Source organism: Pezoporus flaviventris, unplaced genomic scaffold (assembly GCF_033815535.1).
Source record: "Pezoporus flaviventris isolate CSIRO_AGI_PZ_B2104156 unplaced genomic scaffold, CSIRO_AGI_Pfla_v1 ptg000002l, whole genome shotgun sequence".
In the NCBI taxonomy this organism is placed as follows: domain Eukaryota; kingdom Metazoa; phylum Chordata; class Aves; order Psittaciformes; family Psittacidae; genus Pezoporus; species Pezoporus flaviventris.
The window spans coordinates 24,182,412-24,250,591 of NW_026892550.1; the positions used below are offsets into that span (position 1 = coordinate 24,182,412).

General features: G+C 39.6%; 1 protein-coding gene across 4 annotated transcripts; it reads right to left on the reverse strand.

Annotated features, from left to right (window-relative positions):
• Positions 1-13,208: 13,208 nt before the first annotated feature.
• On the reverse strand, positions 13,209-54,924 carry GABRA4 (gamma-aminobutyric acid type A receptor subunit alpha4). 4 transcript variants are annotated; one of them, XM_061471875.1, is made up of 10 exons: positions 54,590-54,923; positions 54,378-54,496; positions 45,007-45,074; positions 42,397-42,617; positions 42,212-42,294; positions 40,340-40,483; positions 38,828-38,980; positions 35,469-35,728; positions 16,616-17,030; positions 13,209-16,295 (listed from the first exon to the last, which is right to left on the reverse strand). In XM_061471875.1, exons 1-10 carry the CDS (start codon positions 54,670-54,672, stop codon positions 16,177-16,179), a joined length of 1,665 nt encoding a protein of 554 aa, XP_061327859.1. In that variant the 5' UTR covers positions 54,673-54,923; the 3' UTR covers positions 13,209-16,176. The 4 variants fall into 4 exon arrangements, with proteins under 4 accessions (XP_061327859.1, XP_061327878.1, XP_061327867.1 ...); XM_061471894.1 differs by lacking the exon at positions 13,209-16,295 and having other exon boundaries at positions 16,384-17,030; XM_061471883.1 differs by lacking the exons at positions 13,209-16,295; positions 54,590-54,923 and adding an exon at positions 49,555-49,654 and having other exon boundaries at positions 16,384-17,030.
• Between the last annotated feature and the right edge of the window lie 13,256 nt (positions 54,925-68,180).

Consider the following 68,180-nt stretch of genomic DNA (forward strand, 5'->3'; position numbering starts at 1 on the left):
TGCTGAATGACCAGGTAAAATGACAGTCTCTTGAGGAACACAAGGACTCTTCTCTAGCCCACTGCTTTCTGTTGCACCTATGTAATAGGTTAAACCTGCCCAGGACATTGGCCTGCTGCTGAGGCCAGCTGGCAGTGAACAGAGTAATGCCATTTACTTCTCTTGCCTTCCAGTGAGGGCAACGATGTACTGAGAAAGCTCTCATCACGAACTCCCAGACTGCATCCAGAAACCTCCTGGCTAGCTGGTGCAAGCTAAAACCACTCCAGAGACTAGTTTAGGTACTCCTAGTACAGACATAATCAGGAAGAAATAAAAGTAAGAAAGAAATAAAACTATGTTTTTGTTTCACTGGCCAAACACTGGACTTCAGAGTATAATTACTGCACTGGGAGGTGACAACAAAAGTTACTAAATTAATATCTAAGTGGGATTATTTCTCTTCCACACCAGGTATCCGAGCCAGGTTTATGTAGCTGCCTGAACAATTTATTAATAAAAGAATTTCTGACAAAATTAACATGAACAAATTGTTTTTGCATTCATTCATAACTCAGAAAAACTCTTCAGAAACATTATTTACTTCACAGACAATTTCAGTCCTGATTAACTAGAGCATCGTTCTTCAGGAGAGCACTTGAGCATGTCTTCAAGTCCCACTGAAGTCAATTATCAGGTTAGTTAAGAAAACAGTTTTGAAGGGAGATCAGGGAGGAACATTTAACAGGAAAAAAAAAAAAGGAAAAGAAAAAAAAAAGAAAAGCAGAGAAGGAGAGAAACAGAGGCAGGACACAGGATAAAGCCTAACTGAAAAGAACCAGGAGGATTTGAGATTAAATCTGATGGCCTTGGACTACTGTACTTTGGCCACTGTAGGGATCTGTACCTCATTTTTCAGTACCTCCAGCACAAACACAGTAGAAAATATCTTCTGTACTTCTCTAATTTCTTTGTAACTCATGGAAAATGCTTTATTCTATCAAGTTTTCCCAGAAAACTCTTAAAATAAACATGTTAATAACACAACACAAAGCTATATGTAACCTGAATTAACTACTTGTGAGGGCCACCTAAATTTACGTACATAAATGTAATATGTATTAACTGAATACAGAAAAAAAAACAAAATAATGGTTACAGAAAAACACAACAGCAATGCATTTGCAAGGGCATCCCTAATACTCATGGGGAAAATCCATGACAATGAATTAAGCACACAATTAAGTAATGATTTGGTTGATTTGCTCAATTTAGCACACCCTGCTCCTATGATAATGGAAGTAAGAGCTGCTCACACTATATAATGTAATTTACTCAATGAATCTGACTTTAATGTGAACAAGGTAATGATAAATCAAGCCACATGAAACAAGAAGGGAATGCTCAGGCTCATTCCCTCAACTCTTACTTTGAGCACCTGTCACCTGTGGCTGTCATAGGTCAGTCCTTCTCATCTGACAGAACAACCAGACAACAACATCCACTGGGACAGAGGTTGGATAGATAACCAAGGATTTAATTTAGAGTTCAGTATAAGTCTCTACATAACCAAATTTAAACATTTTAGCAAGACTTGAATTCCATAGCATACTTGTTAGAGGGGGAAAAAAAGCCATAAAGCAGCGACTGCAAGACCTTAAATTACCTCAGAAAACAATTTTTTTATATTTTTCAAATTATGTCAAGATTATCTGAGAGTAGAATTGCCTTTCCCTCCCATCCACTGCCCACCTTTACTTCCCTGTCACCTGCCCTTCTCTCCTCCTCCCAACTCCTAGGAAAAAATGCCTTTGCAATGGTATCAGCATGAAACAGCATCTGCTTGGGTTTAATTCTAACTCTACAGTAGGTTTGGATGTTGGATTTCACTGAGGGGAACCTAAAAAGCTGTGATGACCAGCATTTAGCCCAGGTTTTTTAATCCAGAACTTTACAGGCACAGACCCATACACGGTCACAATACAGGTACATAATCAGGGCAATTTAACTTGTGACTGGCTACCTCTACCTTTACAAACTCTTTTTGAGCCAAGTATCAAAACCACTATAGCATTTAGCAACAAAGCTGGGGTGAAGTTCACAGGATGCTTGTGTCACTGGGGAAAAATAATCCTCCTATAGCTTGGTCTGTGTTCATACAACCCACATAACCCTTTGGCCTCTTCAACTGAGTCAGTTCCCATATTTAAAGGCCATAAACTGCTTTATCAGCTGCCATTTTAGCAATATTTAGGGCCAAATCCAGCAACATCAGCAGGCACTGCAACACCTGTCTCTTTGCATTCCACGTGCAATGTTACCTGGGGCTAAGGCTCTCTGAGCACATAGGTTCCCCAAACGAGGGATCCTGAAACACTGTGAAAAATGTGTCCAAAATTATCCCCCAAACTAGCAACTGAATTATGCACCTTTGTCACCTCCAGATCCTAGACAGGCTTCTAAAGCAAAATACCTTCTAGTGTGTTCCAAGGAACACTATGAGGCGTCTTTGCTATAATGGCCCACTGGTTATGTTTACAGTTACTTTATGCCATCTGGGAACCTGCACCCATATACACCTTGTAGGCAGGAGTCTCTGAAGGCCTTTTATGGGCAAGTGCTCTAAACATTAGCCTTGTAAAGAAATTACGTAAGTACCACGTCAGTCAGTAATCAGTTTAAAAACTACCCACCCAGTAGCTACAACACCGGGGAGACCCAGTTGTTCATGTCATTTTGTTGTGCTTTCCTATGCTGTGAACGACACTTCAGAGTAGCTCTTTATACAGTCTCTTGTCATCTGAAAAAAGAAAATAATACATTTTTAATTTATTTTCTGTAGTTCAAAATGAGATTTTCTCATTTTCTCCACAGAGGAAACAGAAAAAGTCATATAGGAAATATACCCAAAATTGTAATAAATACTAGTGAATACGTTTGGACACATTTCCCATCCTAGAACACCTTTGTCATCTTATCCCTATGGCTTCACATCTGCTAGCTTACCCGCAAGATTCCTTTCACACCATTCCTCACGGCAGCAACATAATTCCAGTCCAAAGGCTTTCATTAGCATTAAAGCAAGCTCAGCAATACAGATAAAACCTCTACTTTTCTCAAAGACTACCCTTCAGCATTGCTTTCCAACAAAGCTGAAAAACAAGCCTTTGATATATAATTTCTCTAAATCTTGCTGCCTTAATCACTGCAATTCCTGCCTTTGTATTCCCTCACCTAATAACATCAGGTTGTCACCAGTTCCTGCCTGCTCTCAAACTGGGGCTACACTTCACCCTGTCTCTTGAATTTCTCCAGCCTCACTCAGCTGTGCTCTTTCCCAGGGTGAAGTCAATGCAACTGCCTGTCTCTCTGTGCCTATGCTGGCTGTCATCCTGACATGACACCTGCTAGAATAAGGTACAATAAGCTATGTGAGTTACATCCAGTCTATTCCCAGGTATTCCTTCACTTATATCTGGAGCTGTCATCTGGTTGAATTCCTAGATAATTTTACTCTTATCATCTCAGACTATCTAACAGGCGGAGCTGGCTTTACATTTAATACATTCCAGGTCAGAGTCTATTCATTAGATGAACAGTAATATTCTCCATTTGGGACCAGGACCTTTTATTCAAATAAGGACATACTTACCTGTCTCTTCTCCAGGATCATTCCAGCAGAGTATCTCAGAATACATTTATGAGACTAAGCTCTGCAGAAAGGAAGGAGGAAAAGGACAGAAGACAGTGGCAGGTAAAGAGCCAAAACCTGACTTCCCCAACCGAGTCCTTCTCAGTTGCACAGGTCCACAGTGAAAATGCTCAAACAGCAAACACAGGCTCAATTTCCTTCAACTCAAACCGAACATATACATACAACAGAACTCTCATGCTGCTAACTACCAGGAACAGATCCTAGTGCTCTCATGAAATACTAATCACACCCAAATATATGAAGATGTATGAAAAATGAATTTAGGAGGTACTTTGCAGTAGCCTAAAGCAAAATTCCTAGTTGCTTTCAGCATGGAACTAAATTCTTACAGGCAGAGTTCTGACTTGCATAAAACCTGATCCCAGCATGCACTGAAGCCAATGGCAACTTTCCTTGGATGCTAAACAGGCCTCATGTGTAGCCTAACAGCAGAATTCCCTGCCTAATCAATGCAAGCGCCATTAATACAACATGGGATGTGGGGTAGCATTATGCCACAGAGCATTAAGTGGCAGCAGCAGCACATACGACTGATTTGTGCATCAGGCTTAAAAAGCACAGCCACAGCAGTCAGGAGAAAAGGACATAGAGTCTCCCAAATCTAGGAACTAGCTGTGGCTGTCAAACACAGCAGATTTCTTGGCATCAACATCTGTGCCTGAAGCAAGCAGCAATTACAGCACTTTGCAGTTCTGTAAGCCATTCTGACAGCTCTCATCTCAGCCTGCAAAAAGATTTGATGGTTCCAGCCACACTTAGCAGTAGAGGTGAGGGTGCCCCACTCCTTGTCTTGCACAGGCAACCACACACACCGAAATGATTTTTCCATACATCTCTCTCTACATGTATTTAGTGCTAGGCATTTTTCATCCTTACTGAAACACAGGTTTTGCAAGTCTATGCCTTTAAATGCATGTAAGCTTTACCAGGCCCAAGCACAGAACATTAGAAAATCACATTAAGTCATGTAAAGAAGCAGAGCAGCTGACAACTGGCCTGTTGTCAGATAAGGCAAGAAGTGTTATACATTACCTCACAGCAATAAAAAATAAAATTAAATTTAAAAAGAGAGAATAAAGTGGGCACTGCTAGTATGTGTATTATTTGTTTCTGCTGCGGGGGGAGGCATGGCAATTTATTTAGTTTTTAAGTTGTTAACATAACGACACATCTTGACAAGATACAGAGGTAGACTGGTGTGCCATCTTAATACAATACAATATTATTCATCATATTGCTGATTAAACCCATCCCTTTTTCTATCTTATATAAAGCATCAGGTTGATTGATTCATTCAGCTAACGTCATCAATGTTCCAGCAATAACTGCAGGAGGATCCATCTCAAAGTCTCCTATACTCCTTCCTTTTCCTGCTTCAGGCCACAATTAGAAAGACAACTGTTTAAGAACTCTCACAATTGTATTTTATTTGACATCAGCAATATACACTGGAGTATAATAGGAACAATTTTTTGCACAATCTTTCTTGCAAGATGGATTTATTTTCCAAATACATAGATGTTCATAACACAAGAAGGTAACACTTAAGCTGCACAATAGCAAAACAAGTTGACAGCTATCAAACCACCTTTTGTTAGTATAGTCAGGTGACCAGCATTGAATATATGCATTCAGACAATTTAGTTAACCTCTGATTCTTCCAATCCTCCCAGCCACATTGTTCTATGCAATAAAAATATGCACGAAGAATAGGGTAAAGAAATTCAACTCCAAGTTTCCCTTTGCTTTGATTTCCCTTCAGATTTTCCCCCATGTATGAGTTAATACGAAGGGATAAACATCAGAATTTACTGTGGCACAGAAACTCTTGTAACATGCATCTAGGACAGGTCACATATTGCAGAAGTAGTAAACCACTGACAGAGAAGATAGGGGATTTAGGACTTTCCCAAGAGGGTGTTAAAGAATCATTCCTACTGTGCTCCCTTAGTGCGCATTTCCTGCATGCCATGGCTTTTAAAGAAAACAGAATATAAAATACTTCAAAAAGCTTCATATTTTTCACTGGGAATATTCCTTACAATTTCTTACAGTCTAAGCTTAAACCCAAATGCTTTGGTTGCAATGGACAGGGCTTCAAAGGAAAATAAAAGCTTACAGTCAATTAAAATACCAGTAAATACCATCTTCTTGTTTTATTTACTTTTTTTTTCAGCTTAAAAACTCCCTTCCTCTTTTGGCTCCTCAGGTGGTATGGCTATTAAACTTTTAATTAGCACAGAAGTTAGCATCTCCTAGCCTGCCTCTCTGACCACTGGGAGCTGAGAGAGCGAGAAAAAGGATGTTCCACATCATTTGCTAGATGGACTGATTTTAACAGCTCAAAAACGTTCTTCAGCCATTTGGAATATCAGAACTGGCAGGATTAGCAGAGCACAAAATCTGAAGGTAAAGGTGAGGAGAAACAGGACCTTGAGGCAACTATTAGGGAGCTTATTTATTGTCAGCATGTAAACACTGTGCAGCCAGGCTTTTAACATAGTGTTGATTCTCTGTGTTTTTGCTAGTGATGCAACATTCTTCACATGAATCCAAGTCAAATGGTCCCACAGAATGAGTGGGCACTGGTAGTATGCATCCAGAAAATCTAGAAACCAGGAAATCTTTTGTCTGCTCTAAAACTGACTTGTATTTCAAGTATCCAAAGTGTTTTCTGACTCTGCGCTCATGCTGGAGCTTGAAACCTGCGCAACAATCTTTAAAACCACTGCTTCGGTACTCCAACCCTACGCACGCTGCACCTCACTCCCTGGCTATCAGGTTTTATCTGCCACCAGCATAGGGACATGCCCTCCCACTGCCCAGGCTCTGCTGTCCACCTTGGTGATGCTCAGTGCAGAGAGAGCCTGCAGCCAAGCAAAAGGCATGTGAAACCCTCACCATACCATCCCAGTGGCTGCCATCCCCCACCTCGATGCAAGCCAAGAGAGCAAAGCCAAGAACAGGTCTAGAACAAATTCAAATGGTGCAAAAGTAGCAGGACATGCTGAAGTGTGTTTCTAGATTGTACACTTCAGGGTTTTTCAATAGCTAATGAGCAGCTCTTAAGCCTAATTCAAGTCTCATGTTTTACCTCAGCAAAACGGGTAATGGTCTCCAGCCTCAGTGGTTCTTATCCGCAACTGGGATTACCTACTTCTGCTGAACAGGTTACTCCATCAGGACTAAATTTAGACCTACAAAACTACGTTCCTAACTCAGCAAGGCCAGCACTTACCAAGTGCCCTCCTGACTCAACTGATGAACTGAACCTAAGAATTCCTAGGTCTTGATGGAAAAGGCATTGCCTTCTGTACTCCCCCCATGGCACAGCAGAGGGAAAACCTGAAAGTGTACAGGGAAACTGTTAACTCATGTACTTCATAAGAACAATTGAAAGCATGAAGATCAAAGAAGGTCTTTTCTTTACTCACGTTTTCTCTTACCTGATTTCACCATATTTATGTACTTCCAGGTAGGAAGTAAGAAGTAGCCTTTTTCAATCTCTCTACAAGACTATCCCACCTTGTTTATGCACAATCATCTTATTCTCCAAATGAAAAAAAAACAAAACAATCCATGTCTTTATGAAATGGCTACTGAATATCACACAACTAAGCACCTTTCTCACAATGACATCTATTAACTAGCTTATTAACTAGAAAACCCACATACATTCGTGTCTTACCTTACTAAGTGAAATGGCTACGGATAAAATTCAGAGAAAAATTCAGCTTGATTTTCTCCTTCACAAAGACACAGCAGAATGGATAAATGAGCAGCAAAGACAAAACCCCTTTTCCAATGTTTAAGCTACAGGAGAAGTGGTAAGGGCATAATAACTATACCTACAGAAGATCAGTGACACAGTCTGCTTCTGGGAAGGCCTGCTAACTGCTGGCATGAGACTGTGGGTACTTGCCAGTTAGCAGCACTAAGCATGCTCTGTTTCATTACCGTATGTGTACTTGTCACTCCCACCACGCTCCGTATCAGAAGATTTAACAGACGCACAAAGAGAAGACAAGACTGCAATACATCTTTGTCCTCCTTGGGGATGTTCAGTGCTATTAGTGGGCATCAGCAGCGCTGAGTTGAAGGAAGAGTCAGACTGAAGATCAGCTTCAGTCTGCTCTATTCTGTACTCTAAGAAAGCATTTTTCATCCCACCCCCAGTGACCCAAGGATGCTGACACTCCATGGTTCAGCTTAGATGCACAGCAATGTGGATGCATCCCAGCAGGCAGCAGCTGCTAGCTCACATCTCTCCAGTTTCCTAGTCACCCCATCAGAAACCTTAGGACAGATTAACTGTGCTGATCCTCAGGCAGGATTCTCAGTTGGTGTTGAATTCCACACTGCACTCAGCTGGTGCCTAAGCTGCCTATTCGGAAAAGAGTTTAGCTGGTATTTTTGTAAGTGGCTTAATCCAGTTTAAGATCTGCAGTGTGTTTGAAAGAGGCGGTCTCCTCACTATCCTTCCTCCCTTCTATTTCTGACCATAGATTCCTGCCTTTTCCCACATCAGCAACATAAAAGCCTTCATGCGCTTAGTGGGTTACAAACGCATCTTTGCTTTTCATGGAATCCACACTGTGCAAGTGCTGATGTCGTGATGTGTTTTTTCAGACGTATCTCCCATAAATGCAGCTGCAGCCCACAAGCTGTAGTACTGACCAGATTATCAGAAATGCTCAGAAAAAAGCTCCCATGAATTCAGGTACAGGAATGAAGTCTTCAGATTTAGTAGGAAGGCATGATACTTCCAAAACTGACTGTTGCTGTAAGGAAAGCTTTTTTCTCATATCCCCCCCCTCCCCCCCCTTCTATAGTTGAATTAAAACAGAAGTACCAATCTCTGTATTCAGTCTTTTAAACACAAAGCAAGTTAAATGCTAAAAGCTCCAAAGTGTTTCATTACTTTGAATATTAAATTACTGAAAATGAAATATATGGAGTCCAGAAAGACAAAATTGCTACTATTTACATTTTTGGTTGAGAAATGCTCTGAAACAGCTAGAAACAGTAACACTTAAAAAACCCGTAGTCTTCTTCCTTTACCATTTTGTCTTCTAACACTTCTTGGCTATGAAAATATCCTTTTTAAATGAAAACAATTTCAATGGAACACAAATGTTTCTAAGAGGACATTAGCAACTTATTTTCTTTATTACTTTCTCATTATATTTATAATGAAGAAATAATTATTTCTAGGCTGTTTCCTGCCAGATGCTGTTCTAGTACCTCTAATAGGACATATCTTAAAATAACTGCTTGGTAACAAGAACAAGAAACTAAATATTTCGTCCTTACTCATGTTTTCCTTTCTCTTCCTTTTCTCTCTCTTGAAGTAACTTCATTGATTTGGGTTCTTTCATAAATTCTGGCCTGCTTATATCTTTTTCCTCCATTATTTGTTATTGAGGCAATTCATAAAATCACCTTTATGGGGGGAAAGTGACTACAGAGGGCATCTGATGTTCAAAAAAGGCAGAGATTACCTCTGTTTTAATGCCAACAGAGGCAGGATGAGAATCCTCAGGCTGTTTCACACCAGCTCAAAACATCCCTCCTCACCACTTCCTTTGTACCACCACTAAGACAAGGAACCAGATCAGAGAACTGATCCCGCTGGCAACTAACCAGCCAAAAGACCAGCCAAACTTGGCTTTTTAGCTAGACAAGTTATTTCAGCCAGCTCACCACCATCACACAAATACTTCTCCCCACACAACACAAGACAGCAAGGAAGAAGGTGGCAGAGCTATATTCAGATTCATCAGTAATATAGTTTTATGGTAGAGTAATCACAGTCTTAAAAAAAACCCAAACCAAAACCAGAAAATCCCCCATAGATTCTGCTGGCAGTCTGTCTGGAGCAGGCTGCCTCAGTGGATGGTGGGACATAAGCCAGCTCCAATCCAGAGGCCTCTTGGAGCAACCTTGCCCTGAATCCTGCCCTGCTTAACATGCTTCATGAGCCCTTCGAATAAGGGTTAAATACTCAAGGCCAGGATTTTGCACAAGTGGATACATTTTCCCATGAATATGCTGCTGGTATTGATTTGCAAAGGCATGTGTCAATGAAACAAAAGGATATTTTCATTTTAATTATACAAGAACTCCAGTTATCTGAAACTCCTCAAATATTCACCACAGCTCTGGTGCCAGAGAATGTTGCCAAAAATTAATAAAAAAATGGTTCCATGTACCTATGGAATCATCTATTTATGAAAAGCATATTATTCAGTTGCCAACCTGGTATATTCGAACTGAAAAAGAGATTCCCAACCTTGCAAATGTAAAGCAGACTATGAAGTTACTGTTAGTAATAAGGTTAACTATCTCATACTTTGAAAGCACTTTGAAAAAATACCTGTACACATTCTTGACTTCCGAGTCCTCTGTCACTGTGCATCTTTACATACCATGGAAATGAGTCACCAGCACAAGATGATGAGGCAAAGCACAGCAGTACTCAATTATATTTTGTAATGCACTGAGTTCAGAAGTCCAACTGAGTGCTGTCGCCTGATTCTTCTATCAACCTCCAGCTGAGTTTTTCCCATGGATGAAAACATATTCACAAATAATTATTATTTCCTTAAATTCTTCTCTATGCCATCGGATCATTCATAGAGTGCTATGTCAGTTAACAGCAACATGGATACAACATTCAAAAAAACACAGCACAAAGGTTGAAGGCACTCAACATCAGCAAGACCACCAGCAGGAAATAACCTAGATTTTTGTGCTAGTTGAGGGTTAATTCAGTAGTTCTGTATTTTTGCTCAGGACCTTTTTCTTGAAAATACAGATATGAAGATGATCATAAAAAATAAAAAAAAAAAAGAAAAAAATTACCTACCTTACATGGTGCTTTCCATCCAAAAAGGAAATCTTCCAAAACAAGACTGCTTGTAACTGTGTCTTGAGTCTGCCTCCCTTACAATTCAGGGAATTCATATTATTTGAATGGATACATACATATGCATGCATCCAGGCTGCAATCACATTAGTATTTTAAATGCTAAAACTATGCTATTATATAAAAAGAGCATTCAATAGTTGATGGAAATTTGGATGGTTTTCTAAAAAGGAAATCTCCAAGGCCTTTTTATTTTTCCTGCTGTTAGTTTTATTTTAAAGAAGCCATCACACTCTCAGTTTCTCTTGCACAAGAGAAATTAAAATAGAATATAACAACAACAAAAAAAAACTGTAGCGAACTGAAGTGGATAGGGACTGGTTTGCTTTCGAGTCCTTTCTAGTGGAATAACATAAAAATCATAAGTCTGAGATATATGTAGATGCACTACGTTACGGTCTAGAAGGCCCTGTTAGTCAATTCTGAAGTAAATGCCTACTGCATTGTCTAATTCATGTGAAAACAAGGTATGTTTTACAAATTCTACCAATTTTACAATAACTGCATTTTTCATTCCCTCTGGTTAAAACAACAGTACATAACATTAGCAAAGAGAGATCTTTATAGAGTGCTCTGTACTTCACACTACTCTCACTTGCTTGGGATGCGGCAAACACTTTCAGTCTGATTTACTCAGAACATGCTGAAACTGCTCACCACACACGTTTTATCCAAAAAGGCTACATTTTGGCTCTGAGGGGAGACCTACAAATTAAGACTGTACAAAATAACACCCATCAGACTCTTTCAAAATGGTGCATTTTTCTGTTCAAAGTGTTCAAATTTCCTGTTCAAAGTACATTGAAGTCAATGAGAAACACCTATTGATTTCAATGGATACCAGTACACATCCTTATAACAACATAAATATAAGTAACTTTTGAAATCACACAGTGAAATAAATACAGAGTCTTGAAAAAAACGGAGAAAAGATGCTATTGTCATTTAACTGGTTTCTATTTTTCCTGGATTTCTTCCTAGTTTGGGGAGACTGGGGATGTGGTTTATACTGACCTCCATAAGGCAATTTAGCTTTTGGATTTTCACTAAATAAGAAACCTTATTTATGGAGTTTTGTTCCTCCAACTTCATGCTGTTTCACTTTATTCTTGTCAGACTATGAAGAGAAGCCCCTTCTGTTCTTCCCACTTTCTGCTGACCTGCACAAACTTACTGCTACATAGTTATGCAATGCTTCTACAACTTTGATCTTCCTTGCCTTTATCAGAAAACATGATACTTCACCTAGGCTTCTCAACACCTCAGTTGCCATTTTCCTAATCTGTTATTCAATGTTGGGATTAAATAAAACCAAGAGCAAATTTTCGTCAGCTGTCTGTAGTGTAATTCACAACAGTCAGTGCTAGACACACACCACCTACCTATTTTAATGCAGTCAAGCCTATTGACAACTCCCAGGAAGACAAGAAAGAACTCACCAAAACTCCTTTCTTCCTAAAGCCTTTGGGTCAAGCAAAAGCTCTGGAGCACAGTGTGCAAAGTCCATCATCTACTCTGCTTTCTAAATAGATCTCTTGGAAACTTTGGGGATTTGGAGGGTGAGTGTGCTACAGCAGAAATCGTGCTCCAGCTTTCACACTGAGCAAGATTCTCCTAGGAAACCTCCTGTAGCCCCTATGGGAAAATGTCTCAGGTGGCCAATATGGTCATTTCTTCCACTCTGGCCTTCCCTCCGCTTCCAATAGCAGAAGGAATATGGGAATGTTAGGTTTTAGATAAACTGGATATATATACACTGTAAACTCCGATGTCCTCACATGGCACACAGACACTGTGCTAAAGCATAAGGTATACTTAAGCCAAATGATATACAGGAGATATGCAAGAAAATGGAAGGAGACAGAATTCTGTGCATATTGAAAAACTGAGTTCATCTGCTTTTCTGTAGAAATACTGGTTATATCCAATTAAATACAGTTACTTGGTTTCCCCAATTTTTTTGCGAAGTCCAGCCTGAATGATGAAAATTTTAAGATGCCAAAGAGGGTATGTTTGAACATTCTGTAATCAATACCTTTTAGCTCCTATTAACAGAAAAGCTCTAATCATATTCCTTATTAAATTATTTACCTCTATCATTAAATTATCTTATGGTCTACTTGCCTGATCACAGGGTAATGCAGACTGGATGACAAAACAGTCTACAAAGTCTACTTGGTTTTCCCTTAAAAGACACATGGAGAAGAAATGTGCTACCAACATCCATTTGATGGGGATGAGCCCATTTTATAGGAGGAGAAACATAATCCAGTTCTGCCAGGTAAACCCATTTTATAGGAGGAGAAACATAATCCAGTCCTGCCAGTGAGCTTGAAGAGCTCAGGTCACCAAGGAGGGCTGGGGTCTAGGCTTGCCACCTTGCTTGGCTTCATTACTTTCATACTTGCAGTGAAACCTGTTGATAGTAGGCCGATAGAAATTTGACCTTGCTCACAATTGTCTATAAAATATACTTCAGCTCCCATGAAGGCAATCTCCCTCAACTTAGTTTTTAACTGGTTCTCCCAAATGATTGTGCTAGTGGTTGGGGCTGCATCACTGCAGTCTGTGGGAGTTTTGCTGTTGGTAACAATGTCTCCGAGGAAACAGCAGTCAGTGAAGATCTATCTCTGTTTCCTGGTAAGGTTTTTTGGCTTTCTATCCAGTTTCCTTTAATGTTGATTGAGATGACTTACCTGAAGAGTTTGGTTAATTTTAAATCACTATGGTACTGTCAAAAAAGATTGCCTGATGTAGGCAATAGCAAATAATAAAAATAGCTCCTGCAGAGTTCATCGCACACAGACCCATCCCTAATTAATCATTTGGTCACTGAAATGACACCTGCAACATTCTCCCTTAGGATTTTAGTTAGCAGTGTTGAGTATTTGAGCTACTACATTTAATACGGATTTTGTTTGTGCTTCTGAATTACACAGTATTCAGAACCTGCCAGTTTACTGCAGGCTTTTTACTGCTTCTGATCACTCTACAAGGAGATTAAATATAATAAAGAACAACTGTTAACAATAACCTCCTGTTCACATTGTCCATAGGTACTTTGGAAAGCTAGTTACAATCGTTTTTTCATGTACTGTTAACAAAAAAATGTAGCACAGTACTATAAATTAGTCCTAGACTCATAATTAGATTTTTTTTTCTTAAAATCTCATTTTGAACATAGGCATTCAAATGTTGGAAGGTACTTCAGAAATAAACTGATGGGTTAAAAATAGATTTTCTTAGTGTGGTATCATTAAAAATTTCTTCCAAAATAGAAGGATATAAATATTTAAAATCTTTATTTTTTAATCCTCTTTTCTTCTTTATAAGTCTTTAAAATGAAATGGGAACTCAAATGAATACAAATAGCACACTGAACCCTGAACCAGTGTTGATCCTACTGAACAATACACTGAAAAAGCTGATTGTACAATCATTATACAGGGATGGGTGGAAGGATGAGACAGCTTTTTCTAGTGAGTTGTTTGAAGCTCTTCCTAAGAGAAAGCACACTTGGTTTTTATCATAGAAGAAAACGGAGTAATTTCATTTACTTATGGTGCAAACACTAGTTTTGAAACACAGCAAGACATCATTCTTCATACTAGAAATATTCTCTCATTTGTGCAGTTATGATCAGTAACTGCCAGAGAAGTAGCTTTGTTTCTTCTGGCTCAACAAAATAAACAATCTCTTGTATACTGTCTTCTATTCTGACAATCTGAAATAATGCGATCAAATCAGGGAAGAAGCAGCTATAGCAACTACAGATACAGCCAAAGATGCAAACTACTGCAATTAGACACCTTGCGCAGGTGCTCCATTTTCAGTTCAGTGCTACGGCACATGTAATGGTTTTCTGAAGAATGTTGTAATCACAGACTTCTCCTAGATGTAAAACACAAAAAGGAAAGGACCATACCTGGCCTTCTGAGAGCATCACTTAAGCAAAGAACAGGCTAAGGTAACAGTTTATACCACTATATCATAATAAAGTCATGTAAAACATTCCCACATCCCTATCATTCTATCATTGACAGCCCAATGCTATACATGAAATAGCAGCCTGGGATCCATACTACATGCTGTAGGACACGTCTTGCAGTGTCTCAGGTCGTGCAAGTTAAATGTCATATTCTCAGCCATGAACTGACTAAAAGGTTTGGAGAGACAGAAAGAGGCACAAAAATATAGTATAATTTCACCATTACAGAGTCTTTTTACTCTGATTCTTCTCCCAACATAGTCTAGGGCAGTCTCATACATGCCCTCAAGTGCCCCAGATTCTTATGGCCTCTATCAGTCACTTTATTATTACCTCAGCACAAAAATCACTCAACACTTACCTGATCTGTCTCCAACATAAAACTTTGACCACAGGCCACCAATCTGCTATTCCAGTCAATTGAAGCCAAGGATTAGTCCAGACCCTTTAAAGGCACAGCCAAATCACAGCTGAGAATTTGGCCTTTGATTTTTACATGTCACCTGCACAGAAACACTAACCACTTGCCTAGCCAGATGGATCTGTACAAACATTTTCAGGTTTATTCCCAGCGTATCTTCCCCCCATTCTCATGAAAAGAACATTTCTAATTAAGATTTCTATCAGGTTTAAACAATTCAATTCTGTAATAAAGTTGCCTGCCTGCATATTGCAGTTTGAGCCACTAAGAAAAGAACTTATCTATGCCACAGTTTAAGAGAAACAAATGGATCATAAACTTTTTTATTCCTCAGGCTCCACCTAAAACCTTTATTTTCATATTTATGTCACAGCATTCCTTCACAAAAAGGTGTCACTCATTCACTCAAAGATGTGCCATAGCCACGCTCATCAAAGCACAGGAAAATTTGTTTTGCTCAATTTTGAAGCCACTTTTATCAACTGTGTTGAAAATTTAACTTGACACAAATATATATAAAGCAGAGGGGGGGGGGGAGTGAGAGGAGGAGTATGTGTTCAAAGGAAATCAGGAATGCGATTGAAAAATGGGGAGGGGGTGTGATCCTAAACCCCAAAGCAACCAAAGGCAGAACAAAAAATTCAAATAAAAAGTTGAACATTGTGGGCCTGGTCCTCATCTACCACAACTGATGTAATTTAGGAATAAAGCCACTCAAGCTGGTCAACAAGGTCAAAGAAGAACCAACACTTAAGATTACCTTACCAAACCAAAACCTCCAATTTTGAAAATTACATCAGATTTCAGACTTTACAACGTGCACTCATTCTTATTTTGGAGTGAGAATTTCCCAGGTTGCAATGCAAAATAATGCTTAGTAAAAATATACGGAGCTCTACAACTCCTTTGCATAACTTTTCCGGAGTTGCACTCTCCCAGGCTGGACTCTCTTTTCTTTTTCCACTGTTCATTTTCTTCCCCCCATTCTGCCAATTTTAATCTAGCAGGGAAAGTCTTTTTTCTATCAAGCACTGTCTAAATATTCAGGACACAGACCTTGCACTCCAAGAATGCAATGCTCTGTCCAGACAGCAGTGCTGGGTGCCTCAGGGATCTGAAATAATCAACATGTGTATTCCTAGCAGTCAAGATGTGTTCCACTGCACAGCTGTGCACCTCTGCCTTTGTTTCAGGTGCATGTTCCTCCCAAAGGCAAGTTCTGTGTAGCCAGAGTAGTCTGAAGAGAGTGATGGTTCACTGCTAGCTGAAGGGAGGAAGATAAATCTGTTACCCATTACCCTGGTAGGAGTCAACTAATTATCCCCAATAACTCCAGCCTTTACAATGGGAAAGTAGCACACAGCTTTTATAAATAAGAATTATTGACCTCTTTTTAATAGTTTCAAAAGAAGAAACTCTGCATCAAATGTGAGTATAATTTAGGAACTACTACATAGCAGCAAAACTACATTAGACTTTCCGATTTTTCCATGGTATCCTTGGATAGATACACCACCCAGTAGACCATGTTAAATGCTCCAAAGGTAACAGGAAATAAAATGCGTGCATATTTGTCTATCTTACTCGTGCCAGAATGGGAGGCAGGGGGAGCAGGTGGTGTGACAGCAGATGGCTTTGCAGATCCTCCTAACGTGTTAGGTGTAGTGGTCTGAATCTGCTCCAGTCTAGATCCAAGCAAGCGCTGAATGGAAGGGGATCCAGCTGTGGCATGCTGGGATACAAATCCAGTTAAAATTGGGGTAGAAGGAGGAGCTGGAGGGGTAGCTCTTGCAGAAGATAATGTCTCTGATGCATTGATTCGTGTGAAAGGGTTGGGACTTGATGCAGAAAGGGAATGGGGTGTAATGTCAGAAGACCCCTGAGCTACAGAGGGAGGCTGGATGGAGCTATGCCTTGTGTCAATTCGGCTCCTACCATCAGCTTCAGACTGTACTGTGGCATTTGTTCTTTTCCTCACATTTGAGTTGGCATCTGTACTCTGCAAAGTTAAAAAAAAAACATACTAGTCATTCTTAAAATAAACACACAGAATCAATGGAAACTTTATAATCAAGCACTATCAGAGTAATACTCACAAATAGAACCAGTAGCTCGATCCTGAAGCACAAAGATACCACGTGCTCATGAAAATAGATTTATTAGCATATAAAGTGATAAACAAGAGTTCCTTTTACCTGTGGCTGGAATACCAGGGTGAACATACCTGATGCATCATATTCCATGTGATGTGGTACCTATGTAAATTCAATATGATGAAGCTAAGGATTCTTGCATTAGAGTCCAGTTTTTTTTTTTTTATTTCCAGGCTTACACTCAGAACAAAATTCTCTGATGTTTACCTATTTTCTCAATATATAAAAACATTCTAGAGGCAACTTACCACCATGATGGTTTAGTTATGGCTTATATCTCCAGAAAAGTAACTACCATATATAAGGAACTCCGGCCTGTCTTCTAGAGTAGATGCTATTAAAATGCAAGTATTTATAAAACCAAGTCACCACATTGCAGCTCTTTCAGAAATAAAGACAGTGCTTTTTCACACCAAACATAGGCAATAAATTCTCCAGCTGTAATTGATCTAGTGAATAAACCAGTCTTTCATCAACTACTCCTTTCCGTTAATTAAACTAAGAAAAGTGGTAAATTCTCCATCACTTGATGTCTTCAGGCAAGTCTGGATGTCTTCTGAAAGATATACTTAAGCCAAATAGTACTTATTAGGCTGGATGAGAAACTGAAAGACAGATAAATAAGTACAGACGGAAAATCCAGCAGAGTTTAATATTTACTGACTTCTGAGAGTGGGACTCAGGCTCTGCCGTTCTTCTCTGTATCTAAGAGGAAGCCTAACATCTCTTGAATCTCCTTTTGGAAGCGCACCCGAAGAACACTCTTTTGAACCCTCAGCCCTGCACCTAAAATATTATATAAAACATATTATATTTTAAATATAATACTTGAATATATTTTGTGCAAAGACTCATTGCTTTCCAAAAGCAAAGATATAATGCAGATAGAGTACTGTCCAGGTTTCAGCTTTAACCACGACAGGTACATATTCACAGTAGCAGCAGTACGAGTCTAAATACAGGGAGAACCAAATAACCACTCATTATAGATCAAAAAAAAAAACATAAAAAAAAAAATCACATTTTGCACCTCTCTAATGATACTGTTCCCAAGTACTGCTCTGCAACACAAGTACTGTGCCTTTGGCTCCACTTCCTTACACCCCTACCAGAGAACCCTGCCAAAGCTCACAGCACAAAGAAAAGGGAGAGGAAGTGGGCAATGATTTCCCTCCTTCATCCAACAGCAGTTCTCTCCAGCTAAGTGTCAGAGCAGTAATGGAGAACAACCCAGGTGTTACTCAAGGTACTAACACCATGAGAAGTGAGCAGTGAGAAGAGTAACAATCAGGTCTGTTTGCTGCATCAGTTGTCCTTAGCTGCTTTGATCAAAGAAACAGAGAGATGGAGCTGAGAAAAAAAATGAAAAAAATCAAATCACTTGACATCTCCAGTACTCCCACCATGGCCAGAATGCTGGTCCCAGATCCTGTTAATTGCAGTACAAATCAGTCATTGGCAATACTGCTGGCCTGAATTTATCTGAAGCTGTCATAGCTATATGCCAGTTCATGGCTGATGTATTTGCCAGCTCATGGTTGATAGATCAAAGAATCCCTCTTAAGTTTCACTTAGATTTCCTTCCTGCATAGAAGCATGTCAATCCCTTTATTTATTTTTCTGCATCTGCAATCCAAAGAAGCAGAGGACTGGAATAAATGCCAGAGGAAACTGGATTTCCTGAAAGAAACACTAATTGTACTGTCTGAAAGAGAAGCCTGAGTCACTCTTCGGGAAGTGCAGAAGTACACACAGGTGTGCAATTTGGATACTTTCACACTAGGGTTGTTCCACACTAGGTTTCAAAACTGCTAAATTGAAATTATAAAGCACAATCAGGACAGGAGTGCATTTACTAGACACTTGGTAACACCTAGCAGAGTATTACATGTTACTTGAAGGCTTGCAAACCTAAGCAGGTACAAGTCATTCACTGTCCAAAACAATAGTTCTGTTCTACAGAGAAGCTGGCACTAGAGTCATTGACAGGAGGAGAGTTTTACCTTCTAGGTGCAGCTCCTTGTTCAACTGGCTTTGTTCAGGTTAGATTCTCCCATCATAAAGTTCTCAAGCAGTGCCTGGTGAGCAAAAGTCCTTGGGCTGGGCCAGGGGTTTCAAAGTAGATCTGCACTGGAACTAACAAGTCTCACTTCCCTCCTCGTCTCTGCCTACATTAGACATGTAGCTTAGAGGCAGTGCCATTGAAGAAAAGTACCACACCTTCAGACACTCTAAGCCTATCCATAAAAGAGTGGTCCCAAGAGTAGAACAGAGAACTTGAATGCAGTTCTCAGAGGCACCAATTCAATGCTCCTGCTCACTTGTACTGCGACCTGTTTTCAACAACCATCTCAGTGCATCATCAACCACAGACACTGGTAAGACAGAGAAGTAACAGCCATGCTTCTTCTCTCATCACAGTCATCTCTATTTCTTTAGTGGAAACATTTTTTCCATTGATAAGTTTGCATAACATTTCCTCTTCCCCCCACTTTGGCCGTCATCTAAGTGCCCAAATGAGACCTGTTGCTACATTTTATCCACTACTGATATCCCACTACAGTGCATATTCTAAAATAAAATTGTATATATATACACACATATACACATACATATCACATCGAATGGTCAAAATGTATAACTGTCTAAAACTCTACAGGGCATTCTCTTTCTTGCCACTGATACACAAAGCTTCCAATATTTCAGGAACTTTAAGATTAGAGAGAAACCCAGTTTCCTCATAAGTATTACAATGTACACATAAAGCCCAAAGAGATAACATTGTAAGATAACACAACATACCACTGCATAACATGCCCTAAAAATATGGGTACATACTTTTTTAATTCTCTTGAAATCACCTTTCACGCGCTTAGAACATGGAAATTAGAAATGCTGTTTCTAATGTGGTCTGCAGAGAACGCATCACTGCAACCTGTTTTTCTTGCATAATGTAATTGTCATAGCTTGGTTTTGTGTTCTTGAACTGCACCTTGCCCTTGAAACATACTGAAACATATAACATACTGGAAAAAGCACATTCCATACAGAGTAGCCCTGTTTACCATTAATACTCACTCTAACAGTGCTGGGAGCAACTTTAATATTGGAGATAGAAAATCTCCTGGGTCAGTATTCAGTTTCAATACCTTACACACTCCACAAGGCCCTGTCTAAGGGGAACACATTCAAACCCCCATCCCCAGTAAGTTTTGCAGAATCAGCATGCAACAGCAAAACAAGAGGCAGTCAGCCTGCCTCACTGCTTCCTTTTTTAACACGGCAGCTGTATTGTTCCCACTGTGAATGGTAAGCACTCACCTCTGTCCTCTGTCAAAGCTGAGCAGAATACATCCTCACTTGCCAGGATGGCCTCTCCAGCACATTGCCCACCACCTTCCCTCATATAGCCTTTTCTTGCTCTTGCCTTATTCAAGCCTAAATCATGACAATAGCTCACTCTGCCTTCAGGTGTCTCTCTTTTTAGGTTTGTCCAGTGAAAAAGTTTCTAGCAAAAATTTTTTTGTCGGTGGTTGTATTCATACGATCCCTATATATTCCCCTATTCCTCTGTTATAAAGCTAACTAATTTCTTCCCACATTAGTCTATTCCTTCTCTGTACTAATGCTATTGCACAACTCTACATCATCTGAAGATCAGTGCCAAGGTCACTAACAAAAAATATTAAACAAGTCTGATTCCATGGCCAAGCCTTAACAAATCAAATTCTATTGATATTAGCAGACATCAGGTTAAACAGTACATTGCAAAACATAACATTCAGATTGTAATAAGCAAAACATTCCACAAGCATTTCAGCAATGCTGCATACCCCTAGTAAAAGGTTATTGTGATAATGACAATCTGACCAACAAAATTATATACATATGTAAAGCACTTGCTGCCTCACAAAATTATTTTACTTAGCCTTTTTAAAACAACAGCAAGAAACACAAACCTACTGTCCATCAGTAGCTTTTAGTTTGGAGGCACTGTATTGGGTTTGCGTGGCAAGGCTTTGGTAGCAGGGGGGTACAGGGGTGGCTTCTGTGAGAAGCTGCTAGAAGCTTCCCCTATGTCCAATAGAGCCAATGCCAGCTGGCTACAAGACAGACGCACTGCTGGCCAAAGCTGTGCCCATCAGCGGCAGTGGTAGTATCTCTGGGATAATGGACTTAAAATGGGGAAAAATTACTGCACAAGAGCAACTTCAGTCCAATAGAGGAGTGAGAATGTGTGAGAGGAACAGCTCTGCAGACACCAAGGTCAGTGCAGAAGGAGGGGAGGAGGTGCTCCAGGCGCTGGAGCAGATTCCCCTGCAACCCGTGGTGCAGACCATGGTGAGTCAGGCTGTGCCCCTGCAGCCATGGAGATCCAGGGTGGAGCAGAAAACCACCTGCAGCCCATCAGGACCCCATGCCAGAGCAGGGGAACACCCAAAGGAAGCTGTAACCTTATGAGAAGCCCACGCTGGCGCAGGTTTGCTGCAGGACTTGTGACACCGCAGAGGACCCATGCTGGAGCAGTCTGTTCCTGAAGGACTGCACCCTGTGGGAGGGATCCCATGCTGGAGCAGGGAAAGAACGTAAGGAGTCCTCCTCCTGAGGAGGACAAGATAATGTGTGATGAACTGAACAGCCCTCGTTCCCCATCCCCCTGCACTGCTGGCAGGTAGGAGGTAGAGAATTCAGGAGTAAAGTTAAGCCTGGGAAGAAGGGAGGGGTGGGGGAAGGTGTTTTAAGATTTGCTTTTATTTGTCTCACTGCCCTGCTGTGATTTGATTGGTAATAAATTAATTTCCCCAAGTTGTCACTGTTTTGCCCATGATGGTAACTGGTGACTGATCTCTCCCTGTACTTATCTTGACTCATGAGACTTTCAGTATATTTTCTCTCCCCTGTCCAACTGAGGAGGGGAGTGATAGAATGGCTTTGGTGGGCTCCCGGCATCCAGCCAGCGTCAACCCGCCATAGGCACAAAATCAAGAAATAAAACATTAAAATCAAGTGGAAGTCAAATTATAGTGCAACCCAAGAAATGAAGGTATTATCCAACTAAAGATTCCTTTCTGAGTACAAGTCAGGAAACCACTCAATTATTCTGAGCCGACAGAGAGCTGCTGTGCTAGTCCAGATGGGACTCCACAGGAAGTACTGAGTCCATGTTTTTTACATTCTCACTCTAGATTGAGAAAGAAACTGATTTTCTGGAGGCATTTCAGTGAGATTTTTGGGAGACATTTAGAATGGTGTAGCTCAGGAATGCAAAATGGGAGCCTGGAAACTACCATAAAATGCAGCATATTCCAGCATGCAATGCCAGCCTTAATATATTTGCTAAAGATTGCCTTTCTATAAATACAACAACTTGCTGCTTACGTAAATGTCGCCTCACCCTTTCTTTGAAATATCTATCATTCTGACTTGGTCCAACCAACTCCACACTTCACAACCACTACAAAACCAGAAGCTGCAAGTACTTTTCTTTGCTCTACCCTCCTTCAAGTGGAAACCTCGCTGTTCATTCTGTTAGGAGACTTCAGCCTCTGAACCTTAACTGGCAGAAATACTATGGATAAAAGCTTCAAAATCCTGGGCGATGTCCATGCATAGACAAAGTTCTCAAGAGCTCTGATAATAATTTAAAAATACATTTTTTGCTTTAATTGTAGGACATCATCAGATAAAGCTCTGTGGCTGGCTGGGATATATTAATGCCAAGAATGTACAGCACTGATCTCCTATTTAACAGCCAAAATTTGCAACAGTGAAAGTTAAGTTTCAGCCTCCATGGGATTTCAAACATTTATCACCAAGATTTAGGGACACTAATATGCCAGAGGTAGATAGTTGACTGCACTAAGGAAGCCAATGAATTGACCAAACATAGAGAAATGCAGGCTCCAGTCTTTTTCAGAAGAGATTGATAATATTTCCTTCTTTCTGTCCAAATTAACATTTCATTAGTCCATATAACTAAAAACAAAAACAAAACAAAACTCAAAAGTGAGTACAAGAGATTTAGAAAGCTCTCATCCTATGCACACTTTACTATGGAGGCAGAGTGGGGCGTAGGATAGAAGGTTCAAATTCTGTCAGATAAATTCCATCATACAGCATGCCCTATACAAAAGAGCTTTTGAAATATTTACTGTATTACAAAGCATAGAGATCTTTGTTAATTTTTGCAGGGGTTTTAGCTTTAGAAGAACTGAAATAGGGAAAGATACATTCAGTACAAATTCTTACTTAAAAAATCATGATGCAAGATGCCCTTTTGCTAGTCCCAGAGCAGAATGTCCATTTTATTTGGCATGAAGATCAGATAACTAAACCAAACTCTTTGCAGGCATGTGTAAAATATAGTAATTAATGATATATCCTTCCCTTGACAAGTGGATTCACTTTTGCAATTGACCATGTGCAACTGACCATGAATAATACAATGAATGACTCTGTTAGCATACTTCAGGATAAATCTACATGACTTATTGTCAGATACTGTGGCAGATCTGTGAAGCAAGTCTGACAGTCAACTTCTGTGGCAGAATGTACAGAACAGAAAAGCCCCTACAATTAATCTATTGCCAAAAATCAATTTATAGATCATATGCTTTTCTATTTAAGTTCAACTTTGATAGACACGGCTGTTTACTACTGCACTAAAGTGATGCACAATGATTCAATCTAAACTTTTCAATATTTAACATGGTTTGCACACTATAAACAGCTGCTCACATAATGTGGAAATTCTGAAACTTTCTATAAGCCTATATGAGCCTTGACTTGAGAAAAAAAAAAAAATGGATTGTTTTGTATGTATTACCAGTTTTTGACAAGCAAGCCAATTTTGCACTTCAATGAAGTCAAGATTGCAAATTTAGCATGAACTGAAGTAGCGTGCAGCAGCTGAGCTGAGATTCATGGGAAGGGGATCATCAGCACAGCAATATACAATACTGAATTTACAAAGTCAGTCATCTTGTTACAGAACAGAGAGCTGGTAACAACCACAGTGCATATTCCCTATGATAAGGCCAACCTAGAATGTGTAAAACAAACAAGTAGCATTATTTAAAAGTCACATGCCAAGTCCTGGGGAGAATGCAGCAATGATAAAAGCAATTACCAGGCATCAGGTAACTTCATCCTTAGGGCTGTAATATAAGAACGTAAGCACAGCGAACACTGCAAGCTGTGAGAAATTCTTGTGTTGGTACAGCCCTGTAGCACTCAAGAGCATCTTTCTATAGCCTGTTAGTGCTCAACATAACAGCTTTAAATCAGTCTCTGCAATTTTAAATTGCTTCATAGTTTTTATGATGGATACATCCTGTTGGGATGTAATTCAAAATAAGTGGTTCCTACTGCCTAAGCTAACAGACAGTAACACTCAGCACTGAAAATCCCCTTCATAAGTTTTCTGGCCGCTAGGAAGCTCAGCCATCATCAACTGCTGATAAACAGGTACACATTAGACCTAGAACCATGTATCTGCAATATAATTCAGAGGCATTCTTCTAATCCTCCTCAGCACTCTTTGAAAAATAGTTCGCCAGTCCTGAGATTGGATATATAGATGGTTCTGAAGACCTACACCAGTCTCATCCTGCAACAGACCTTCACAGCAACATTGTGCGAGGTCCAAAGGCTGCTTTTGCACCATTTGTTTACTTAAACAGAGAGTTCATCGCTGCAAGCCAATAGATTTTCTAGGTCCTTAGCAGATTTTTGACACAGGATAATCATTAGTGCTATCTCTCTCTGGGACAGAGGTGGTACAGTATTTAAAGCAGTAGCTTCTATTTTCTCAGGATAAATTCACAGCAGAATTTACAAGTTACAACACCACCATCTGGTACCAGTCTTACTGAAAGAGAACTAATGCTTCGACGTTCAGCATGCTGCTGTCAAAGCTGGAGACACGTGTCCTAGGTAGGATCACAGCCTAAATTACACACCTTTGCAAAAGGAACTATCCAATTGTACCCAGCACTTTCAGCTCTGAGCTTTTTCCTGAAACTAGATAGCTAAGTCACACTTTAGAAAGACACAAAAAGACTTTGGCAGTGACCAGGATGGGAACATTGGTTTGGTGATAGGAGACCTCTTCTGAAATCTGCCCTGTCACAGGGGTATCAAAAGAGGCCTTCCACATCTTACGCACTTTCCCACCAGGCTACTGGATATTCTACAACAAGTGGTCCTCATTCCTTGTCACAGATGTTGCAATCTGCCCATTTCAATCTCTCCCTCCCACTGCAGTGCATGCATGGACAAACCGGCTCCAAAATCCACTCCTCTCCTTCTCACTGTCCCCACATAAATTATTTCACAAGAGCAGCTTCAACAGGAGCTTAACGTCCCACAGACTACCTAGTAGCCTGGTTACTAATACAATTCTACAAGACAGAAGGGTCAGGACTGAAGCCTGCTCAGACTCCCCCATAAGGTTTGTGGGAGGCTGTATCTAATAGCCATGCTGGCCATTCAGATGAAACAGTGTAAGTATTTTTCCACCTAAGATGTGTGGCAAACGCTTTGGAAGCAGCAATTCTGTTCTGTACATGCCTACCCAGGAAAATCTAGTAATCATGCTTTTTAGGTGCCTAATCACCATTTTGGATACTTAACCTCCCTGGGAAGAATAAAAAAAAAAGAAAGAAATGAAAACACAACCAACCAACCAACCAACCAAAAAACTCCACAACCAACCAAACCTGAAAAGGGTCAGGTATCACAAAGTAATTTAAAAACTGCACAGAACAATTTTTATTGTTTACTAGAATAATCAAGCATATAACAAAGAGGTGTTAATCTAATGAAATGAAAAGGAAACAGTAAATAAAAATCTGTATGCTTCAACGTTAATTTTGCAAGACTAAGATTAGAGCTTTCCAGGATAGTACACAGGAAGGTCAGTGATGTGCTGTATGAAAGCATAGGTTTCTTAAACTGAGAGATCTCAACTAATTCAAACAAAAATTCATGCAAGAATCAGAAGGCTTAAAGCTACCAAAAGTCTGGCATTACTTTATGTTTAGCAGCAACATGAAAATTGTTTGTGTGGTAATCTAGTAATATTTTCCTATTAAACTCTACCATAGCGGTTTTTGTCCTTACCATTCCTTCCGCAGAAAATGGTCTGTTCTTCTGGGAGGACATTAGATAGCCTGCCAAATTCACACCATATGACATTTACCAGGGAAGTAGCGTGTTTTCATCAGCGTAAATAATGCTGCTTGTCCCAAATCCCACTGAGTCACCGTATTGCCATGCTGCTAGCAAATGCACAAGTTGGAGGAGAAATCTACCATGGTTTACTATTACACTGTACAGCCAGTCAATCAAAATCCTACTGCAACAGTACTAGAGATTTTGTTTTGCTTTACAGAGCCCTGGAATATGACCAAGTAAAGCTCCACCTGCCACAAAATACAGTGAATTCTAGTTCACGGCTTTAGCAGTGCAAAGAGCAATGCAGATTATTAGGAGAGAAAGAAATGAGGGGAGAGAAACTATGAGAGCCAGTGCACCATCGGTGCTCCTCATATTGCATTCTGAATCATGCAATAGGAGGTAAGAGCAGCACTCCATTATATGTTCTACTATTTAACATTTTTATTGGTGACATGGACAGTGGGACTGAGTGCACCTGCAGCAAATTTGTCAAAGACACCAAGCTGTGTGGTGCTGTTGACATGCTGGAGGGAAGGGATGCCATCTAGAAGGACCTTGACATGCTTGACATTGAGCCAATGCCAACCTCATGAAGTTCAACAAGGCCAAGTGCAAGGTCCTATACCTGAGTTGGGGCAATCCCAATCATAGATACAGGCTGGGCAGAGAATGGATTGAGAGTAGCCCTGAGGAGAAGCACCTGGGGGTATCAGTCAATGAGAAACTGAACATGAGCCAGCTCTCGCAGCCAAGAAAGCCAACTGTATCCTGGGCTGCATCAAAAGGAGCGTGACCAACAGGTCGAAGGAGGTGATCCTGCCTCTTTACTCTGCTCTCATGAGACTCCACTTGGAATACTGTGTGCAGTTCTAGGGCCCCAAACATATCAAGGACTTGGACGTCTTGGAGCAAATCCAGAGCAGGGCCACAAAGATGCCAGAGGGCTGGAGTATCTCTCCCATGAAGACAGGCTGAGAGAGATGGGCTTGGTCAGCCTGGAGAAGAGAAGGCTCTGGGGAGACCTTAGAGCAGCTTCCAGTGCCTAAAGGGGACCTACAGGAAATCTGGAGAGGGACTTTTTACAAGGGCATGTAGTGACAGGACAAGGGGGAACGGCTTTAGGCTGAAAGAGGGTAGATATAGGTTAGATATTAGGAATAAATTCTTTACTGTGAGGGTGCTAAGGCACTGGAACAGATTGTCCAGAGAAGCTGTGGTTGCCCCACCCTTGGAAGTGTTCCCAGGTTGGATGGGGAGCTATGTGGTCTATTAGAAGGATGGAACTAGGTGATCTTTAAGGCCCCTTCCAACCAAATAGCATTCTATGATTCTCTGACAGGCCCAAAAGTACATGTGAAAGACAAGTGAATTCAAGGCTATTAAACAGACATAATTAGAAGAACCATTTTTCAAAAACTAGATGCCAAATAAACCTATCCACCTGTATGATGCTAAAGAGCCATATACTTGTATAGGGTTCCTAAGGACTGGTGTGCACAATTTTTGGAGATTTATTTATATCATGACAACAATGAAAGAGCTGAAAGCAACATTGGGAGAATAAATCTATTAGGAGAGGTCATGTGGTAATCAGCTGTCAAGGTGCTCTGTTTAACATCTATGAAAGGAAGAAGAACAGCTGATCAGGGACCAAAACCCTTCATTATTTTCTATATCTTTCAATTTTTGGTGACCTTAAAGCTGTAGTTAAATTTGCTTCAGTGGTTTGCTGAAAATGCCTTGAACACTCATTGCCTCATAGATTTTCCCAAGCCTCTCAACATTTATTTCTTCCGACTCCAATCTTCCCAGTGTAAAAATGAAATCAGCTAGAAATCTCACACACAGCTGTGAAACTCAATTGCAATTTGATGTCATTGGGTTCACTAGTACTGAAAACTCTGTATGGAGGGGAAACAAAACTGAAATCTGAATATAAATACAGAAAAAGGTTTAAGCAGAAAATATGAAGAGCCTTGTACTCAAAGGCATCATTTCATAGTAATGATCATAGGGAAAACTATGAAATCCCTGACAATAAAAATTGTCAGGGATGCTGAGCAATCTGAAAATCTTACCCCTGTCACCATTCAGGTTTGTTCTGAAGTGCTGTTTCTGAAATGCTGTCACATATGTTATGAGTCCTTAACATTTGCCTCTTAAAAAAAAAATAAAAATAAATCATTAGATCAATAGCCCTATCTTAAACCTTGCTACTGACATTAGTATAAAAATAACAAGAACGCGTATTGTTTATTCTAAGGACAAAACTATAAGGAATACATTTTTTTGGAGCATGGTGGAGGTTTTTTTCCAGTAGACCAGCACAACAGCACAGGATGGCATTTAAGCATATATTTAGAATTAAAGACATTACAGTTTAGTATTTTGTAGAATAACCACTTGAAAGATTGACATTACTGAACTTTGGTCTCCAAAATAAAAGCCTTATCCTAGTACAATTTAAATTAAGTCTTCCCGCAACTATAGGGGGAACACTGTCAGCTATTTGAGCATCAGATGAATAACAGCCAAGCATATCCCTCATATTCCCTTGCTTACTATTGTGGTAGTTCATTATAATACTTATAGAAAATTGAAGAGTGAGCAATTACCACACTTGCTAGCAAGGGGTGGAGGAAATATCATGATTTTTTGTTTAGTTATAAATCAGGTGGTTAAAATAAACTTCTGGGGTTTTATGAATATTAAAAAAAAACAACAAACAAACCAACACCCCAAGAGACAAACAGAATCACCCCAAAACAGAAAGAATTTCCATTTTCTTATATCAATATGAAAAAAAAACCCTCATTCCTCAACTTTGAACTGCAACACTTTTGTTCATTTTATCAACAGTCAGCCGTTTTTTACCTTCATTATAACTGAATTCTGGAATTCAATGTATTTTACAACACAGTTGTCTCAGAATCTAATCCCAAACCTAATCCTACGTTGCATACTTCCAGTAATTACTCTGCTCACTTTGCAGTAGGCAAATGATTCTACTTCCAGTGTAAATTTATTCCACAACTCAGCCATGTTAAAGGTAGAGCAATATTGGGTTCTTGGAAAGAGACCAATTTTTTTAATATAGCACTTTAATTTGTGCTATTTAGAAAGACATACAATGTGAAATATTAAGAAAACCATTGTAAATTGTACACCACACATTTATGCCTCAATTGTATTGTTTGAGCACATATTTAGCTTTATACACTGTGAGTAGTGTCATTTGTTGGGTGGGACTGCCTGAGTCTAGAGAACTAAGTTAAAAAAACCAACAACAACAAAAAAGAAGCAATCAGAAGGGGAAAAAAAAAATGGGGGATGGGGAGGAAAACACAACACAAAACATTGTACCTGGGCATCATAGTTAATAAGATATTTTAAGAACCAGTTTGTCTTTATTCTATCTTCATGTCTCCAAGCATTCAAACTAAGTCACTGCCACCTTACCCTAGGTAGTTATTAGCTCCCATCTTTCAAATAGCATTGGTATGAAATGTGCTAGTTGTTTATGACCTGCATCCACTCCCATCCTACCTAACATGATGCTAGCATATTACGACAGTAAATAATTGATAGCAAAAATGCTGACTAACAGAACAAGAGTGACAGAAAATTGTTCATGTCAAAGAAATTATTCATATGGCACAGCAGGTTCCCTTTGTATGGTCCTGTCCTTACATCTGCATGAACTCTATAAGCATTTCTTGAACCTGAAGCCCTTCATTAGGATCTGAGTTTTAAATGTCACTGCCCTTAAAAAAACCTGAACCATAACACCCAAGGCAGTGATGAATCAGTGAAGAAGCAAAAAATTATTATTATATTTAAAAACTGAAATGCTGTTCCAACAGCAGAACTACTCAAGTCACACAGAGGAGGTAGGCTATGCATCCATATAAGTTCAGCAAGCAAACCATCACCTTGTGGTCCAAGTACCACCAGTAAGATCTAGCTGCTCTTCAGGTAACTCCCTCCACATATGAGGGAAGAGGGCTTAGCTCCACTTCTCTATTTGCTGGGACAGAGGAAGATATTTTTTTACTAGTCCAAGGTAGAAGCAAAGAAAAAAAAGCAGTACTGCTCTAGATCTGGTACATTTATGCACCTCTCCATTACAGAATACGTCTACATAGTCAAAAAGAAGTTTTGGTTCAAAGGTTAATATTTCCACTTTCACTTACAGTCTAAGCCTTAGAAACAAGAGTGTGTCTGCTGCTGTTTCAGCATTAATCAACTCTGGGGAGTAAGACCAAAAACAAAAAAAAAACAAAAAAAAAAACCAAAACAAAAAAAAACCCAGCATACACATGCACTAAGAGAAGTATCCAGCCTATAGCCTCTGGATTGTACCCAGCCCATAAGAGCTATTTATCCAGCTGAACCCTTACTCTGGAAGTCAGGAGATGAGGCAGAGAGCTGGGCATGAGCTAGATTAATTGCTCCAGACAAATTATTCTAGACATCTGCTCATCAAAAGCTGCCAAAGGATCCCCACTTTCCTCCCATCCCCCATCATATCACTTGAGTCCTGTCCATCATATGACCACAAAGCCACAGAAAATACATCTTGACTACATATAAAAGCACATATGCGTGTTGCCCACATGAAAATGTTTCTTGTAAACTTGCCAGGTACATGCCAATCACATATTATCCTACTAAGGAGAGGAGTGCACGCCTACATGGCAGTGAAGTTTAACCCTTCAGTTCCTCCATTAGATGCTATGTGGCTTACTCAAGACAACATAACACTTAACTGTCTTCAAAAAATAGAAATTTCAGAATTACAATCTACTTGTGACTGAGTTTAATGAAATTATTCCATTGAAAAGGGTCTTCTGAGTCTGAACTGTTTTTTTCCAAGTTTCACACTCTTTTAAAAACAACTAAGGTTGAAGCTTATGTTAACAGTGTTTAGGAGCCTGTTTTTTGAAGACTACCTTTCAGTAGCATTCTTCATCTCCAAAACTGGGTAGGTATTAACTGTATCCCAGATGAAACCAGGACATCTTTAAAAATAAACTTCATAGGAATACAGTGAGAAGGAAATCGTGCAGAAGCATAAAAATAGACACAGAAGTCCAATAACAAACTATAAATCATTCATTTCCATCACACACTGACTTGCACGACATTTCTGCTCTTACTAAAGAAAGTAGTTCAGAACATTAGGGACAGGTTCACAGAATCACTAGGGTGGAAAGGAGCTCTGGAGATCATCTAGTCCAACCGCGCTGCTAAGGCAGGGCCACCTACAGCAGGTTACACAGGAACGTGCCCAGAAGGCTGTTGAATGTCTCCAGAGAGGGAGACTCCACAACCTCCCTGGGCAGCCTGTTCCAGTGCTCTGACACTCTCAATGTAAAGAAATTCCTTCTAACCTGAAAGCATTTTAACTTGTTCCAAAGACAACAAAATCACATGAGACCATGGTGTAAGTCATCTGTCTTGGCTTAGACAGACTCCAGTATGGTCTCACTGTGTGTGACAGAAGGGATGAGTGAGGCTGTCCAAGTTCCTTGTGAACTCAAGGCAGACCTAAAGCAAGCTTGGACATTACTCATGGGATGTCTACTGCAGAACTGCACTCTTTACGGTGACACATTAAGTTTGTAGCAGAAAGTTATAGGCAACAAGAAGAAAGTTGAAGTGAGACAGGGAGAGGAGGAGGGTAAAGAGACGTTGCATAAGACCATGGCTAAAACCAAATCAAGTGATAGAGGGGGACACCTGCATATACAGGCACTACAGGCTCGCTCCTGCCACCCCCAACCAATTTTTTGTTGGAGTTAATAAAGTTCAGATTACTTAGCTAGTCTCCAAAATTCTTTTAATGCTTACTGTAATCAATACATTGATCCATCACCCATCATGAAGCTTCAAAAAATTAAATACAATTACACAAATGAATAACCTAGAAAAGAATATAATCCACATTTGCTACAGTAAAGATGTACTGGTTGCGGTGAATATACAATATGAATTAATATGTCCCAAATCATTTGATCGTAACAAGAAGAGTTGCCTTTGATCCCAGACAACTGGAAAAGTGTTTCTTATCAAAAAGAAAACACCACCACACCACCAAGAATTGTAATTAACGTGAGTAATATATGAACTGATTCAGTATAGAAAACCCACTTTAATTCTATGGTCATAAATCAGTCACATACATGTTAAAAAAGGACTTCCAATTATGTGCAATTTATCTTTATTTTACCAAAATGTACTATTAATATACCTAAATTTCTAGTACTATCGAATAGTAAAATCCCTATGTTCTATAGGGAACCCAGTTTCACAGACCAACTTGCTCCATCCCAGAAGCCTTCTAGGACAATCCAACCACGTTACTTGAGGTAAAAAATAAATAAAATTAAAAAGCTAGTGCATGTAACCACCCAGTAAATAATGCAAAAACAAAGCCCACAAAATTAAGCCCTTAAAAAGTATACTTTCACCTTGTTTGGTTTCCTTAACAGCCTCAACTGCTCTGGATGTTTTGTTTTCAGGGCACCTACACAGATGGGACCTCAACCATGAAAAGCCAGTGCAACCTTCTGTATGCCAGTTCAAGGCAGGCAAAAGTACAGGACTACGAGGTGTAAGAGAGGGATCTCTCCCCCTCCAATTTTAGAAGATCCAAAGCAGGTTGCAAATGGTGAGACATGCACCAGAAAAAAAAAAAACATGGTCCAGGTATCTGATCATCTTTTTTCCCAATTTACACACATTTCCCTCATGGGCTAAGTAAAAATTTTGAATTTTGGAATACTGACAAATTTACCAGACTAGTCAAAGTCTCTCTGAAAAGTTTCAAGTTTAACATAAAACTTTCCCTTGAGCTCTGGCAATTGTATTGCTAACAAGAGAGTTGCTAGTACAATAGTGGCAATGTACTACAGACTGTTTTTTAAACATAAACTGGGTTAATATTTCAAACCCTATCATTTAGCTATGGAGATGAAACTTGTAAGAAACAATGATCACGGATTACATGCTACAGGCAGGCTATTGTCCTACATTCTTTGCACCACAAATTCATAGGGAAAATGAGATTCTGTTAGCTCTGGTATATCAGCACAGATTAGACAGTATATGTGCAGGGGGAAAAAAAAAGTCAGATTCATAATAAGGCATAAGAAAATTCTATATTAGTCTTTCATAAGCAAAACTAAACATTTTAAGGAAAGGACTATATTATATGTTAGGTTGGAAAGCAGAGTCTAACATGCATATAAACTTCTAACAAATTAGAACAAGTTAGCTTCTGTTCTGTGCAGCAGGAGACCAGAACAGAAGTTATCCTCTACTTATGGAAAGGACTGCATGGTAGCTAAGTTATTATAACAGTATCCGTGTTCTCACCGTGTACTCCTGTCCTGGAAGAGCAAAGACTCAAGTCTTAGCATAGGCATAATTGAAGAAAAAGCCGTTAAAAAAACCAACAAACAAATCCGAACAAACCAACCAGCAAACACACACAAGCGTTCAACGTACAATCAACATTATTACTCACTCACATGCTCACAACATTAATATGTAACCCTTCAAGATTTCTCCTTGAGGGCTTTCAAAATCCCCAAATCTGTAAGCACACGACTACTTTTATCACAGAATAATTAATTAAGCAGTGGAATGGAACTATTCACTTCACATTTTACCAAGCTCTCAATTTGGATGTATTCTGTTGTTGCTGCTGTTAAAAAACAAAAAAAAAAGGGGGGTGGGGAGGGGGAGCGTAGGGGAAGAAATAGAAAGAAGAGTTTTTCCAAAACATGTACAAGCGGCTAAGCATGATACAAGACTGACACAGCAATTCTGACCATGAACCAAAACAATTTTTTAAGCCTCTATAGTTGCTACCTGAGAAAACTACTATTTTTTCCTTTTGCTTTACTCAAATCTTCTAAATAAACCTAGGATGAAACTGCTTGTATTCCTATGGACTCAAGTGAAACCTGACTATCACCAAAAGCAGTATTTATTAACTCTCCTCAGGAGTGCATGCGATACTAAACTGCATGCTGTACAATTAAGAAGTTAACACAAACTAATGGCACTAATACCTCTTTGTACACAGCCAACTCCACGCTACCATAAACATACTTTTTCTTGTTCCCAGAGTGATGAGTAACACACTCTTCAGGAGCACATCCATGCTTTTAAGCAGAAATGGGAGCTAACAGAACAACACAGCCAGGAGATTGAAAGCAGTAGCACTCTATGGTAGGACAGCAAAGAAGCGAAAGAAAAATGAAAGTGGGAGGACAGCAGCTGAGCAGCAATAGCAAATGGAAGGGGTGGGAAGGCAAAAAAAAGAGCAGATGAATAGGAAAGGAGACAAATGAGATATGAAAGAGACAGAAGACAAAATTACCAAGAGTCAGTCTAAAACAGCAGTTCTTAAATTATGGCTCAGCCAAAGGAAACTACAAAGTCAGCCTGACAGGAAGAGTAAATTACATTGCTGCTGTCAGCATCTTACTTCTTGAGTGGTGTTGCCAGGAGTCAGCCATGGCAAGGAATTACCGGCCTACCGCATGTCAGTGCAGGTGCTGCAATAACTTTGTTAGCTAGGTGTCTCATTAAGAAAGAAAACTCTGAATATGCAATATACGCAATGAAAGGAGAACTGTGATATCTAAGGAAGTGCACCAAGGTATTCCTGTAGTGCCTTAGCCTATTTTAATTAGAGACATTAGCTACGTAAGATATCATGCTTTCCTTATAATATGCAATACCTTGGTCTATATAATCAATCCAATCAGACTCAATGTGCAAAAGGGAAAGAAAGTTTTCTAAAGATGCCCATCCTAACTGACCTTTGCCAAAACACAACTAAATATCAGAAGAGACTGCAAGTATGGATGGACACAACCTTCTTCTCTCCTGAGTTAATCTAATAATGCAAGTAAGAATTAAGTCATGTTTTACATGTTTTCATCATTTAATATAGTGTAGCATTAGCCTTCCATTAGGTTGACTTACTAAATCATTAGCTCAGAAGGAACCTGGAAGGAAGTTAAAGGCCTGTTTTTACCAAGAAACTGTACCAGAAAGATAAAGTTAAACACAGGCTGAAAACCTACCGTGAGTGTCTCTTCTGTACTTCTTTTTCTTTGTAGTGGAGCAACTGGAAATTCAAGAAGGGATTTTACTGTCTTCCTTTTGGCTTTTTCCATTTGAATATTAGTAAAATAGTTGACAGCAGCAAACTCAATAAGAGCAGAGAACACAAAGGCAAAGCAGACTGCTATGAACCAGTCCATGGCAGTAGCATAGGATACTTTTGGTAGTGAATGTCTTGCACTGATGCTCAGTGTCGTCATTGTCAACACTGTAGTTATTCCTTCAAAGAAATAAAGCAAAAGCATTGCTGAATATGAGTAAAACAAAGTGAGAATAGGCAAGCAATTTCAAACACTTTTAAATTGCTCAGAAATCTCTCTGCTGATGATGAATAGTTCATTAGATTTAAGTTATGGCAATAATCATATATCTATAAGCAGCTATGCATACAAAACAGTTAACCAGATTTTTAAAGGAGGCATGGAAAGCTGTGACATCAGCAGATTATCTACAGTTCAAATGAAGAAAACGTGGAAGCCTTCATTTCACATTCTTTTTGTGTCAAGTTCGGTATAAATTCTTATTCTTATCTCTTAAAACAAGTTATTTTATAAACATCTGAACATAATTTAAGTTGTTAAATCATGTCTGTGCTCCTCAGGCTGCAGCAAAACTATGATCTTTCCTGTAATGGGTTCAGAATGCCACCTATTAGTCTGTGTCTTTTCCTCTGATCTCATTTATAATCTAGGTGCCATTAAGTCATGGCAAATTATTTTGGTGCTAAGGAAAACTAGAATATTATGTTAGTAACTCTGTTCATTAAGAAAATATCACCTTATTTTTTAAACCCTTCTGCTACTACTCAACCAATGAAATTTAATTAGAATTTAATCTTCCAAAAAGAAGAACTTTTTAATTAAAATATACAGGCATGAACACTGAACTCAAAATATGCCCACTTCATGGGAATACTTCAAGTGCAAATAACATGCTGTATAAAACCAAGGTATGGGGTGGGATTTTTTTTCCTTTTTCATCCAAATTATCCCGTATCATGCAAACATAATACCAAGAATATAGTGAACACTGCATAAGTCCTACCATGATAATGGCAAGACTGACTACAAATGGAGATGTCTTTACTCTTATGAAAAGCATACTGTATCCATTTTAATTCAAGATGAAATGCATATGCTCAGAAGAATTAAAAGTAATTACGAGCATAGTTTCCAACAGGATCTTCACATACCCTATTCCTTAAGCAGTGGTATTGCATATGGATAATCTAGTATGAAAAAGTTTCACCTAGACACTGCCATACAGAGAACTGGACACAAAAAAACCCAGTCCTTCCTACTGAAGAAGAAAAAAAAAGGGAAAAAGTAATAGCCAGTTTGTGAAAGCACAAAGAATAACTCGGAGCAAACTCAGCGGGATAGAAACACAGATGCAAGCTCACAAAACCTTCTTCAGTGGGAAGGTGTTGAAAAACACATCACTAAAAATATTTAAGTCTGAGTTAAAAAAAAAAATAAATATGGAAAGTTATTTTTTTTTCCTGGAAGAGACCCATTCCTGATTAGCCCTATCCTTACTCTCCTACCTTTGTCCACTAAGGAAACAGCTTGTCTGAATAGTTTTTTTTAAAGACATTTGTTTAATAGATGTAATAGGATGAAGTGACTTGAATGGACAACCATTCCCCAAATAGAAGGAGAAGCAGGCAGGCCATAACAGTATCACAGTTTATTGCCATATTCTTTATCAGTCGATGATTAAATCATTCTTCTGGGAGACTTACAGTTGCCACTGCAATTGCTCTTTAATATGTGCCACAGGGTTTTACAGGGTAGGAAATCGGTTCTGGTAAAAAAAATATTACATATACACACGAACTGCAAATATTCAGAGCTAAATACTTGCAAGCTTCTGCAATGTCCGATGGAAAGATCTTTTTTTGGATAGCCTCTTCTCACAGTTCCACTAGAAAGCTGGTACTATAGCAGGTGTTCTCGCTTCATTCCTATCTCTTGCCTATCTTTTCTTCTAAGAAAACCTTTAGAAAACAAAGTCCCTGTTGGAATTTATCAGAAAACTCAAAAGATACTTTTTAGCCATACTTTAAGCCATTTGCTTTCAAAGGCATTTTAGAGAATTATCTGTAACTTAGTGGATGTCCAAACATCATTATTTGTTTCCAGTGTGACATATGTATATAATGATACTTATTACATCTATTGCTCTATAATTTGTACATTTTCAATTATCACATTTTGTCTGTAAATACAGATGCTACCTTTCCAGTTCATAGGAATACTCCCTTCAAAAAAAGTTCCATTATTCAACATCCCTGCAAGGGCATGTGAAGTGATATACTACTTTGACTAATGTAATGCTCAAGTTCTGAGCTAGTATGGTTCTTATTAGGTTTGCAGGTTATTTCTCCTATAACTAATCATTAACCTTGTTAATTTGTGATACTGAGCAGTGTTCTGACTCCACTTATGTTGTTTGAGCTGGCTGTCACGTAGAAACATTAATTCCCATCATTCCTGCCAGCATCTATCTATCTATAGAAAGGCTTTTTGTAGAACATTCTCTTCCTGATTAGTCCTGTTTTAGGCTACAGTACATTATAAAGTCAAGACATTGCTCTATAAAGACTCCTTTTAAAAATGTTTTTATCCTACTTCATTGTTAGGAATCGTATTTCCATTTAATGTCTTCTGCTTTGTCTTCCATCGAAGCTTTTTTGTTTTCATTTTCAGAGTCACTGTACCATCTCATTCAAGATGTATTTTGAGGAAGGCAATTTTAATATCTTGCTATCATTTTGCTTTTTGAATTCATTTTTATAACAGCAATGGCAAAAAGGAGAGAAAAGCATTAAACACAAAATTACAGGAACAGGATCTAAGCCTTACTGATAGCAAGCTTTCACTAATGACACAGATATAAGACGACATCGATACATCTCACACACTCCCAATCAAATTGTTTTAAAATAAGTAATTACACTACTGTCCACTAAAGGATAAAATTGTTCTGGATGTGGATTAAGGACTTGACCGTATTACTCAGGTCTTCCCAGTTTTCTGGGATTCTACCCAAGCAGGTAGAATCCCCCGAGATACATAGCCATTTGCCACAGGCAACCATGACACCCTTCAGGTTATACATTCCAAGTTTCTCTTCAAATTCCAAGGATTCACAGAGCAACATTCTTCATACATTGACAGCAAAAATTTCTCTGAATTTATATGATTCCCTTGTTTCTGTACTAGTATGGAGGCAGTATACCCCAATGCACTAAAAAGGCCTATTCTAGTGAAAGTCAATAAAGCAGTACAAGAAAAAGGAAAAAAGAAATAATTACCAAACACAGTTCTAGCTGGAACAGATTCCTTATTTATCCAAAATGAAACTTGAGAAAGGATCACGGTCATAATACATGGGATATAGGTCTGAATCATAAAATAACCCATTTTTCGTCTGAGGTGGAAGTAAACTGTCATAACAACATATTCACCTAGAAAAAATATGTAAGTAAAAGAAAATATTTTTCTGACTGTGCCAAAAATTTGTGTTCAGAATAACTGTTTCAGATTATCAACTAGTATTGTTTAAGCTGATGCTATTCATACCATAGAAAGATATGTTCCTTAAAGTCAAGAATGAAAGTTTTAAACAAATACCCTAGAAGCAGTAGATCCTAGCAGTGGCATTCAGAAACTGATATCCAAAATACTATAAATGTACAGCTAATATTGGATTACATTTTATAGTATTAGCATGATTTTAAAAATTCTCTTAGCAGCTGTGCATGAAAAGAGCCCAAAGACACAAGCTACCTACCCACCATCGTATCCCTAACATTGTGGTACCTATCTGCCAAATAAACAACAACGATACACATTAAATGTTATGGAAGCATCTCAGCTTTTTACTAGTTTTATATGTCAGCACCACTATGGTAACGAAACAAATGCAAAAATCACTAATAAGAATTAAAAATACTGTACCTTTATCTAAAATGTTAACATTCGTATTAAACAAAAAAATAATTGCTGATTCATCGTAAACTGAACAAACTGTCTAAATAAAGCACTACAGAATGAGAATTTTGGGAACAGTAAGGAAATTCTGTGGTTAACTCATAATAATCAATATGCTGAGAAGTAAACCGCTAGTGTATTGCAAAATGCTGTTTTATCTTTGAGAAAAACATCCATAGAGCAATACATCAAATATATTTGTTTTATCTGCTTCATTTTGACTATCTCACAACACCCAAACTTGCTGATGCTTAGTAAATTATTCCAAATTTTAAAAACATTTTGCTAATATGCTTGTTTATCACCATACTGCTCATCAGTGATACTTCGCTCATTTCAGATGCCTGTAGTTGCCGTTTGCTTTACTTCTTACAGCACAAATCAGCAGAAGTATCTATTGTGACTAATGCATTTCTGCCTATCCTTATCTGACTAGAGGGTTTTTATGGCTTTAATAATCCATTCTGTATGCTTGCACCACCAAACAAAGGAAGTCTTTTGCACATAATGTGGATACATTACTGAGAAATTACTTCCTCACCCAGGCATCCTCTTGACTCTTTGAACTGCATTTTAAGCAGTGATTAAACGCTTATTTTGTCTCTTAGAGTAATGATCTCATTCTAGCTTTCTGAAAGACCATAGCAATCTACTGTAATGAATCCGCAAACAATCCGAAGGACAGAAACCTAATTCAGATTTATGTCCTCAGCCCTTCATCTATACCCTATGACATTCAGTAGAACACCTTACAAGAAGGAAAGAAAGAGATTTTGGGCAATGTTACAGGGTTAGTTTTACCTCAAGTTGATTTTTACTGACGAGATTCCTACCTGTAATAGATTTAATGGTTTCAGTGGATACCGTATGCCCAAGAAGGTCATACTGAACTAAACTGGAAGACTCCTCAGGAACTTCCACTGACTTCTCAGGTCCTTTTGTCCAGGTATAAATCATTTCACTCTTTGGATAAGCATCTACAACACATCATCAGTTTGTGTAAATAGGAAACTTCTTCTCACACCTTACGAAAAGCCCAATCCAAACCTACTGAAACAGTAAGACTCTCACTAACAACTTAAGAATATACCCTTCATATTAAGTTAGCCCCAAAAGCCACTCTCAGAGGAGAATAAATAGCAGCTAAAGTCATACATCAAGTGTTACACACAAATTCACTGTGAATGTGAAGTCTAAACATGAGCTCTTTATGGATTGGCCCTTATTGGGCATGTAAAGTTTATCATTAAATTACTTTGAAATTTTTATCATTAAAATATACTAATTTATAAATAGAATATGTATAAGGAGGATACATTTTGGAGACTAGGTGCACATTTTTTACAGAAAAGAATGATTATACTAAAAACTATAGTATAATATATTATATACTAAAAAATACAATATACTAAAAACTTCAATATTTTAAACTTGTGTTTAAAATATTTGCCAGAACCGGAGGTCAGTAAAAAAATCACAATAGCCCAAAAATAAGCACAGCCAAAGAAACATTTTACATTTAATACAAAAGACACAACTTAGGGCTAGCATTCAATCCGTACACAGCTCAAACTCCTGTTACAATTAAGTTAAATCAGTCTTGCATTTGAAATGGCTACATCTTATTTCAAGTTTCACTGAGGAAAATTCAGGTTAGCGTCAAGCACAATTTCTGCTGGCTGGTGATTCTGCCTTAAGAAATATGCCTGTGGAGAAGCACCCACTACTGAAGCTCCCGTACAGAACAGCTGATACCAAGCCAGATCTGGCAGTGCCTAGTCCCCAGTCCCACCATAAAAGGGATGAAAAACCTTCTCAGAGCAGTGTCTTTAAAGCCCCCTTTTGACTGACTACCCAGCTGTGTAAGCTAAATTTATGCTAAGCAAATACTATGAGGAGCTTCCAGCCATTTCTAACCTCACCACTCTCGGGTCAAAGAAAACAGACTAATATCTAGGCACTGACCATGTAAAGCAGAGGTCCATGACTGAGGAGGCTTAGAAGAGTGACCAGATAGTTAATGTAGTGCACTAACCATCCCCAGTCTCAGAGGTCTCTGCTGTGAATTCAAATTGGGGAATCATAATTACCTTGGTTGTTAAGCAGTATGTCGCAAAATGTTCCTGCTAGTCAAAGTTTGGAGATTATCCAAAAATCTGCCTGTCTTCAAAGCAGAAAAGGGAAGTTACCTGCTCTAAGATTCTTCTCATCAGTCTAAAAATTATCTAGTCTAAACTTGCCATGCAGAATCCTGTTACAGGCCATGGGTAAAGATGAAATCTCTGCACATAACCTACATATCTACCATAGCATGTCAATGCACCTCCAATGCAGAGAAAATCAAATAAACTCCTTCCCTAGGTGCCTTTCACCGGGCTGTTGTAAACTGAGATGGATCCACCCTCTTTTTCTTCTCCAGAAATCTTACACTTCACTGAATATCTACCTAAGAACTGAGAACAACTAGGTATTTAAAGCAGCTGTGTAGCCAGAATAGTGGGGTAGTAGCTGAATCACAGCCCAGTTTTCAGTTCTCTGCCTGGATTTAATTTTTGAGGCCCTAAATAAAATTCCCAAGGAAGTTAACAGGAGTTTTGTCTGCATAAGGATTGTGTATCAATATTCAGAAAGTTTAGTAATTGCTCAAAATCTACTTCTACTATTTAAATTCTGTAGTTACAAGAAATTTCATAATTGCAACTTACAACTCCCAAATTTGAGAGGACAAGCATGACCATCCATGGGAAAATCCACTAATCTCATGGGACACTCTGCACTTATTGTAAGCCTATAATGGAACAAATTAAATAGTCTCTGGTTGCCATTTTGTCTAGGCAGCATAACTTTTGCATACAATAATTGTAAGAAGCCAAACAAAGAGATGAAATACCTCATTGTGTATAGGATGGTGCCATTTCTCATTATTCTGAAGAGTTTATTTGGGGCTGTCATATTATGTGCAACAGACTTTTTCCCATTCCTGAAGAAAGTGTCAGGAGTCCACACCTTCGAAACCATCAAGTTGTTAAGTCTTAAAATTTCAATAGGGCCATCATATTTTAATCTTTTGTCTACCCATGTCTGACGGAAGAAGACATCCATTGTATATTCCTGTATTAAATTTGCAGAAAAACAAAGATCACATTTGCTTGTGTTTCCTGTAAATAAAGAAATCCCTCAGAAGCAAAGAAATCAATAGTAAAGAAAACGCTAAGTCCACCATACAAACATATTTACAGCAATTAAGGTGTGATATGTACTCCTTAATAGCTTAATTTTACATATTAGTCATATCAATAAATTGCTACACATATTTAATCATTAGGGAATAATTTATCTAATTAGGTTACAGGAAGAGGGCAACTAAATTTGTAGTCAAGCATAATATAACCAGAAACAAAATGATGTCTGACAATAAGTGTCAATAAATTCTTAAAGAAAAGGCATCCATGGATTTTCTGCTGCTGGCTAAATTACATGACAAACAATTACTTCCATTTTAAATTTAGGAAAGAAAATTTAATTTCAACTCATGGAAAGTAAGCTTTTAACTGAGGAAAGCTAAATATTTCCTTTGCCATGTTCATAAAACATGGATAATAAATCACATATACTCTTACATATATACACATTTGGTTTTAACTACGTAAGTATCCCAGTAAATTCCCCAGAAAAGCTCCAAAGAAAACATGCAAACAACTACAGAACTGCTGACACAGGCACATCATGGGAAATCATATGTGAATGAATGGACAAAGGAATGCATTTCTCACCTTGGGAAGCTAAAGCATGTCACAAAAAAAAAAGTCATCATGTGGCATAGAAAAACCTTTAACTCCTTTCTAACTTACAGCTGTGATTTTGGTGTTAAGCCAATGTTTTCCAACTTCATTTGAAAATCTTCTGCATGACGTTACCTTTGAAACTGCTTGTATGACCATATCTGTTCTCACCATCAAGGAGGAATGTCTACTAGTGTAGTGCACCTCAGAATTATGTCCGTCTTCCATGGTTGCATCCCCCACTTTGGTTTATACTTAATCTAAGAAAAGTCTTATCTACTTCTTGCTGGTGCAGCTCATAAGTAGCAGTTTCTGTTATTAGCTTCTACGTGACAGATTTTGTAATATAAGATTTTGTAATATTTAAACTGTTTTCATTACACTGGGTACCAAAGTAACCCAGCTCTAAAAAGACATTCTGATCACCCCCTGTACCAAGACTGCCACTCTTCACTATTTCAACAAGTTTCAAGAGTGCAGCCACATTCAGATCACATTGGGTCACTAATGGGTACATTAACTAAATTACTCTATGATTCTATGATTCCAAAGCCAGTTCCTGGATCCCTGACTAGCCTCGGCTGTAAACTTGCCTTTTGCCACCTTCTTACCTACCTTCAGTCCATGTTCTCACTCCTGCCTTCTCCAATAGAACTAATAATTTCCCATGCAGTACCATGTCAAATACTTCAATAAAACCTGAGATACTGTGCAGCCCCCATTTTAGATTTGAGGCACACATTACTGAATTTCTCTGGGACCAGATTCTTGTACCCTTGTCACACTGAACAGTATCATACTGTACATTACAACCACTGAAGTAGTAGATGGATTTCAATGTGAGACTTCTGTCATGAATGTAGCCCTTGGAAAAAAAACTCTTGCTATCACATATCTTTCCACATGATAGCACCAAATCAGGTGCACCACAAAGTGCATGACAGTACTGCATGGCAAGAAAAGTTACTGCCTCAAAACTGCCTTTCCCCTAAAGAAGTTCTGTTCAGCAGATATGGCTATGTTACTTCCATGGGATTTCTTGGATACTCATAGAAAGAGAAACTACTGTATGATTTAAGATTATACCACTGGATTATGGAAGCCGATGAGCATTCTGCTGGATTTGACCTCAAATGAATGCAGATGCTATTCAGGCACAAAAAACAGTACATGCAAATGTAACATTTCTGTAACTATTTCATGCATGTCACTTTGATGTTTAATTTCTGCAGACATTTATGAAAACTCTTTATCAGTCAAACATTTGCTGAAAGTGATGCTAAAAGGGCACAAAGATCAGCAAAGAGTATTCATCTGAAATGAAAACATCAACAAGTATTTGTGAAATGATGTCATTATTATTCCCCTGAGAATAATACAAGCTTCAGAAAGGAAAAGCAATTTCAAAGATATTACACATTTTCCCCACAGTAGACTGACTTAGATGCTCCCCATGAGGCCTGATTCTGCCTCTACACCAGTTTGTTTTAAATCCTATGATGTGAATTCCTTAAGCCAACCAAAACCCAGTGAAAGTGTGACCAGAATCAGGCCTGATGTATCTAATTATAACCTGTAAATTAAGCTGTTACTAATCTTGCCTACATTGCATGATTGACAGAACAGTACAGATGAAGCATCCCCCCCCCCCCCCCCCTTAGTGCAGTTAATGGTTTCTCAGAACCAGGAAATGGCATTTTAATCCCAGAAATACATACCATTTCTACATCAGAAACAGGTCCAAAACTGGTGACATATATATCTGTTTTGACTTCAGTAACAGGACCTAATGTATGAAAAGGAAGTGAGCAAGAAAATTTGAATTTTGCAGGTCAACAATCCCCATAAAGGATCCTGATGTGTGAACAGTTACTGCTTTGAGGGTTCTGTGGACAAGCAAGAGCAAAATGCAAACACAAGTCATTTCATCTAGTAACAAGCGCTGCTCAATTACCTTTACCACATAAGTAAATCAAAAGCAGAATTTCCATGCAAATCCCCATCCAGAAAACCAATGTTGACTCAACAGATAAGAAAACAGATGCCAAAGAATTAAAAGGCTCACTGAAAACACCACACTAATTAACCACAAGCACCAAATTCAGGAAATCCAGATTCTCAAAGGTATTTATTACTAACATTTGGTCCTACTGGTATTAATGGGACTACAGATATTAGCATGCCATGCACTGGGCAATTCAGTAATGCAGGATCAAGACTGGCACCCATATACTGAGATGTCCTTAACTGCTTTAACATTAACAATATAAATAAAAATTTGATATCTAAGCTTTTTTGGGGGTCTGAACCTAGGTGCATATGCTATTACAAAGCCTGTCATGAAAGAACTGGTAATCTCAGACACTGTTAAAAAGAGTGCTCCGAGCAGTGGCCTTGCACTTTCACAGCTGGATATGGCATGGCAACCATCAGAGAAAACAGATTCATTTTAATGTATCATTTTGTTTACTACAGGACAAAACACCTTGAAATTTCAGATGGACATTCACTCTACAGTCCCCCTTAAACCAAAGAACACATGCACTAACTAATTTCACTAGAATTTAGGTCTGTGCTGAATGTAAAAGGCTAGAAAGCTGCTAATCATTACCAGCTATTATGATAACTCTGCAATCAAAGCATTAGCTAATGGTTTAGTTCAGATAATTAACTCACATCATAAACATATCTGTTTGGGAAAAAAAAACAACCTGTGATATACAAATTCATAACCACAGTTTTGAAACCCCTACAGCTCTCTTCTACAGAGAATAATTGGCTTGAGTCTCCTAATTCAGGCATTATCATAGTATTTGCAGTCTAAAAATGAAAGGATGACTTAAGACTGTTAGCAGCTGTTTCTCTCTAAGAAAGAAAAAACAATATTAAAATAAAATACTGTTGACAGATGTCACCAAATCAAACAGTAAAGGAGAAAAAGAAATAAGCAACTGGAAAACAGGGAACCCATGGTTCTTGCACCTAGAACAAGTGTTAAACTGTGAAAAAAAGGTAAAATAAAGCCATATAAAATTATGTCAGTAAAAAGTTTGCAAGTTTCATAGAGAAGAACAACTATGAATTTTTAAGCTAAATGTCAAAAACCAACTTTGCTGGAAGTTAACAGCTTCACAGAAAGACATTTTTATGAGATAAAATCTGAAAGAAATTCACCCACAAGAGTTGATTGCTCAGTGGTACCTGGAAAGTCAGACAGTTTGGCATGACTGTCTTGAAGAGGCTTTAAGAAGAAACTCCCATGTTCCAGGTAACACCCTTTCATACTGTGCTGTTTGTTTTGCAATGGGTTGCTCTCTAAACATGTCAAACAGAAGCTGTGCTCCTTCTATAAGTAATGAAGTGTTCACTAGGTCAGGGAAATCCATGAGTGTTTAGACCACTCATTCTTCTGATAACATAGTCCAGTGACATCTCCTGAATACAATTATTTCTGGAGAGCAGAACTGCTTCAAGAGATTAGAAAAACTCGTACTAAAGCTGTCAAGATACCAAAAGTGAAGACATTCTTCTGTATCATTAGAAAATAGGCAAGAAAAGCCCAATCATACTTGTACATAGACAGAAAAGATCCAATCATATCTGACCTCCCATAATCACAAGACTGTAATTTATCTAGGGTTGGTTTAAATATATAAATATTAATTTCATCTGAACTTGAAATATTTATGAAATCAAAGTTCTAGAAAAACAAAAAAGTCATTTTCCCATGTAGCTCTAATAAGAAAATGCAGGAATATTGCACTCAGTTCCTGTATCCGTTTCAGAAACTGCTTTGTTAGTTCTAAGAAACTAAATATGAATATTCCTCAAACCTTTAACTGCTTTCCTCTGGCAATACCTTATTTTCTTTAGCTCAGAGAACACTGTGATGTTATAATCATATCAAATTAAGCAATGGGGCAGATTTTTCCCACAGGCATGAGCTGCCTCTCCTCAGGCCTTAATTTCTTTTGTTTTATTAAATGATTACAGCTTCATGAGTAATAAATGTTCAGAGGCTTTTGCAAGTTCATTTTTTTGGAGTTTCTCAGAAAGAAGGGGAGAGCTAAGATGAAGAAGTTAATTTCCAAACCAGCAAGTCAATAACTTAAATCTATCAGAAAGCCTGTAGCAGGAGCACAGGACTAAAACTGTGCTTGAGTTCATTCTTCAGTTAACTGCTATTCTGCTCTCAAACCTTTAGTTGTTTGTAGGTCCCATGAGAAAGAAGGAAGCAGGAAATCTCAGACAATAATGAAGCCACAAAATAAGGTGGAAATTAAAGTTTACTTCGGTTGCTTGCCTGACACGATGGCAGTATAGTGACAAAATGTTAAAATCACATTTTAGGCCTCTAGAAAATGGCAGATGAATGAGGATCTGGAAATATTTTGGGCATCGTAACAGTTATCCACCTAGTACTGATATGCAAATCCTCACTTTGCATTCAAAACCTTGGTCAAACAGTAAAATGGTTGGTACAAGCAAGGACAGCAGCAAGGGACAGTGAAGCTGATTATCTCCCTAATTCTTTTTCTTCAACTGCAGCCCAGTTGTGCTCCACATCTTCCACCTGCATTGTCAGTTCACACTGTTAAGGCCAAATCTTGTATTTTCTAGCACATCCCAGTACTTGATGCCAACCCAGGAGTACCTATGGCAACACCAAAACCTATCCCTTATCTTCTTTTTCTAGAAGAAAACATAATTCCAGTTGGTAACAATAGCGGGGGTACAAATAGTGAGTCATGCTTTTTGTTCTTTATCCTTTTTTAACTATTATTAATTGTGGGAATTCCTGTCAATGAGGGGGTGATCTGCAGTCACCTAACCTACTTTTACTGGTGATTTAAGCAGCCCTCCAAAAGGAATGTGTTGCACCACTTAATCAACCCAGGCTCTGCAAGCAGAAGAGCCTACTGGAATCCTTAACACTCTATTACCGGCAATAAAATGCAGTGAGTTGTAAGAAGGCCAATTAACTTTAAATATGACCATTTGGGCTTATCCCTCAATGGATGTTCAGAAAGTACCTATCAACCATAAATCTTCAGGAATGCTGAACAACTATTTATAACATACTGGTGTGTATTTTTATGTCAATGAAATAGGAGGAGAGTCCTACACACTGCAGTGGGAACAGTTAAGTCTGAATCACTGCTTGCAAGATAATACACTTTAAAGAACATCGGGCAGGATTAAAAGCAACCCCTGCAAAAAGCCGGAATAGTTCAGTGTTAGAGATGTTACACGTGGGCTGAAGAAGCGATGCCAGGCCCTAACCCTGTGAGGAGGTACCTAGGACAGCTCTCCAATTGATTTTATGCCAACATATGGGTTGAACTGCGGCACAGCTCCCAGTGAAAGACTTTGGGCTCCATTATCCCTGCGTCTCCATAGGCAACTGTCACTGCAGAAATCTCCACTGTATGTAAACAGTCAAATCCTGCACAGGCTTTCTCTATATTGCAAATTTTGCCATCAGGAGTCACAGAGCCAATCAGGAACATTAGCAAACAAGCCTATACAAAGCTTTCAACACATAAAGTATAAATTAAATGCTAAGTGCAGTTATTTCTGCTATTATGAGATCAGTCCCAGGATACATAAAATACATGAAATTATATTACACCAGTTCTTACAGCTACATCTAAAAAAAACCAAAAAAAGTATTTACTATAGATTTATTTTTTAAATATAACTACATGTGACAGATTTGGTGTTTCCTTCTTCCAAATTCTTGCTGCCTGGACAGGATCAATCTCTTTTTTCTTTTTCTTCTTTTTTTTTCATTTTTCTTTTCTTTCACTTAAAAAGCCATCATATGAAGTGTGTTCTCATTTCATTCTATCAGAAAGAACAGCTGAGGACACATACTATATGTAAGAGTTCTGTTAGGAAGTCAGATCAACTAGATAGGGCATTTTTAAAAAAATAATTCAAACATGTGGAATTCAAACATGTGGGCTACATTCTCTACCAAAAGACAAACACAGCAGCACAAAATTGCCTCTGTCTGTACATATGTTCATCCATCATCATGTATGAGCCCTGAAAATAAAAACCATACTTCTAGAAATGAGATTACTGTTCCTTTGCCTGCTCATCATCAATAATCTCTGCTAAGACAGCCAACAAACTTGATACTGGTGCCAGTTTTCATGATGTGGACACCTGTCTACTAAGAATTGAACTAAGAATATCACCAAGTTTTATATAGGTCACTGCACAACAGACAGATGGTAATGACTTCAAGCATTACTAACCTGGGCCAAATTCAAATCAGCCAACTACAGGTATCTAATACCATATCCTGTTAAGCCTGAGTCATCTACTCTCACCAGCTGAGGAAGACTGGACAACTGCCTGAAAAAAAGAAACAATCAGCTTCACTTTACAATGCTCACTTCAAGTCCATTTGTAATCTAAAAAAAAAAACCAAAATAAATGACAATATCTATTATGCTGAGCAATGGAACCTTGAAGGTCCACATGTATTGCTAATAAGAGCATAGAGTCACATAGATATTTTTATTTTCTCTAAAAACAGAAAATTGCCTTTGCTCTCCAAATTTATTCTGTGTTTATTTTCTGACTAAAGTCACTCCTCCTGCAGTGACAGGAAATGAAACTCTTCAAAAATTCTGTTCATCAGCTGAACGTCACACAGCCCAGAAGGGGCAGAGAAGTCCTCTCTTTCCGTTCTTAGGGGAGACGATGGGCAACATATCTAATTCTACCAAGTACTCAGCTGCACTTTCACAAGTACAAGATCATGAGAAAGAATATGAAAAGAGAAAGAAAAGAAGAAGAAAAATGAATTAACACAGTCCTGTTCCTTCTAACTCACAAGCCAGTGTGCGTGGCAATTTCCAAACAGAAAGCCATGGAGCTATCCCATTTCACTACCTGATAGTGAGACTTGCAGCTCATATCAGACTCTAGCTCACACAAATAAACAGAACTCAAGAGAGAGAGCTCCAGCTTTCACCAACTGATGGACAACCACACCACAAGCAGTAACATGCTGTGGGTGATACTGTCTGCTTCTTCAGAGCTGTCAGCAGGTTCTGCAGTCAACCTAAGAGTATTGGGCAGGAGGGCTGTCACACGCCACCTTCTTTTTTTTGGTCTGGCCATACAACTGGCCATTAAAAGCAAGATGCCAGAGATGAATTGTTCTCTAAAAGGCACAAGTCACTGAAATTAGTAGATACATGGCAGCACACGACGATGCTGCCCTCATCAGCTTCAGTCCCTCCATTCCTTCTTACTTCCCTAAGTGCAGGCTGAAGTGTGATGAGTTACTATATCATGAAATTTTCAAAGACACCATTACATTTTTTTCAAACTACAAAGCCATACAGGTTTGAATCACATCTCACAGGCCCTTCTTTATGTCATGAGCTAGCTGCTCATGTAAAGTCTAAAACCATGCAAGTGTTTAAAATGCCAAATCAGACCCAGGCCCTTTTACTTCAAGTAAATAATGCTAATTTTTATAAGTCTCTGGACTTCTACCATCAATTTGACACTAATCAGCAGTAGAACGGTAAAAATTTTCAGAGAAAATCCAGGTTTTTGCAACTTCCCATAGTTTTCCTTTGCGTCACACTCAAAATTTTTAAAGCAGATGAAAACTGGAGCCAAGGTATAACTAGAAATGCTTTTACTTCAAAGTTTTACAGCTGAATCAAAACAGCACTGCAGTAGCACTCTTGAAGTTTTCCAGCAGGTAATGCTTTTAGTTAATTACTGAATCATTTAGGTTGGGAAAAACCTTTTAAGATCATCCAGTCCAATTGTAAACCACTCTAAATCACACTACAAGTGGCTTGTAAACACCCCATTCTTATAAAGTGGTAAACCGACATGCATTATAAATTGCATTCTGAAATCCAGGATAAAGATATAACGGGGTATACAAGTGCAGGAAATGGAACCAACTTTATTTCCACCACACTAATTTTCAAATATCTTACATTATTACTTTATTCATTAGTCCCTAAATTCCTTCCCTCTACTGAAATTCAAAACTCTTATGCCTTTAAAGTCTTCCAGACAGCAGCAAAGTTGGTTGTTTGGGGTTTTATTTTTTCTTTCTTTCCTACAAGAAAATGTCTGTTCTGCTTCATTTCATCAAATTTCTAGGTGAAATCTCTTAGTTTCTTTCTTGCTTCTTTAGATTCCCTCTCCACCTGCCCAAACTTAAGGGGTCTTTAATATTCTTTTTCCTAAACCCTTCTGTATTTGTTTGTTAGACTACCAAAGCTGACAGTGCTTACTGAGTGTCAGCAAGTTCTTAGGTTTTCTTAAGTCCATTTAATAAAGTGAGTTTGTAATGCAATGTGTCAATCCAAGGACACAGAGAACTCCATTCTTCTATTAACCCTCAATATATGCCATGCTTCTGCATGAAAAGTACTAAGAGAAGCCTCCTCTGAGTTTCAAAACCCTCCTGAGAGGCCATTTCCATATTTGTAACCATGCTCAGGTGATTTAACTTCTCTTCAGTAACCACCCAAAATTGTGTTAATTCATGATCGCATGGTGAATTTGGATCCAGTTGCAGGAAAACTCCAAAATCTTCTAAAGTCTTCTACTTCACTCTGCATGCAAAAAACCTGCATGAATTATTATTTGTGGAAACTCTGTAAGATGCCAGCAAAATTCAGAATTTGGCTACTTCCCCACGTCTGATTTTAAACATCATTTGTGCCAGAATTGGAAATGTTTTCATTAATTTGAAGTTTAAAATCAGCATCAGTCAGACCTCTATGCAGCCTTTTGTTCTTAAAATAAAACCTTCATTTCACTCCGAGCCACGTGAAAACTAGATGGTGAATCAGCCTCAAGAATAAAACAAAAATAAATATTCTGCTGTTCATCAGAAAGTGATGCAGTTTTAACATTACCAAAACACACTTTACTTCCCACTGCTAAATATTTCCATCCCCTCTGACATTTTTTTTCCTATACTATAAACTAATGGGTGACCCACTTTTAAGATACAAGTCCCATTTGTCATTAAGATTTATCAGGAAAAAAAAAAAACAGGGAAAACTTGATTTGGATAGTGCATATTTTAATAAGTAATCCATAGTTATTACTTTGAGTTATGCCAAAAAATCAAATCTGACCAATTGCAGAAATGTCTTTCTTTGGTTGATTTTGGTTTGCTTTCTTTAAAAGTTGTTCTTGACAAATCAGATGAAGGTAACTTTTTGTGGTAAAGAGTTAGGGAGGCAAGCATCATTTCCAAAATAAAGCATTCCCCCCCCCCCCCCCCCCCCATGTTTTGCTTTTAAGTTATAAACTCAAAGATGAGTGGAAGAAGCAAGAAAAAAACAAAATATCAATTTTGTGAGATATTCACGCAGAACTGTTTTTCCCAGACTGAAATCTGATTTATTTTTTTCTTCCTCTACCATTTACTACAATACTCTCATTATGAAACTTCAAGGAGATATAATGAACTTTTCCTCCTTGTTAGCATTTTGCTGAAAGCCTGCAACACTTCTTGGGAAAAAGATCTTCTCTTGCAAAATATCCTGCAAAGAACAACTGTATTAAAATAAAAATTAACATAAACTGTAAATCATATTACATATTTAGTAGTTGTTTAATTTTGGAAATCTGATAATGCTCATAAAGCATCTTTGCTAGATGACTAATTAGTTGGCATTCAACCTAAAATAATGCCAAACATAGCACATCTCTTGTACGCTTGCAGAAGTGTCTGTAACCTCTTCACAGAGACTAAATTGCAAAAGGCTACCAGTTCCCAATGATTCCTCTGGGTGCTAATAAATTTAGCTTCCTTCTCACTTAAAGTGTTAGCTAACTTCTAGAAGGCCTCATTCATTCTATACACTCAAAATAATAAAGAAGGTGATCACCAATGTCAGGTGTTGTCCTTTAACAATCACGATCATGCATGCGAGAACTGTATATGGCATGGGGGAACGTGTTGGCACGCATGACAGTGTAGATGGATCACGTGTATGAAGAAGGTACTTTCAGAGGAGGAAGAAAGTATATAGCAGCATAAACCTACACAAGGATCTCATTCAGTCCTGCATAGGAAGCAGTCTATAAAACTATAAAACACTTCATGCATCGTAAGAAGGGCTGTAGCATTTGTTTAAATCTTAAAAAAACAAACAAACAAAAAAAAAAAACCTAAAAAAAAAAACCTTCCCCCCTAACCCACTTTTATTTCTGCATGTTTAATATCTCCATTACAGATTAGAAAATAAACTTTTATTTTGTCTAAATCTTAATGACTTCTAGTTTCAAGACCCTACATAGCAACATCAAACCCAATACAGAACTTCAAGTCTGGCTGCTTCTTCAGCAGCACAAAACTGCATCTTAACAGCCTGGGGCATGAAAGGGGCTCAATCCTCCTCCCCCACCCCCACCCCCCATGCAGAGCACAGCTAAAGGCAAACTCAAGACTCCTCCACTTCTAATACGGCAATTAAGTTTACTACTTCTAAATCAAAGAATCCGAGCAACTGCGGTAAAGATTGGTGTGCTCAAGCACCTTACTTCTGGTTTTCCCTAACTAGTGGTACAGAACCCACCAAAGACCTGACCTTTTAGGCTGATAAAAGTACATTTGTTTCTACTAGGACCCGGCCCGTGGCATTCAGGGGTCAAAACTGCCAAGAACCAGAAGAATTGGGATGTTAGACAGGTCCCCTCCACCTCCATCAAGCCAACGCGCACCGGCTCCAGAGCTTTCCTCCCTCCCCGCCAGCGCGGCAGCTGTAGCCTCCTGAGCCCGGGCTGTGGGCAGCACAGCGGAGCGGGGGCTGAGCCCGGGACCGCCCCTGCTCGGCCCCCACAGCCGGAGCTGCTCAGCCTCCCCCCGCGGCGCCCTCGGGACCAGGAGCTGCCCCGCTGCCGGCCCTTCCCTGCCCGCAGGCTGAGACCCGGGAAGCGGAGAACGGGACTTGGGCGACTGGGGCGACGACACACACGTTTTCGGTCGGCAATGGATCGGTACGAGCGGCGAGTGCTGCACCCCCCGACCCTGCCAGGCGCACCCCCCTTCTCCGCCGGCACCGCACCGCCACCGTACCCCCGAATCCCGGTCGCAGCCGGTTGTCATAGCCATCCAGGAGGCTGTTCAGGATGCTGGTGAAATTTTCCGGCCACAATTTCTCCTCTTTTTTGATCTGCCCTGGCGGCCCGGTGAGACTGCGAGGCAAAGAGGGAGCGGATGAGCGGAGCAGTCGGGACCCCCAGTACCGGCCGCCCCGGCCCCCCCCCGCCGCTGCCCGAGGTACTCACCACGTCGCCAGGCACAGGTAGTGCAGGAGGGCGATGGAGAGACCCGAGGACATGGCGATGGCTGGCTCCTTGGCAGAAACCATCTTTGCATGCCATACTTCACGCCTGGGCACATTAAACGCCTTGTCCGGGGCGGGGAAGGGGACGCGGGGGCCCGGTGGGAGTGGGCGGTGGCAGCCCCCGGCGGCCCTACATGCGCGGCGCCCCGGTTGCCAGGCGCCCGGCACGGGCGGAGGAGAGGCGCGTTCCCCCGCTCCGTTAACTCTCTCGGGGCAACAGGCGCCCGTCCCCCCCGCACCCGCCGGCTCCGCTCCGCTCCGCCCCGCCCGCGGCCCAGCGCTCCGCCCCGTGGCGGAGGGCGCCCTTCGGGGCGCAAGACCCGCCCGTCCGGGGGACAGCACCAGGGAGGGGGCGCGATTGGTGCCCCAGCGAGAGGGGTTCGGAGCAGGAGGGTCCCTGTGCTTCGGTGTGAGAGGAGCTGCGGGCAGAGGGAGGGGACAGGGAAAAGAGAGGAGAGTAAGAGGGAGAGGAGAAGGGAGAGGAAAGGGAGAGGGAAAGGGAAAGGTAGAAAAGAGGAAAAGGAGAGGGAAAGAACAGGGAGAAGAGAGGGGAAGAAAAGGAAGGGGGAGGGAGAGGAGAGAAGAGAGAGGAGAGGGAGAGAGAGAGAGAGGGAAAGAAGAAGAGAGAGAGGACAGGGAGAAGAGACGATAGAGGGGAGGGGAGGAGAGGGGAAGGGAGAGAAAAGGAAGAGGAGAGGGAGGGGGGATGAGAGGAGGAGGGAGGGAAGAGGGAAAGGATTTGAAGAGGGGAGAGGGAGCTCCAACTTCAAGGTTAAAACAACGCACCCAAAATGGATGGGAATGAGTAGGTTATCCCAGGTTTCTAAAAGCTAAAATGCCAGAATAAGGGAATGGTTTCACATTATATATCTTCTATTTTTCCTTTTCCCCCCATTTTCATTCCTATAATTAGGAAACAAGATTTGGTGACCCAAATAATTTCCATTATGCAAGGTCCAAGGGAATCTGCAACAGTTAACAGTAGTGTTCCTAGTCTGTCACAGGCTGTTGGGATGGTTGGGTGGAGCAGGGAAGAGAAGGGAAAAGGAGGAGAAGGGGGGGCATCCCACATACTATAGGTATTAGCAGTAAACAACTTATTCTTCTGATTGAGAGTGCTGTAGGTACAGTTGTTTAGGGTTGGAAATTAAATGTGCACATCAGTTTTAATGAGGATGGTGAAGTTCATCGTGCAGGAACACATACAGCCGGTATTGTAATTGACTCCAAGAGTACAGTACTGTCAGTGCTGACACAGAAGGGCTTTATTCATCACTTGCTACAGTATCTTCAAGCATGAAAATGCCTGATTATTTCCAAAACTACTATACACTTGAAATCTTCCTAATTGTACTTCAGAGCTTGTTCCAGCTAGGGTGACCTTTGCTGATTCCTTTGAAAAACAATTAAAGCTGTGCTTGAAATCCATAAACAGCTGATGCTGTTTATCTTTCGAAAACTCTGTCTATGCAGTAAGTTCTGCATCCAATTTTAAAAGCCCTATTAAGGCCTCTGCAGATTACTAGTCTGCTTCCTGAGGTTTTGACAGAATCCTCATCTCCCAGCTGCCTTACTAGAATGATAAATGCTCTGCTAAAACCTCCTGGAGCAGGCAGTCTGTCTACGGACAGCATCCACAGTCCATGCACTATTTGCAAGCCTGCACAACGCAGACAGAAGGACGTCACACCAAGGTCACTTCAGCTTTTGTGATAAGGCTCTGTGAGCAGCCTCTTTAACTCCACACACAGGTGAAAACCGAGACACCACTGCCCTGGCTCCATTAGCAGTCTGATCAGGAGCAAAAGAAGGATGGATCAGCAGCTCTTCAGGAGTCTAATTTACCACATCAGATAAGTTTGCCTGGGTTAATCAGCCACTTTTGATCTTCTATAACATGATGTAATTAGTTTTTCTGGACCAGTCTTCTGCTATAGCATGGATTATGCCAACACAATACTGTCCTCCAGTTCTAAGAACCTCTAGTTCTTCTGTCCCTTTCAAGAAAAAGAGTAATCCCTTGTTGCAGAACATTGAAAATATTTCTAAGTGAGGTTATCTGATCTAGGGATACCTCAGAAAAGTTTTGCTGGCAGAAGTGAAACTCACATAACTAAAGCAAGGGGAATAAATGGCAAGTGAGAACTGGGAAGAATCCTGCTGGCTACTCACAGACACAGAGCAAACTGTGGTTCTACAGAACTGCAGCTTCTGACAGCTGCTGTGGAAGAAGGCCAACAGCACTCTGGCAGAGCCAGGGACACCTTTCAGTGTAGGTTGTTTTGTTACCTTCTGCATATGTATAGATACCTGCACACACTGAAATAGAAAAGTCGGGGGGTGTTCACCAGTAATGATCTCCCCACATGAATGTCCTGTGTGTTATTACTTGAGTCCCTCTCAAATCCATGCCTGGAGTCAGAAGGAACATGGATGTCATAGGCCCATTAGTTCTGCTACGGGTAGAAATCAGATAAACTCAGTTAGCCCCCTTCCAGCAATTTTAGGAACTGAGCTGGTGCTTGAACAATTCCTGGATTCTTTAGAACAATAATATTATTGATACCTCTTGTCTCTTCAGTGCAGGTACATCAGTAAAGGTAACATCAGGATACCTAAGATGTTTGTGTTGTTTTTTATAAGTAGACATAGTGCCCCTCTGTCACACCCTCCCTGATGTAGGTTGTATTGGTGTAGGGTCCAGGTTCCATCTGTGTGCATTTACTCCCTACAAGTGCTAAAACTGAGTGAGAAACCACTTTTTCTAAATCTAGAAAATGAATTCGAACACTTCGCAAAATTATCAGTGGTTAATATCTCCCTTAGATCCAGCAGTGACTATCAAGAACGCTGTAAGATTAATACCAAAATCAGAGATTATCATCCTGAAAAACTGTGTCATTTGTATATTGCTCAAACTTTTACAAAACTAAGCTTGAAGGAAACATAAACCAGTTCAAAAAAAACAGTTACAGTCCTGAAAGCCAGATATATCACCTCTGACTACTTGTTTATACTTTCTGACATGTGCATTGCTCTGGCTAATTTCAACATTTTTTTGAATTACATCTTAAGATATTCTGCTTCTTTTGTAATGTATTTATAGCATGGACATATACAGAAACTCCCAGGGTGCTTCTGTGTCACCAGCAGATACATGCTGATTTTAAATATACTGCTTCATTGGCCTTTGATCACTTCAAAGAATTTATGGGTTATAACATATCTCTAAAAGAGCCTGATGACTCTAAGAGGGATTTAGTGGTCATGGGCTGGATTGATAGTCCCTAAAAATGTTTGCTGAATTCAGCAGTTTCTCAGCTTCTCCAGCTTTTACCACCAATTCTTTCAAGATTTCGCTGAAGAAATCTCACCCATTGTGTACTATTGTAAGAAGGGAACTATTTTTGCCCAGCTCCATATGCTCAGAAAACACTTGAATACCTTAAATAGATTTTCTAATTTTTTTTTTTTTTTTTTACTGCCCCTATGCTGGTGTATCCTCCTAATGATTTTTGATGAAGCAGACATTCTGGCCATGCCTCAAAAGCAGTTTTATCCAAAGCTATGGATTTTCAAGGATAGCTGGATCTTTTTTATTTATCACAACACACAAAGAAGCACAATTTTTTTTCCATCATTCTTCCCATTTCCACTTTACCATCAGATTCAGGCAAAAGAAGAAGGAAGTTGGTACTTTTCTTGTGGAAGGCATTATCTAACTTTTCCATTTTTTTTTTTTTGTAAACTGTAGTGTCCACCACCATTACAGTTTATATGGGTAAATTACATGTTACATCCTTTTCTCCAGCACATTTCATTATTCAGCTGATTTTCAACCAAGTTACTACTAGCACCAAATTCGTGAAGTCAGACAAGCTCATATGGAAAAGACTGGGAAAATCTTTAATGCCCAACTACATATTGCATAGTTAAAAGCCTCTAACACTTAGAAAAGAGGAGATAAAACTGGGGTCACTGCCAAGCATCTAATAATGTTTCTTTATGTGACTAGCTAAGTCATTGATTTCTTGGACTCTTTACGGTTTCTGCCCATATGAACAGAATTTCTTGGAGTCCTGATCAGATGGCTTGTCTTCACATACATCCTTTTTAAAGGTCAGGGGTTGAATATTCATTCTTTGGAAAATGTATACCTCAATCCTATTTTGGGTAGATGACCAAGAAAATATATGAATACCTTTTTTGAACAGCTAAATAGAAGGTCTTTCACTCCCTTCCTTGCAGCCCCTCAAGGGTGCAAGGGGTCTTTTGTGCCCTTCCTGCATCCACACACAATAAAGAATAGTGGGAACCTATTAAAAACACACCGCACCTGCCATTGGCTTTATCAAAACTTTGATCTGGAGCTCAGAAAAAGCCTAAACTTCTGAAGAGGTTTGCATCAGTGAGGACGCCAGGATACTGTGGGCCTTGACTGAACCTCTAGCAACATGCTTATGTTTAAGGAGTATAGATTTTGATCTACTGTTTGCAGTCTCTCTGGGAGCAGTAAGATAAATGCTTAAGCTCTTTCTGACTCTTCTTCCAGTGCAGCTTTCCCCTCCTGCTGTAGTTCCAGTAGTTTTCTTCCCAGCTTCTTATTTCAGTATCTGATTACAAAGTTGTTACCTCCAGGATCCAATTGCATTCACTGAAACAAATATGTTACCGGACACACTTCCTTCTTTCAAAAGCTTACAGACTAGATAGATAGACTAAGTATTGAATGCAAGAATAGTACTATTATTTCTGGTTTGCTGGGAACTCAGGCAAAAAGCTGAAGTGGCAATATGACACCATAACACCATGTAAGAAATTTACAGCCCAACAGGAGCTTAATTCCAGGCTGCCTGTTTCCCAGATCAGTTCTCTAATCACCCCCTTAGCTGTCAGTTCAAACCTCAGCATAAGCTCTGTGTAAAACTGAACCTTCAGCTGGCCCAGCTTTGCTTCACTTCCATGTCTGGAACTCCTACGAAACTGCAGGAACTGAAGCTGACATGCATTTAGCCGTGTATTTTTTCCTCTGACATATGGTATTTACAAGACTGTCCTACAGTACCATGGTTATTTTAACACACATGTCATTTGTTGCTTGAAATAAGACTAGAAAATCCTTTGAGTACCAAATATATATACATGCACACACATACATATTGCTATTAACTGATTGCAATAGGATTCATGTGGATTCTTACAGTGATTGACACATGGATGTGTAAGGAGGTAAACTGTGAGCTTCATATTTAAGGGGCCCTCGACACACTGCAACAGAAACGTGTCTGTGGAAGCACTCACTGCAGAAACTACCAGTCTGGGGCAAAAACTGTTTTTAGCAAGAAAGCCATAGAGAATTCCTATGCCTCCATGTCTCATTTCTCATCTAACTCTACCGCTTCTCCACCACACACACTCATATAATCAGGCACACTACTGACCCATGTCACATCTGCAGCAGGAGCCTTGTTGGGATGCAAGGGCCATCAGGGCAGGTCACAGTTGCTTCCTCGGTAGCAGAGTGGGAAATAAAGCAGATCTCCTGATTTCTGTCTCTAAAATGGGCATCCCCAGAAAAATCCTATAAAATCTCTTCATGCAGGAGGAAATAGATTTTTCTAAAAGCACTATAAGGCTATTTCTGTTTCATTGAGGTGAAGGACATGGAAGCTGGGGTTTTGAGGAGGAATCTGGGAAGCCAGTGCCCTTGTACCCTGCCTTCCCCTATGAGGCTCCCAAGTTTAATGCAAAATGTGTCAAAAACTGCGGCTGTCTTTGAGCAACAGTAGCAAACCACCTGCAGCTTTCAGAGGAGGCCGGGAAGGTGGAGAGAAGGGCAGGGGGCTGAGGCAGGGGCAGTTTGTGGGGGTTGCCGTGGCTCAGAAGGAGGGAGGAAGGCTGGGTGCTCCCATTTGTGGTCTCCTTCAGGTTTCTGCTTTCAGGCACAGCCTCCTGCTTTGCCACTTCATTTTGAGACAGCTGCATCCCACTGCTGGCCCCTGCTCTCAGAGGGAACAAGAGAGCAGAAGTACCAACAAACTGCCGCCCTGGAAGGCTTCATGTTCCCGATCATTACATGTCTGTTAATCCCAGAAGTATATGAGTCATGGGCAAATGCCTGCAGAATGAGTTAAATATGTCATGGGAGCCATAGGTCTGGCTCCTAAAGCACACTGAAGCCATTGGTATCAGCTCCAGGGATTTTCTGCCTGCTTTCATGGTGCTTGGCTTGCCCAGGTCTCTCAAAGGCAGAAGGAACTTTATTTTTCTCTAACAGAAGGAGAGTGAGAATTGGAAAGTCTCTGGATTGTACAGTGGAGGAGGAAAAACCTGAACAATTGATTTTACAAGGTACTGCATAAAGAACCCAATATCACGCAGGCAGCTAAGCAAAACTGAGAGTTCTGAATTTCATGACCCCTGTGGGTTTGACTGTTGATTCTCAAAAGTCTGGGGCTAGCAGTACTGATGAGGCTTTGTTTATGCAGTTCTAACCTCATATTGCTGTGCTGGGGGGATTGGTGAGCCATGCTCAGCACCACCTCTGCACTCACAATGATGTTCAGTTAGGAAGAGACACTTAGCTTTGATTTGGTTCACTTCGCACCACTGCTCTCTTTGCTGGTGTCAAGCACACACATCAACAGAGAGACCTTCTCTTCCACCTTGGAAGAGATATATCCTTTATGTCATGACATTTAAGAAATACTAGGGCTCCAGAAGGAGCAAGGCATCCAGTCACCTAAAGGTGTTCTGCATCTACATTCTTACAAGGCATAGCTTGTATAGTTGTACACCAACTGTAGTCAAAAACCTTCTTTATAATGATAACATCTCTGTATTAAATATTAATATCAGCATTTATGTGTTATGTAGAAAATATTCCTTTTAAAACATTTTAGAATAAAACTAATCAGATTTATTTTATATGCAAATAAAGGTGCCAAGCAGACTTTTGCAGCAGCCTGGGGTCTGTAAACAGCTCAACAAATTGGCATTTAGATCTGTACTTGTACGCTCTGCTTGCGAAGACAAAATTTGCCAATGTGATTATACACTTACTCTACAAAAGACACACAACCAGTCTGCTCTTCATTACCATCTGGTGGTTGTTGGATGGAGTGGCATTACTCGCATCTCAAAAAGTTACTGTGGGGAATTTTCATGTGGTCTACAGAAAGGAAAGGGTGCCGTAGCAGCAGTGGGCAGCACAAGGGGGTTGGTTTTGTCTTACAGGCATTAATAAAGAAGCATCAGGCCCAGAAAACACTGACAAAATGAGCAGGTGGAAAGAGAAAATTAAGAAGCATCTGATGGTACTTTAGCATTTCATCAAGTAATTTAAGGCATACCTGAATATCATTTGCAAGGAGCTGAGAACTGCTTGGAAGCATACTGCACTCTTCCCTCCCACTGACAGCAATGGCAGCTGAGACCATTTGACAAGATATGTTGTTAACCACTGTTAATAACTAGTTCCCAGATCTCATTCACTACCTACACTGAGGCATCTTACAAGTGATATCCAAGCAAGGGCCCTATGTCCTTGGTGGTAAGCAAGAAGATAATCCCTTTCTACAGCAATATAGGGAGCTAGCTCTCCTCTCACCCTGTTCATGCTCTCCACTTTATAGTCTCTTCCCCTTCCCACCAAATGGTTTAATCAAAGGGAAACTCTGTGGTGTGATTTAGCTTGGAAGGAACTTTTAGAAGCCATTGGTCCAAGCTCCTGCTGAAAGCACAGCCAGCCTCAAAGTTGAATCTGGTAGCTCAAGGCCTCTGAGGAGATCCTTACCCTTTTCAATCTTCTTGGAGTATTTTTAGTGAAGCAAAGGTAGTCTGCTCTTATACCAAGTGAAAGAAGTATAACTGATGCAGTACAATACCATTTTGCCTTCACATAAGTGTATGGATCAACAGATAATTGTTATACAGTGTGTATAACTGGGAGTGAGTGAACAAGTTACCTGACTGGGTTTAAACCACGACACAAGTCCACTCTAAGTATTTTGCAACAGAAATACAACCTCCGGGCCACAGTCACAGAGGATGCTAGTCTGGATACACCATGTATCCAGGTTAATCTAGTGCAGCTACAATCATAGTGCATAAGACAATCTCCTCCCTTATGTACTAGATTGAATTTTTCAACTATAGCATGAAATAAAATAAATTCATTATTGCAATTAAAATATTCACAAAGCATAACAGACTTAAAAACAGAAATCGTTTTACATCTCAGTTGCTTTTTACCTTGACAGAAGATATACTCTTCAGTTCCTTTCCCAGCTCTGCCACTGATTTCTGTGACTTTGGATAAGTCATTTAGGTCGAATCTTCTCAACAAGCGTAGCTAATACTAAGTGCATGAATGTATACGAAGGCTTTTATATGTAAGCATGACACAGATCTTCTGCAGGTCAAATGCCCAAATCTACATTTAAAATTTTGATCTCCAGAACTCTGTGTCCTGTTTCATAAATTTTAGTGGAGACTTACATATGATGCAGGGATATTTGAAGGTATTAATTAGTTCAAATGCACACAGTGCCTTAAAAATGTACAGTATATAATTACTATCACTATCAAATAGGTCAGTATTTAACCAATACTCATGTCCTTGTTAGCTTAGACATTTTGTTGATTTTGTGTCTCATTTTGGATATTTAATACATAATCAGCTTTCTAAACATTTCTCTGCTGGACACAGGCATCAGAGAGTACATGAGATTAATGCTATCTGAGAAATAAACCCTCCTTAGCCAATACACTGTCTAATGCACAGGCCTCCATAGTCACCTCTTTGACCTCTTAGCCCATTTAGACACAAGAAATGAAGGGCTTCCACTGCTGATGGTGAAAATGAATGGTGGAAAACCCAGGGGACAAAAAGGAGCCTGAATATTTTACAGAGACAAATACATGATTCCAGGAGGTAGACTTCACAAAATGAATGGTTTTAACAGGATGGATGAGGTCGGCATTCACAAGCGCTCTTTCTTATCTTGTGGAAAACCATCTGTGCATTCCCTGTCTTACTACTCCAGAGGAATACGTGCTCTTTTCCCTGCTGCATGGGTCAGCTCACAGCCCAAAAAGATAAAGTACAAATCTACCCTGACTTATGTATGATTTAGACACCAGGGTCATTTATGTCCTGTTCCAAAACTCACTGAAGTAAACTAAAAACCTGCCACTCAAGCCAACGATTCTGGATCAGAACCAGAAAGCATTTTTCACTCTAAGTTCCTGACTTACTCTGTTGGGGTTTTCTCTATATTTATATTTTGTTTTCTTATAGCCTCATTGTTGCGGTTTGTTTTTTTTAAATCCTGTTATGTTCTAATTCCTCACCACATTACAGACAGGCATGCGATATTTTGCATTCATCGAAGGGGGACGGACAGGAATTTGACTTGGCTGCCACTCTTGTGGCTGGCCCCTCAGACTGGTCTAACACAGAGACAATACTGAAACACATTTTGCAGACTTCTTTAAATTAAAACCTTGATAATGTCCAGAAGCTGAAGTAAAATGTAAGCCCTAATGTGCTAGGTGAAAGGAGAGAAACTCTCTGATCCAAGGAACAAGTCACTTAAGGAGACACTTGGCAAGATGACAGGGAAATGCTTCCAAATGATAAAATTAAGTATATTTTTTATATTTCTTCTTTTGGTCTCTTCTGCCCATGAAACTGAGTCTTTCTACCTCTTTCACTTCTGCCCAGAGCTGATATTAGAAAATACCTGAAGCTAATACTACTAATCACATAAATGCTTGCCGCTGCCAAGGGGAGCAAGAGGATACTCCCTCATCCTTTATCTCACCTTTTACTGCTTCCTGAGCTTTCTAGTTCTGTGGATTCCCCTAAAAGAGGAGGCAAGATGGTTTTGCCTTCTGAGGTGGGATTGAAGGCAGCCACAAACGGTGCAGTCTTTTCCAAAGTGCCTTAACAGTGAATAAATCAGTACACCCTGCTGTTCAACAATTCCTCCTGCTGGCCTCTCAAAGCAGTCATCTCAGAGACAGCCTCTGTGCCCCTGTGCCATTGCAGCGGCAAGAGATACCGACAGGGGCTAAAAAACTAGTAGCATCCCAGTTTTGTGATCTGACTGAAGAACCTCTATCTCATGTATTTACCAGTTATCTTTCTCTGTGTTCAATTTCTTTCTCTTCCAATTCTTATCTTTGCACTTATTTTAGCCTTTATTTTAGGGCTCTTCTTCAACTATCTAAAAACAGCACAAATGATAGGGCGCAATCTATTTCTCAGTTTATGGACTGCTTTCAGTGACTTGCTGTCAGCCCACACAACATATATAAATCATGGATTTTAGACCTGCAGCCCTGCATCAGCTAAAGAGATAAGTAAAATTACTTGTTGTCTTACACCTCCCTGTTGACAAAAGTGACTCCCAGCTGAAGAGATTCACATGTGCTCTTTATTTCAGCAAGCAAGAAACATCCATCTCACTCTTCGAATGTGCTCCTGAGACAAGAAAGGAGTGTGCAAGCAGCTGTTGTGTAGGACTATTCAATTTGTTAAAATCATGCCCACTTTGTTTTCTCCCAGTGTAGGTATGACTATACATGGTGATACATATCTAATGCTGTCATTTTCATGGCTGTAAATCTACTCAATAGAATTCCAGAGGAAATCGCCATCAGCAAAGAAATCGCCCTGGAAATTTTCAGTCTGGCAGCTGTTATTGTTGTATTTTGCTTGTTTTCTAATAATCACTTTTAAATATGAGAGATGAAATATTTTGTAAACATATTCTTGAAATACAAAGCAAAATTTCCTCCTTGTCACCTTTGTCCCTGGAGGCAGCAGACAAACTTGATAATGAGTGGAAATACAATATGCCTACCTTTCCTAAGGCAGATGCAACAAGAGCATAAAGAACTGTTTCTATATGTGATGACCCTTCTTGGCTCTGTTCTAGATTTTTCTCTTTAGGGCCTTACCATAAACAGGCACAACCTCTTAAAAAACACCATATACAGTCATAACCTCTTAAAAAGCAAATACTACCGAATCTTAACCAAAACATCTGTTTCTTTTCTTACTGAACCTAGCTCTTTGAGAAATATGTGATTTGGAAGCTGTGTCTCCAATGCACTGAGGATACTTTCAGTTTGATGTAATTTTAAAACTGGAAGTACCTTCCAATGGGAAAGGCTCCCATTCAGCACTAGTTTTTATCCCAAATCAGACCTAAGTCAAATCCCCAAAAATTTTGATACAAAACTAGTTTTGAGGAAAAACTAATTAGGACCTTCAATCTCCCCAGCAATGTAACACAGCGTATAAGCAGGGGCTACTGTAAATTACAGTCTCCATGGAAGAACTGCAAATCATAAGAAGGGGAAGAAAGTGATGTTACCACCCTTTAGAGTAACAAGATCACAAAATACTTAAAATTGGAAGGGGATGTTATCTAGCCTACCTCCTGCTCAACTGTAGAGCTAAGTTCCACTCCTGCTCTGAGTTGCACTAACCTCAAAGCTAGATCAGGTTGCTCAGGGCTTTGAAAGAAGTATCTCAATTCTAAATTTGAGGGTAAATATTGCAGAAATCTACCTTTTCTCAAAGAAAAGTTCATTTTGATTGAGCATTTTCCTTCAGGCATTTTCCTTTGACAGGCTGAGGAAGTTGGGGCTGTTCAGCCTGGAGAAGAGAAGGCTTCATGGCGGCCTTCCAGTATCTGAAGGGGGCCTACAGGGATGCTGGGGAGGGACTCTTCATTAGAGACTGTAGTGATAGGACAAGGGGTAACGGGTTAAAACTTAGAGAGGGGAAGTTTACATTGGATATAAGGAGGAAATTCTTTCCTGTTAGGGTGGTGAGGCACTGGAATAGGTTGCTGTCCTGGGGTCAGCAGTAGCAGTCATTTTTCTCCTTCTTGGTAGCTGGTGCAGTGCTGTGTTTTGACTTTCAGCTCGGGAACAGAGCTGATAACAATGATGTTTTGGTTTGGCCAAGGACTTTGTGAGCCTCACGCTCTGCCAGGGAGGAGGGGAAGCTGGGAGGAAGCAGAGACAGGACACCTGACCCAAGCTAGCCAAAGAGGTATTCCATACCACAGCACGTCATGCCCAGGATGTAACTGGGAGTTAGCCAGAAGGGCTGCGAGTCTGCAGGGTTGGAGGAGGTATGGGTCAGTGCTTGGTTGGGCTGGGGGGGGCAAGTTATCGGTCGGCTGGTGGTGAGGTGTTGTATTCTCTTCCCTTGTTATTTCCTTTATCATTGTTATTATTGGTGGTAGCAGTAGTTTTTGTTATACCTTATTTGTGTTATACCTTAGTTACTAAACTGTTCTTATCTCAACCCGTGGGAGTTGCATTCTTTTCGATTCTCTTCTCCATCCCTTCAGGAGTAGGGGGAAGGCAAGAAGAGGGGGGGACAGTGAGTGAAGGAGCTCTGCCTGGTTTTAAACCACGACGGTTGCCCAGGGAGGTTGTGAATGCTCCATCCCTGGCAGTGTTCAAGACCAGGTTGGACGAGGCCTTGGGTGATATGATTTAGCGTGAGGTGTCCCTGCCCATGGCAGGGGGGTTGGAACTAGATGATCTTAAGGTCCCTTCCAACCCTAACGATTCTATGATTCTATGATTCTTCTTCCTGACGATGGAGCGCTTTGATCAACACACTTACATGAAAATATACACAGAGAAGTTGCTTTTGTGACTGAATTCAGCCATTCTTTCTCTGTTGCTAGAAGCAAACAAGCTAGGCTCTTCTTTGACTCACAGATTTGTAAAGGGTATGTAGAGAGTGCATCCCATCACTGAAATGGGACAAAGAGACACATTGCATTCTAGTGGCTCAGTACGGTAAAATACATCTGAGTGTGAGCATCCTACTCATCTTTCTCTAGTCACTACTTTTAAAAGGACTTATTTAATCTGACAATTTAAATAGGGTTTTGCAGTGAGCTGCTTCAGAAAATAATGAAAAGGCAAGGCTGCAGAAAATGAACTCCATTTATCAGAAAAATAATTTCTGGGCCATTCTAGTAACAGTATTTCATTTCTTATGCAAAAAAAAAAAACCCAAACCAAACAACTACACAAATAAAGACAGGACCAGGTCTAAAAAGCATAGAAGCAAAGGTCTCAATCCTGTAAATACATACACAATTTGCCATGGTATGCATCAGCCTGTTCAAATCAAGGGAGCTGCTTGCAATGGGAAGATATATTTGTGCTCAATTTCTACACAATAATACATCAGGTATTAACTCTTTCTATCCTGCTTCTGACATCCCACCAGCACTGACAAACCTGAGTTGTTAGGAACTATATAAAAGGAAATACCTGAAATATCTTTTAATGGGAATCATAACAATATCACACTTCATGTCTCTGTTCTTTAAATATCTCCTTAAAAGTAGCCTCTGCAGTGCGGTCTACAACTGCCTTCATTTTTTCAGCAACATGTAAGACTACAGAATCCTTGTAGTTAATATGTGTACTATATAAATCCATGCAAACTAAATGCTGCCTTCACTTTCTTCATGTCTATCCCA

Bases quoted from the DNA above. Each gene is read 5' to 3' on its own strand.
- GABRA4 (XM_061471875.1), bottom strand. From the start codon at position 54,672: ATGGTTTCTGCCAAGGAGCCAGCCATCGCCATGTCCTCGGGTCTCTCC. The intron at 45,075-54,377 runs GTACGGTGGCGG...TTCATACATTAG, and splicing joins GCTGCGACCGGGATTCGGGG to GTCCTGTTACTGAAGTCAAA. The intron at 38,981-40,339 runs GTAGGAATCTCG...TATTTTTTCTAG, and splicing joins AACCATTAAATCTATTACAG to GTGAATATGTTGTTATGACA.